Source organism: Strix aluco, chromosome 35, assembly GCF_031877795.1.
Source record: "Strix aluco isolate bStrAlu1 chromosome 35, bStrAlu1.hap1, whole genome shotgun sequence".
Lineage (NCBI taxonomy): Eukaryota > Metazoa > Chordata > Aves > Strigiformes > Strigidae > Strix > Strix aluco.
In genome coordinates, this window is record NC_133965.1 from 2,181,450 (window position 1) to 2,251,220 (window position 69,771).

Below are 69,771 nucleotides of genomic sequence, written 5' to 3' on the forward strand. Positions count from 1 at the left end.
TCTGAACAAGTGTTACTGTTTTCTGCACAAAAGCGATTCTTGCGAAGCAATGTGAACACTTCTGCTTCCCAGGCACAGAGAAGGTGCTAGCAGGGAATTCTCTGCCTGCCTTTCCCCAGTGCTCTGCAAGCTCTCCAGGACAACATAGAATCTGGGGCTCTCTGCTTTCTTTCCTTCTGAACAAGTGTTACTGTTTTCTGCACAAAAGCGATTGTGCGAAGCAATGTGAACAGGCACAGAGAAGGTGCTACCAGGGAATTCTGTGCCTGCCTTTCCCCAGTGCTCTGCAAGCTCTCTTGGACAACATAAAATCTGGGGCTCTGTGCTTTCTTTCCTTCTGAACAAGTGTTAGTGTTTTCTGCACAAAAGCGATTCTTGCGAAGCAATGTGAACACTTCTGCTTCCCAGGCACAGAGAAGGTGCTAGCAGGGAATTCTCTGCCTGCCTTTCCCCAGTGCTCTGCAAGCTCTCCAGGACAACATAGAATCTGGGGCTCTGTGCTTTCTTTCGTTCTGAACAAGTGTTAGTGTTTTCTGCACAAAAGCGATTGTGCGAAGCAATGTGAACAGGCACAGAGAAGGTGCTACCAGGGAATTCTCTGCCTGCCTTTCCCCAGTGCTCTGCAAGCTCTCCAGGACAACATAGAATCTGGGGCTCTGTGCCTTCTTTCGTTCTGAACAAGTGTTACTGTTTTCTGCACAAAAGCGATTCTGCGAAGCAATGTGAACAGGCACAGAGAAGGTGCTAGCAAGGAATTCTCTGCCTGCCTTTCCCCAGTGCTCTGCAAGCTCTCCAGGACAACATAAAATCTGGGGCTCTGTGCTTTCTTTCCTTCTGAACAAGTGTTACTGTTTTCTGCACAAAAGCGATTCTTGCGAAGCAATGTGAACACTTCTGCTTCCCAGGCACAGAGAAGGTGCTAGCAAGGAATTCTATGCCTGCCTATCCCCAGTGCTCTGCAAGCTCTCCAGGACAACATAGAATCTGGGGCTCTGTGCTTTCTTTCGTTCTGAACCAGTGTTACTGTTTTCTGCACAAATGCGATTCTGCGAAGCAATGTGAACACTTCTGCTTCCCAGGAACAGAGAAGGTGCTAGCAGGGAATTCTCTGCCTGCCTTTCCCCAGTGCTCTGCAAGCTCTCCAGGACAACATAGAATCTGGGGCTCTCTGCTTTCTTTCCTTCTGAACAAGTGTTACTGTTTTCTGCACAAAAGCGATTCTGCGAAGCAATGTGAACACTTCTGCTTCCCAGGCACAGAGAAGGTGCTAGCAAGGAATTCTCTGCCTGCCTTTCCCCAGTGCTCTGCAAGCTCTCCAGGACAACATAGAATCTGGGGCTCTGTGCTTTCTTTCCTTCTGAACAAGTGTTAGTGTTTTCTGCACAAAAGCGATTCTGCGAAGCAATGTGAACACTTCTGCTTCCCAGGCACAGAGAAGGTGCTAGCAGGGAATTCTCTGCCTGCCTTTCCCCAGTGCTCTGCAAGCTCTCCAGGACAACATAGAATCTGGGGCTCTCTGCTTTCTTTCGTTCTGAACAAGTGTTACTGTTTTCTGCACAAAAGCGATTCTGCGAAGCAATGTGAACACTTCTGCTTCCCAGGCACAGAGAAGGTGCTAGCAAGGAATTCTCTGCCAGCCTTTCCCCAGTGCTCTGCAAGCTCTCCAGGACAACATAGAATCTGGGGCTCTCTGCTTTCTTTCGTTCTGAACAAGTGTTACTGTTTTCTGCACAAAAGCGATTCTGCGAAGCAATGTGAACAGGCACAGAGAAGGTGCTAGCAGGGAATTCTCTGCCTGCCTTTCCCCAGTGCTCTGCAGGCTCTCCAGGACAACATAAAATCTGGGGCTCTGTGCTTTCTTTCCTTCTGAACAAGTGTTACTGTTTTCTGCACAAAAGCGATTCTGTGAAGCAATGTGAACACTTCTGCTTCCCAGGCACAGAGAAGGTGCTAGCAGGGAATTCTCTGCCTGCCTTTCCCCAGTGCTCTGCAAACTCTCCAGGACAACATAGAATCAGGGGCTCTGTGCTTTCTTTCCTTCTGAACAAGTGTTACTGTTTTCTGCACAAAAGCGATTCTGCGAAGCAATGTGAACACTTCTGCTTCCCAGGCACAGAGAAGGTGCTAGCAAGGAATTCTCTGCCTGCCTTTCCCCAGTGCTCTGCAAGCTCTCCAGGACAACATAGAATCTGGGGCTCTGTGCTTTCTTTCGTTCTGAACAAGTGTTAGTGTTTTCTGCACAAAAGCGATTCTGCGAAGCAATGTGAACAGGCACAGAGAAGGTGCTAGCAGGGAATTCTCTGCCTGCCTTTCCCCAGTGCTCTGCAAGCTCTCCAGGACAACATAGAATCTGGGGCTCTGTGCTTTCTTTCGTTCTGAACAAGTGTTACTGTTTTCTGCACAAAAGCGATTGTGCGAAGCAATGTGAACAGGCACAGAGAAGGTGCTAGCAGGGAATTCTCTGCCTGCCTTTCCCCAGTGCTCTGCAAGCTCTCCAGGACAACATAGAATCTGGGGCTCTGTGCCTTCTTTCGCTCTGAACAAGTGTTACTGTTTTCTGCACAAAAGCGATTCTGCGAAGCAATGTGAACAGGCACAGAGAAGGTGCTAGCAAGGAATTCTCTGCCTGCCTTTCCCCAGTGCTCTGCAAGCTCTCCAGGACAACATAAAATCTGGGGCTCTGTGCTTTCTTTCCTTCTGAACAAGTGTTACTGTTTTCTGCACAAAAGCGATTCTGCGAAGCAATGTGAACACTTCTGCTTCCCAGGCACAGAGAAGGTGCTAGCAAGGAATTCTCTGCCTGCCTTTCCCCAGTGCTCTGCAAGCTCTCCAGGACAACATAGAATCTGGGGCTCTGTGCTTTCTTTCCTTCTGAACAAGTGTTAGTGTTTTCTGCACAAAAGCGATTCTTGCGAAGCAATGTGAACACTTCTGCTTCCCAGGCACAGAGAAGGTTCTACCAGGGAATTCTCTGCCTGCCTTTCCCCAGTGCTCTGCAAGCTCTCCAGGACAACATAGAATCTGGGGCTCTCTGCTTTCTTTCCTTCTGAACAAGTGTTACTGTTTTCTGCACAAAAGCGATTCTTGCGAAGCAATGTGAACACTTCTGCTTCCCAGGCACAGAGAAGGTGCTAGCAGGGAATTCTCTGCCTGCATTTCCCCAGTGCTCTGCAAGCTCTCCAGGACAACATAGAATCTGGGGCTCTGTGCTTTCTTTCGTTCTGAACAAGTGTTACTGTTTTCTGCACAAAAGCGATTCTGCGAAGCAATGTGAACACATCTGCTTCCCAGGAACAGAGAAGGTGCTAGCAGGGAATTCTCTGCCTGCCTTTCCCCAGTGCTCTGCAAACTCTCCAGGACAACATAGAATCAGGGGCTCTGTGCTTTCTTTCCTTCTGAACAAGTGTTACTGTTTTCTGCACAAAAGCGATTCTGCGAAGCAATGTGAACACTTCTGCTTCCCAGGCACAGAGAAGGTGCTAGCAAGGAATTCTCTGCCTGCCTTTCCCCAGTGCTCTGCAAGCTCTCCAGGACAACATAGAATCTGGGGCTCTGTGCTTTCTTTCGTTCTGAACAAGTGTTAGTGTTTTCTGCACAAAAGCGATTCTGCGAAGCAATGTGAACAGGCACAGAGAAGGTGCTAGCAAGGAATTCTCTGCCTGCCTTTCCCCAGTGCTCTGCAAGCTCTCCAGGACAACATAAAATCTGGGGCTCTGTGCTTTCTTTCCTTCTGAACAAGTGTTACTGTTTTCTGCACAAAAGCGATTCTTGGGAAGCAATGTGAACACTTCTGCTTCCCAGGCACAGAGAAGGTGCTAGCAAGGAATTCTATGCCTGCCTATCCCCAGTGCTCTGCAAGCTCTCCAGGACAACATAGAATCTGGGGCTCTGTGCTTTCTTTCGTTCTGAACCAGTGTTACTGTTTTCTGCACAAATGCGATTCTGCGAAGCAATGTGAACACTTCTGCTTCCCAGGAACAGAGAAGGTGCTAGCAGGGAATTCTCTGCCTGCCTTTCCCCAGTGCTCTGCAAGCTCTCCAGGACAACATAGAATCTGGGGCTCTCTGCTTTCTTTCCTTCTGAACAAGTGTTACTGTTTTCTGCACAAAAGCGATTCTGCGAAGCAATGTGAACACTTCTGCTTCCCAGGCACAGAGAAGGTGCTAGCAAGGAATTCTCTGCCTGCCTTTCCCCAGTGCTCTGCAAGCTCTCCAGGACAACATAGAATCTGGGGCTCTGTGCTTTCTTTCCTTCTGAACAAGTGTTAGTGTTTTCTGCACAAAAGCGATTCTGCGAAGCAATGTGAACACTCCTGCTTCCCAGGCACAGAGAAGGTGCTAGCAGGGAATTCTCTGCCTGCCTTTCCCCAGTGCTCTGCAAGCTCTCCAGGACAACATAGAATCTGGGGCTCTCTGCTTTCTTTCGTTCTGAACAAGTGTTACTGTTTTCTGCACAAAAGCGATTCTGCGAAGCAATGTGAACACTTCTGCTTCCCAGGCACAGAGAAGGTGCTAGCAAGGAATTCTCTGCCAGCCTTTCCCCAGTGCTCTGCAAGCTCTCCAGGACAACATAGAATCTGGGGCTCTCTGCTTTCTTTCGTTCTGAACAAGTGTTACTGTTTTCTGCACAAAAGCGATTCTGCGAAGCAATGTGAACAGGCACAGAGAAGGTGCTAGCAGGGAATTCTCTGCCTGCCTTTCCCCAGTGCTCTGCAAACTCTCCAGGACAACATAGAATCTGGGGCTCTGTGCTTTCTTTCGTTCTGAACAAGTGTTACTGTTTTCTGCACAAAAGCGATTCTGCGAAGCAATGTGAACACTTCTGCTTCCCAGGCACAGAGAAGGTGCTAGCAAGGAATTCTCTGCCTGCCTTTCCCCAGTGCTCTGCAAGCTCTCCAGGACAACATAGAATCTGGGGCTCTGTGCTTTCTTTCGTTCTGAACAAGTGTTAGTGTTTTCTGCACAAAAGCGATTCTGCGAAGCAATGTGAACAGGCACAGAGAAGGTGCTAGCAGGGAATTCTCTGCCTGCCTTTCCCCAGTGCTCTGCAAGCTCTCCAGGACAACATAGAATCTGGGGCTCTGTGCTTTCTTTCGTTCTGAACAAGTGTTACTGTTTTCTGCACAAAAGCGATTGTGCGAAGCAATGTGAACAGGCACAGAGAAGGTGCTACCAGGGAATTCTCTGCCTGCCTTTCCCCAGTGCTCTGCAAGCTCTCCAGGACAACATAGAATCTGGGGCTCTGTGCCTTCTTTCGCTCTGAACAAGTGTTACTGTTTTCTGCACAAAAGCGATTCTGCGAAGCAATGTGAACAGGCACAGAGAAGGTGCTAGCAAGGAATTCTCTGCCTGCCTTTCCCCAGTGCTCTGCAAGCTCTCCAGGACAACATAAAATCTGGGGCTCTGTGCTTTCTTTCCTTCTGAACAAGTGTTACTGTTTTCTGCACAAAAGCGATTCTGCGAAGCAATGTGAACACTTCTGCTTCCCAGGCACAGAGAAGGTGCTAGCAAGGAATTCTCTGCCTGCCTTTCCCCAGTGCTCTGCAAGCTCTCCAGGACAACATAGAATCTGGGGCTCTGTGCTTTCTTTCCTTCTGAACAAGTGTTAGTGTTTTCTGCACAAAAGCGATTCTTGCGAAGCAATGTGAACACTTCTGCTTCCCAGGCACAGAGAAGGTTCTACCAGGGAATTCTCTGCCTGCCTTTCCCCAGTGCTCTGCAAGCTCTCCAGGACAACATAGAATCTGGGGCTCTCTGCTTTCTTTCCTTCTGAACAAGTGTTACTGTTTTCTGCACAAAAGCGATTCTTGCGAAGCAATGTGAACACTTCTGCTTCCCAGGCACAGAGAAGGTGCTAGCAGGGAATTCTCTGCCTGCATTTCCCCAGTGCTCTGCAAGCTCTCCAGGACAACATAGAATCTGGGGCTCTGTGCTTTCTTTCATTCTGAACAAGTGTTACTGTTTTCTGCACAAAAGCGATTCTGCGAAGCAATGTGAACACATCTGCTTCCCAGGAACAGAGAAGGTGCTAGCAGGGAATTCTCTGCCTGCCTTTCCCCAGTGCTCTGCAAACTCTCCAGGACAACATAGAATCAGGGGCTCTGTGCTTTCTTTCCTTCTGAACAAGTGTTACTGTTTTCTGCACAAAAGCGATTCTGCGAAGCAATGTGAACACTTCTGCTTCCCAGGCACAGAGAAGGTGCTAGCAGGGAATTCTCTGCCTGCCTTTCCCCAGTGCTCTGCAAGCTCTCCAGGACAACATAGAATCTGGGGCTCTGTGCTTTCTTTCGTTCTGAACAAGTGTTAGTGTTTTCTGCACAAAAGCGATTCTGCGAAGCAATGTGAACAGGCACAGAGAAGGTGCTACCAGGGAATTCTGTGCCTGCCTTTCCCCAGTGCTCTGCAAGCTCTCCAGGACAACATAGAATCTGGGGCTCTGTGCTTTCTTTCCTTCTGAACAAGTGTTAGTGTTTTCTGCACAAAAGCGATTCTTGCGAAGCAATGTGAACACTTCTGCTTCCCAGGCACAGAGAAGGTGCTAGCAGGGAATTCTCTGCCTGCCTTTCCCCAGTGCTCTGCAAGCTCTCCAGGACAACATAAAATCTGGGGCTCTCTGCTTTCTTTCGTTCTGAACAAGTGTTACTGTTTTCTGCACAAAAGCGATTCTGCGAAGCAATGTGAACACATCTGCTTCCCAGGCACAGAGAAGGTGCTAGCAGGGAATTCTCTGCCTGCCTTTCCCCAGTGCTCTGCAAGCTCTCCAGGACAACATAGAATCTGGGGCGCTCTGCTTTCTTTCGTTCTGAACAAGTGTTACTGTTTTCTGCACAAAAGCGATTCTGCGAAGCAATGTGAACACTTCTGCTTCCCAGGCACAGAGAAGGTGCTAGCAGGGAATTCTCTGCCTGCCTTTCCCCAGTGCTCTGCAAGCTCTCCAGGACAACATAGAATCTGGGGCTCTGTGCTTTCTTTCATTCTGAACAAGTGTTACTGTTTTCTGCACAAAAGCGATTCTGCGAAGCAATGTGAACAGGCACAGAGAAGGTGCTAGCAGGGAATTCTCTGCCTGCCTTTCCCCAGTGCTCTGCAAGCTCTCCAGGACAACATAAAATCTGGGGCTCTCTGCTTTCTTTCGTTCTGAACAAGTGTTACTGTTTTCTGCACAAAAGCGATTCTGCGAAGCAATGTGAACACATCTGCTTCCCAGGCACAGAGAAGGTGCTAGCAGGGAATTCTCTGCCTGCCTTTCCCCAGTGCTCTGCAAGCTCTCCAGGACAACATAGAATCTGGGGCTCTGTGCTTTCTTTCGTTCTGAACAAGTGTTACTGTTTTCTGCACAAAAGCGATTCTGCGAAGCAATGTGAACAGGCACAGAGAAGGTGCTAGCAGGGAATTCTCTGCCTGCCTTTCCCCAGTGCTCTGCAAGCTCTCCAGGACAACATAAAATCTGGGGCTCTCTGCTTTCTTTCCTTCTGAACAAGTGTTACTTTTTTCTGCACAAAAGCAATTCTGCGAAGCAATGTGAACACTTCTGCTTCCCAGGCACAGAGAAGGTGCTAGCAAGGAATTCTATGCCTGCCTTTCCCCAGTGCTCTGCAAGCTCTCCAGGACAACATAGAATCTGGGGCTCTGTGCTTTCTTTCCTTCTGAACAAGTGTTACTGTTTTCTGCACAAAAGCGATTCTGCGAAGCAATGTGAACACTTCTGCTTCCCCGGAACAGAGAAGGTGCTAGCAGGGAATTCTCTGCCTGCATTTCCCCAGTGCTCTGCAAGCTCTCCAGGACAACATAGAATCTGGGGCTCTGTGCTTTCTTTCTTTCTGAACAAGTGTTAGTGTTTTCTGCACTAAAGCGATTCTGCGAAGCAATGTGAACACTTCTGCTTCCCAGGCACAGAGAAGGTGCTAGCAGGGAATTCTCTGCCTGCATTTCCCCAGTGCTCTGCAAGCTCTCCAGGACAACATAGAATCTGGGGCTCTGTGCTTTCTTTCGTTCTGAACAAGTGTTACTGTTTTCTGCACGAAAGCGATTCTGCAAAGCAATGTGAACACTTCTGCTTCCCAGGCACAGAGAAGGTGCTAGCAGGGAATTCTCTGCCTGCCTTTCCCCAGTGCTCTGCAAGCTCTCCAGGACAACATAGAATCTGGGGCTCTGTGCTTTCTTTCGTTCTGAACAAGTGTTACTTTTTTCTGCACAAAAGCGATTCTGCGAAGCAATGTGAACACTTCTGCTTCCCAGGCACAGAGAAGGTGCTAGCAAGGAATTCTCTGCCTGCCTTTCCCCAGTGCTCTGCAAGCTCTCCAGGACAACATAGAATCTGGGGCTCTGTGCTTTCTTTCGTTCTGAACAAGTGTTACTGTTTTCTGCACAAAAGCGATTGTGCGAAGCAATGTGAACAGGCACAGAGAAGGTGCTAGCAGGGAATTCTCTGCCTGCCTTTCCCCAGTGCTCTGCAAGCTCTCCAGGACAACATAGAATCTGGGGCTCTGTGCTTTCTTTCCTTCTGAACAAGTGTTAGTGTTTTCTGCACAAAAGCGATTCTGCGAAGCAATGTGAACAGGCACAGAGAAGGTGCTAGCAGGGAATTCTCTGCCTGCCTTTCCCCAGTGCTCTGCAAGCTCTCCAGGACAACATAAAATCTGGGGCTCTGTGCTTTCTTTCCTTCTGAACAAGTGTTACTGTTTTCTGCACAAAAGCGATTCTGTGAAGCAATGTGAACACTTCTGCTTCCCAGGCACAGAGAAGGTGCTAGCAGGGAATTCTCTGCCTGCCTTTCCCCAGTGCTCTGCAAGCTCTCCAGGACAACATAGAATCTGGGGCTCTCTGCTTTCTTTCGTTCTGAACAAGTGTTACTGTTTTCTGCACAAAAGCGATTCTGCGAAGCAATGTGAACACTTCTGCTTCCCAGGCACAGAGAAGGTGCTAGCAAGGAATTCTCTGCCTGCATTTCCCCAGTGCTCTGCAAGCTCTCCAGGACAACATAGAATCTGGGGCTCTGTGCTTTCTTTCGTTCTGAACAAGTGTTACTGTTTTCTGCACAAAAGCGATTCTGCGAAGCAATGTGAACACATCTGCTTCCCAGGAACAGAGAAGGTGCTAGCAGGGAATTTTCTGCCTGCCTTTCCCCAGTGCTCTGCAAACTCTCCAGGACAACATAGAATCAGGGGCTCTGTGCTTTCTTTCCTTCTGAACAAGTGTTACTGTTTTCTGCACAAAAGCGATTCTGCGAAGCAATGTGAACACTTCTGCTTCCCAGGCACAGAGAAGGTGCTAGCAAGGAATTCTCTGCCTGCCTTTCCCCAGTGCTCTGCAAGCTCTCCAGGACAACATAGAATCTGGGGCTCTGTGCTTTCTTTCGTTCTGAACAAGTGTTACTGTTTTCTGCACAAAAGCGATTCTGCGAAGCAATGTGAACAGGCACAGAGAAGGTGCTAGCAGGGAATTCTCTGCCTGCCTTTCCCCAGTGCTCTGCAAGCTCTCCAGGACAACATAGAATCTGGGGCTCTGTGCTTTCTTTCCTTCTGAACAAGTGTTAGTGTTTTCTGCACAAAAGCGATTCTGCGAAGCAATGTGAACAGGCACAGAGAAGGTGCTAGCAGGGAAATCTCTGCCTGCCTTTCCCCAGTGCTCTGCAAGCTCTCCAGGACAACATAAAATCTGGGGCTCTGTGCTTTCTTTCCTTCTGAACAAGTGTTACTGTTTTCTGCACAAAAGCGATTCTGTGAAGCAATGTGAACACTTCTGCTTCCCAGGCACAGAGAAGGTGCTAGCAGGGAATTCTCTGCCTGCCTTTCCCCAGTGCTCTGCAAGCTCTCCAGGACAACATAGAATCTGGGGCTCTCTGCTTTCTTTCGTTCTGAACAAGTGTTACTGTTTTCTGCACAAAAGCGATTCTGCGAAGCAATGTGAACACTTCTGCTTCCCAGGCACAGAGAAGGTGCTAGCAGGGAATTCTCTGCCTGCATTTCCCCAGTGCTCTGCAAGCTCTCCAGGACAACATAAAATCTGGGGCTCTCTGCTTTCTTTCCTTCTGAACAAGTGTTACTTTTTTCTGCACAAAAGCAATTCTGCGAAGCAATGTGAACACTTCTGCTTCCCAGGCACAGAGAAGGTGCTAGCAAGGAATTCTATGCCTGCCTTTCCCCAGTGCTCTGCAAGCTCTCCAGGACAACATAGAATCTGGGGCTCTGTGCTTTCTTTCCTTCTGAACAAGTGTTACTGTTTTCTGCACAAAAGCGATTCTGCGAAGCAATGTGAACACTTCTGCTTCCCCGGAACAGAGAAGGTGCTAGCAGGGAATTCTCTGCCTGCATTTCCCCAGTGCTCTGCAAGCTCTCCAGGACAACATAGAATCTGGGGCTCTGTGCTTTCTTTCTTTCTGAACAAGTGTTAGTGTTTTCTGCACTAAAGCGATTCTGCGAAGCAATGTGAACACTTCTGCTTCCCAGGCACAGAGAAGGTGCTAGCAGGGAATTCTCTGCCTGCATTTCCCCAGTGCTCTGCAAGCTCTCCAGGACAACATAGAATCTGGGGCTCTGTGCTTTCTTTCGTTCTGAACAAGTGTTACTGTTTTCTGCACGAAAGCGATTCTGCGAAGCAATGTGAACACTTCTGCTTCCCAGGCACAGAGAAGGTGCTAGCAGGGAATTCTCTGCCTGCCTTTCCCCAGTGCTCTGCAAGCTCTCCAGGACAACATAGAATCTGGGGCTCTGTGCTTTCTTTCGTTCTGAACAAGTGTTACTTTTTTCTGCACAAAAGCGATTCTGCGAAGCAATGTGAACACTTCTGCTTCCCAGGCACAGAGAAGGTGCTAGCAAGGAATTCTCTGCCTGCCTTTCCCCAGTGCTCTGCAAGCTCTCCAGGACAACATAGAATCTGGGGCTCTGTGCTTTCTTTCGTTCTGAACAAGTGTTACTGTTTTCTGCACAAAAGCGATTGTGCGAAGCAATGTGAACAGGCACAGAGAAGGTGCTAGCAGGGAATTCTCTGCCTGCCTTTCCCCAGTGCTCTGCAAGCTCTCCAGGACAACATAGAATCTGGGGCTCTGTGCTTTCTTTCCTTCTGAACAAGTGTTAGTGTTTTCTGCACAAAAGCGATTCTGCGAAGCAATGTGAACAGGCACAGAGAAGGTGCTAGCAGGGAATTCTCTGCCTGCCTTTCCCCAGTGCTCTGCAAGCTCTCCAGGACAACATAAAATCTGGGGCTCTGTGCTTTCTTTCCTTCTGAACAAGTGTTACTGTTTTCTGCACAAAAGCAATTCTGTGAAGCAATGTGAACACTTCTGCTTCCCAGGCACAGAGAAGGTGCTAGCAGGGAATTCTCTGCCTGCCTTTCCCCAGTGCTCTGCAAGCTCTCCAGGACAACATAGAATCTGGGGCTCTCTGCTTTCTTTCGTTCTGAACAAGTGTTACTGTTTTCTGCACAAAAGCGATTCTGCGAAGCAATGTGAACACTTCTGCTTCCCAGGCACAGAGAAGGTGCTAGCAAGGAATTCTCTGCCTGCATTTCCCCAGTGCTCTGCAAGCTCTCCAGGACAACATAGAATCTGGGGCTCTGTGCTTTCTTTCGTTCTGAACAAGTGTTACTGTTTTCTGCACAAAAGCGATTCTGCGAAGCAATGTGAACACATCTGCTTCCCAGGAACAGAGAAGGTGCTAGCAGGGAATTTTCTGCCTGCCTTTCCCCAGTGCTCTGCAAACTCTCCAGGACAACATAGAATCAGGGGCTCTGTGCTTTCTTTCCTTCTGAACAAGTGTTACTGTTTTCTGCACAAAAGCGATTCTGCGAAGCAATGTGAACACTTCTGCTTCCCAGGCACAGAGAAGGTGCTAGCAGGGAATTCTCTGCCTGCCTTTCCCCAGTGCTCTGCAAGCTCTCCAGGACAACATAGAATCTGGGGCTCTGTGCTTTCTTTCCTTCTGAACAAGTGTTAGTGTTTTCTGCACAAAAGCGATTCTGCGAAGCAATGTGAACAGGCACAGAGAAGGTGCTAGCAGGGAATTCTCTGCCTGCCTTTCCCCAGTGCTCTGCAAGCTCTCCAGGACAACATAAAATCTGGGGCTCTGTGCTTTCTTTCCTTCTGAACAAGTGTTACTGTTTTCTGCACAAAAGCGATTCTGTGAAGCAATGTGAACACTTCTGCTTCCCAGGCACAGAGAAGGTGCTAGCAGGGAATTCTCTGCCTGCCTTTCCCCAGTGCTCTGCAAGCTCTCCAGGACAACATAGAATCTGGGGCTCTCTGCTTTCTTTCGTTCTGAACAAGTGTTACTGTTTTCTGCACAAAAGCGATTCTGCGAAGCAATGTGAACACTTCTGCTTCCCAGGCACAGAGAAGGTGCTAGCAAGGAATTCTCTGCCTGCATTTCCCCAGTGCTCTGCAAGCTCTCCAGGACAACATAGAATCTGGGGCTCTGTGCTTTCTTTCGTTCTGAACAAGTGTTACTGTTTTCTGCACAAAAGCGATTCTGCGAAGCAATGTGAACACATCTGCTTCCCAGGAACAGAGAAGGTGCTAGCAGGGAATTTTCTGCCTGCCTTTCCCCAGTGCTCTGCAAACTCTCCAGGACAACATAGAATCAGGGGCTCTGTGCTTTCTTTCCTTCTGAACAAGTGTTACTGTTTTCTGCACAAAAGCGATTCTGCGAAGCAATGTGAACACTTCTGCTTCCCAGGCACAGAGAAGGTGCTAGCAAGGAATTCTCTGCCTGCCTTTCCCCAGTGCTCTGCAAGCTCTCCAGGACAACATAGAATCTGGGGCTCTGTGCTTTCTTTCGTTCTGAACAAGTGTTACTGTTTTCTGCACAAAAGCGATTCTGCGAAGCAATGTGAACAGGCACAGAGAAGGTGCTAGCAGGGAATTCTCTGCCTGCCTTTCCCCAGTGCTCTGCAAGCTCTCCAGGACAACATAGAATCTGGGGCTCTGTGCTTTCTTTCCTTCTGAACAAGTGTTAGTGTTTTCTGCACAAAAGCGATTCTGCGAAGCAATGTGAACAGGCACAGAGAAGGTGCTAGCAGGGAAATCTCTGCCTGCCTTTCCCCAGTGCTCTGCAAGCTCTCCAGGACAACATAAAATCTGGGGCTCTGTGCTTTCTTTCCTTCTGAACAAGTGTTACTGTTTTCTGCACAAAAGCGATTCTGTGAAGCAATGTGAACACTTCTGCTTCCCAGGCACAGAGAAGGTGCTAGCAGGGAATTCTCTGCCTGCCTTTCCCCAGTGCTCTGCAAGCTCTCCAGGACAACATAGAATCTGGGGCTCTCTGCTTTCTTTCGTTCTGAACAAGTGTTACTGTTTTCTGCACAAAAGCGATTCTGCGAAGCAATGTGAACACTTCTGCTTCCCAGGCACAGAGAAGGTGCTAGCAGGGAATTCTCTGCCTGCATTTCCCCAGTGCTCTGCAAGCTCTCCAGGACAACATAAAATCTGGGGCTCTCTGCTTTCTTTCCTTCTGAACAAGTGTTACTTTTTTCTGCACAAAAGCAATTCTGCGAAGCAATGTGAACACTTCTGCTTCCCAGGCACAGAGAAGGTGCTAGCAAGGAATTCTATGCCTGCCTTTCCCCAGTGCTCTGCAAGCTCTCCAGGACAACATAGAATCTGGGGCTCTGTGCTTTCTTTCCTTCTGAACAAGTGTTACTGTTTTCTGCACAAAAGCGATTCTGCGAAGCAATGTGAACACTTCTGCTTCCCCGGAACAGAGAAGGTGCTAGCAGGGAATTCTCTGCCTGCATTTCCCCAGTGCTCTGCAAGCTCTCCAGGACAACATAGAATCTGGGGCTCTGTGCTTTCTTTCTTTCTGAACAAGTGTTAGTGTTTTCTGCACTAAAGCGATTCTGCGAAGCAATGTGAACACTTCTGCTTCCCAGGCACAGAGAAGGTGCTAGCAGGGAATTCTCTGCCTGCATTTCCCCAGTGCTCTGCAAGCTCTCCAGGACAACATAGAATCTGGGGCTCTGTGCTTTCTTTCGTTCTGAACAAGTGTTACTGTTTTCTGCACGAAAGCGATTCTGCGAAGCAATGTGAACACTTCTGCTTCCCAGGCACAGAGAAGGTGCTAGCAGGGAATTCTCTGCCTGCCTTTCCCCAGTGCTCTGCAAGCTCTCCAGGACAACATAGAATCTGGGGCTCTGTGCTTTCTTTCGTTCTGAACAAGTGTTACTTTTTTCTGCACAAAAGCGATTCTGCGAAGCAATGTGAACACTTCTGCTTCCCAGGCACAGAGAAGGTGCTAGCAAGGAATTCTCTGCCTGCCTTTCCCCAGTGCTCTGCAAGCTCTCCAGGACAACATAGAATCTGGGGCTCTGTGCTTTCTTTCGTTCTGAACAAGTGTTACTGTTTTCTGCACAAAAGCGATTGTGCGAAGCAATGTGAACAGGCACAGAGAAGGTGCTAGCAGGGAATTCTCTGCCTGCCTTTCCCCAGTGCTCTGCAAGCTCTCCAGGACAACATAGAATCTGGGGCTCTGTGCTTTCTTTCCTTCTGAACAAGTGTTAGTGTTTTCTGCACAAAAGCGATTCTGCGAAGCAATGTGAACAGGCACAGAGAAGGTGCTAGCAGGGAATTCTCTGCCTGCCTTTCCCCAGTGCTCTGCAAGCTCTCCAGGACAACATAAAATCTGGGGCTCTGTGCTTTCTTTCCTTCTGAACAAGTGTTACTGTTTTCTGCACAAAAGCGATTCTGTGAAGCAATGTGAACACTTCTGCTTCCCAGGCACAGAGAAGGTGCTAGCAGGGAATTCTCTGCCTGCCTTTCCCCAGTGCTCTGCAAGCTCTCCAGGACAACATAGAATCTGGGGCTCTCTGCTTTCTTTCGTTCTGAACAAGTGTTACTGTTTTCTGCACAAAAGCGATTCTGCGAAGCAATGTGAACACTTCTGCTTCCCAGGCACAGAGAAGGTGCTAGCAAGGAATTCTCTGCCTGCATTTCCCCAGTGCTCTGCAAGCTCTCCAGGACAACATAGAATCTGGGGCTCTGTGCTTTCTTTCGTTCTGAACAAGTGTTACTGTTTTCTGCACAAAAGCGATTCTGCGAAGCAATGTGAACACATCTGCTTCCCAGGAACAGAGAAGGTGCTAGCAGGGAATTTTCTGCCTGCCTTTCCCCAGTGCTCTGCAAACTCTCCAGGACAACATAGAATCAGGGGCTCTGTGCTTTCTTTCCTTCTGAACAAGTGTTACTGTTTTCTGCACAAAAGCGATTCTGCGAAGCAATGTGAACACTTCTGCTTCCCAGGCACAGAGAAGGTGCTAGCAGGGAATTCTCTGCCTGCCTTTCCCCAGTGCTCTGCAAGCTCTCCAGGACAACATAGAATCTGGGGCTCTGTGCTTTCTTTCCTTCTGAACAAGTGTTAGTGTTTTCTGCACAAAAGCGATTCTGCGAAGCAATGTGAACAGGCACAGAGAAGGTGCTAGCAGGGAATTCTCTGCCTGCCTTTCCCCAGTGCTCTGCAAGCTCTCCAGGACAACATAGAATCTGGGGCTCTGTGCTTTCTTTCCTTCTGAACAAGTGTTAGTGTTTTCTGCACAAAAGCGATTCTGCGAAGCAATGTGAACAGGCACAGAGAAGGTGCTAGCAGGGAAATCTCTGCCTGCCTTTCCCCAGTGCTCTGCAAGCTCTCCAGGACAACATAAAATCTGGGGCTCTGTGCTTTCTTTCCTTCTGAACAAGTGTTACTGTTTTCTGCACAAAAGCGATTCTGTGAAGCAATGTGAACACTTCTGCTTCCCAGGCACAGAGAAGGTGCTAGCAGGGAATTCTCTGCCTGCCTTTCCCCAGTGCTCTGCAAGCTCTCCAGGACAACATAGAATCTGGGGCTCTCTGCTTTCTTTCGTTCTGAACAAGTGTTACTGTTTTCTGCACAAAAGCGATTCTGCGAAGCAATGTGAACACTTCTGCTTCCCAGGCACAGAGAAGGTGCTAGCAGGGAATTCTCTGCCTGCATTTCCCCAGTGCTCTGCAAGCTCTCCAGGACAACATAGAATCTGGGGCTCTGTGCTTTCTTTCGTTCTGAACAAGTGTTACTGTTTTCTGCACAAAAGCGATTCTGCGAAGCAATGTGAACACATCTGCTTCCCAGGAACAGAGAAGGTGCTAGCAGGGAATTTTCTGCCTGCCTTTCCCCAGTGCTCTGCAAACTCTCCAGGACAACATAGAATCAGGGGCTCTGTGCTTTCTTTCCTTCTGAACAAGTGTTACTGTTTTCTGCACAAAAGCGATTCTGCGAAGCAATGTGAACACTTCTGCTTCCCAGGCACAGAGAAGGTGCTAGCAAGGAATTCTCTGCCTGCCTTTCCCCAGTGCTCTGCAAGCTCTCCAGGACAACATAGAATCTGGGGCTCTGTGCTTTCTTTCGTTCTGAACAAGTGTTAGTGTTTTCTGCACAAAAGCGATTCTGCGAAGCAATGTGAACAGGCACAGAGAAGGTGCTAGCAGGGAATTCTCTGCCTGCCTTTCCCCAGTGCTCTGCAAGCTCTCCAGGACAACATAAAATCTGGGGCTCTGTGCTTTCTTTCCTTCTGAACAAGTGTTACTGTTTTCTGCACAAAAGCGATTCTTGCGAAGCAATGTGAACACTTCTGCTTCCCAGGCACAGAGAAGGTGCTAGCAGGGAATTCTCTGCCTGCCTTTCCCCAGTGCTCTGCAAGCTCTCCAGGACAACATAGAATCTGGGGCTCTGTGCTTTCTTTCCTTCTGAACAAGTGTTACTGTTTTCTGCACAAAAGCGATTGTGCGAAGCAATGTGAACAGGCACAGAGAAGGTGCTACCAGGGAATTCTGTGCCTGCCTTTCCCCAGTGCTCTGCAAGCTCTCTTGGACAACATAAAATCTGGGGCTCTGTGCTTTCTTTCCTTCTGAACAAGTGTTAGTGTTTTCTGCACAAAAGCGATTCTTGCGAAGCAATGTGAACACTTCTGGTTCCCAGGCACAGAGAAGGTGCTAGCAGGGAATTCTCTGCCTGCCTTTCCCCAGTGCTCTGCAAGCTCTCCAGGACAACATAGAATCTGGGGCTCTGTGCTTTCTTTCGTTCTGAACAAGTGTTAGTGTTTTTTGCACAAAAGCGATTGTGCGAAGCAATGTGAACAGGCACAGAGAAGGTGCTACCAGGGAATTCTCTGCCTGCCTTTCCCCAGTGCTCTGCAAGCTCTCCAGGACAACATAGAATCTGGGGCTCTGTGCCTTCTTTCGTTCTGAACAAGTGTTACTGTTTTCTGCACAAAAGCGATTCTGCGAAGCAATGTGAACAGGCACAGAGAAGGTGCTAGCAAGGAATTCTCTGCCTGCCTTTCCCCAGTGCTCTGCAAGCTCTCCAGGACAACATAAAATCTGGGGCTCTGTGCTTTCTTTCCTTCTGAACAAGTGTTACTGTTTTCTGCACAAAAGCGATTCTGCGAAGCAATGTGAACACATCTGCTTCCCAGGAACAGAGAAGGTGCTAGCAAGGAATTCTCTGCCTGCATTTCCCCAGTGCTCTGCAAGCTCTCCAGGACAACATAGAATCTGGGGCTCTGTGCTTTCTTTCGTTCTGAACAAGTGTTACTGTTTTCTGCACAAAAGCGATTCTGCGAAGCAATGTGAACACATCTGCTTCCCAGGAACAGAGAAGGTGCTAGCAGGGAATTTTCTGCCTGCCTTTCCCCAGTGCTCTGCAAACTCTCCAGGACAACATAGAATCAGGGGCTCTGTGCTTTCTTTCCTTCTGAACAAGTGTTACTGTTTTCTGCACAAAAGCGATTCTGCGAAGCAATGTGAACACTTCTGCTTCCCAGGCACAGAGAAGGTGCTAGCAAGGAATTCTCTGCCTGCCTTTCCCCAGTGCTCTGCAAGCTCTCCAGGACAACATAGAATCTGGGGCTCTCTGCTTTCTTTCGTTCTGAACAAGTGTTACTGTTTTCTGCACAAAAGCGATTCTGCGAAGCAATGTGAACAGGCACAGAGAAGGTGCTAGCAGGGAATTCTCTGCCTGCCTTTCCCCAGTGCTCTGCAAGCTCTCCAGGACAACATAGAATCTGGGGCTCTGTGCTTTCTTTCCTTCTGAACAAGTGTTAGTGTTTTCTGCACAAAAGCGATTCTGCGAAGCAATGTGAACAGGCACAGAGAAGGTGCTAGCAGGGAAATCTCTGCCTGCCTTTCCCCAGTGCTCTGCAAGCTCTCCAGGACAACATAAAATCTGGGGCTCTGTGCTTTCTTTCCTTCTGAACAAGTGTTACTGTTTTCTGCACAAAAGCGATTCTGTGAAGCAATGTGAACACTTCTGCTTCCCAGGCACAGAGAAGGTGCTAGCAGGGAATTCTCTGCCTGCCTTTCCCCAGTGCTCTGCAAGCTCTCCAGGACAACATAGAATCTGGGGCTCTCTGCTTTCTTTCGTTCTGAACAAGTGTTACTGTTTTCTGCACAAAAGCGATTCTGCGAAGCAATGTGAACACTTCTGCTTCCCAGGCACAGAGAAGGTGCTAGCAGGGAATTCTCTGCCTGCATTTCCCCAGTGCTCTGCAAGCTCTCCAGGACAACATAGAATCAGGGGCTCTGTGCTTTCTTTCCTTCTGAACAAGTGTTACTGTTTTCTGCACAAAAGCGATTCTGCGAAGCAATGTGAACACTTCTGCTTCCCAGGCACAGAGAAGGTGCTAGCAAGGAATTCTCTGCCTGCCTTTCCCCAGTGCTCTGCAAGCTCTCCAGGACAACATAGAATCTGGGGCTCTGTGCTTTCTTTCGTTCTGAACAAGTGTTAGTGTTTTCTGCACAAAAGCGATTCTGCGAAGCAATGTGAACAGGCACAGAGAAGGTGCTAGCAGGGAATTCTCTGCCTGCCTTTCCCCAGTGCTCTGCAAGCTCTCCAGGACAACATAAAATCTGGGGCTCTGTGCTTTCTTTCCTTCTGAACAAGTGTTACTGTTTTCTGCACAAAAGCGATTCTTGCGAAGCAATGTGAACACTTCTGCTTCCCAGGCACAGAGAAGGTGCTAGCAGGGAATTCTCTGCCTGCCTTTCCCCAGTGCTCTGCAAGCTCTCCAGGACAACATAGAATCTGGGGCTCTCTGCTTTCTTTCCTTCTGAACAAGTGTTACTGTTTTCTGCACAAAAGCGATTGTGCGAAGCAATGTGAACAGGCACAGAGAAGGTGCTACCAGGGAATTCTCTGCCTGCCTTTCCCCAGTGCTCTGCAAGCTCTCTTGGACAACATAAAATCTGGGGCTCTGTGCTTTCTTTCCTTCTGAACAAGTGTTAGTGTTTTCTGCACAAAAGCGATTCTTGCGAAGCAATGTGAACACTTCTGGTTCCCAGGCACAGAGAAGGTGCTAGCAGGGAATTCTCTGCCTGCCTTTCCCCAGTGCTCTGCAAGCTCTCCAGGACAACATAGAATCTGGGGCTCTGTGCTTTCTTTCGTTCTGAACAAGTGTTAGTGTTTTCTGCACAAAAGCGATTGTGCGAAGCAATGTGAACAGGCATAGAGAAGGTGCTACCAGGGAATTCTCTGCCTGCCTTTCCCCAGTGCTCTGCAAGCTCTCCAGGACAACATAGAATCTGGGGCTCTGTGCCTTCTTTCGTTCTGAACAAGTGTTACTGTTTTCTGCACAAAAGCGATTCTGCGAAGCAATGTGAACAGGCACAGAGAAGGTGCTAGCAAGGAATTCTCTGCCTGCCTTTCCCCAGTGCTCTGCAAGCTCTCCAGGACAACATAGAATCTGGGGCTCTGTGCTTTCTTTCCTTCTGAACAAGTGTTACTGTTTTCTGCACAAAAGCGATTCTTGCGAAGCAATGTGAACACTTCTGCTTCCCAGGCACAGAGAAGGTGCTAGCAAGGAATTCTATGCCTGCCTATCCCCAGTGCTCTGCAAGCTCTCCAGGACAACATAGAATCTGGGGCTCTGTGCTTTCTTTCGTTCTGAACCAGTGTTACTGTTTTCTGCACAAATGCGATTCTGCGAAGCAATGTGAACACTTCTGCTTCCCAGGAACAGAGAAGGTGCTAGCAGGGAATTCTCTGCCTGCCTTTCCCCAGTGCTCTGCAAGCTCTCCAGGACAACATAGAATCTGGGGCTCTCTGCTTTCTTTCCTTCTGAACAAGTGTTACTGTTTTCTGCACAAAAGCGATTCTGCGAAGCAATGTGAACACTTCTGCTTCCCAGGCACAGAGAAGGTGCTAGCAAGGAATTCTCTGCCTGCCTTTCCCCAGTGCTCTGCAAGCTCTCCAGGACAACATAGAATCTGGGGCTCTGTGCTTTCTTTCCTTCTGAACAAGTGTTAGTGTTTTCTGCACAAAAGCAATTCTGCGAAGCAATGTGAACACTTCTGCTTCCCAGGCACAGAGAAGGTGCTAGCAGGGAATTCTCTGCCTGCCTTTCCCCAGTGCTCTGCAAGCTCTCCAGGATAACATAGAATCTGGGGCTCTCTGCTTTCTTTCGTTCTGAACAAGTGTTACTGTTTTCTGCACAAAAGCGATTCTGCGAAGCAATGTGAACACTTCTGCTTCCCAGGCACAGAGAAGGTGCTAGCAAGGAATTCTCTGCCTGCCTTTCCCCAGTGCTCTGCAAGCTCTCCAGGACAACATAGAATCTGGGGCTCTCTGCTTTCTTTCGTTCTGAACAAGTGTTACTGTTTTCTGCACAAAAGCGATTCTGCGAAGCAATGTGAACAGGCACAGAGAAGGTGCTAGCAGGGAATTCTCTGCCTGCCTTTCCCCAGTGCTCTGCAGGCTCTCCAGGACAACATAGAATCTGGGGCTCTATGCTTTCTTTCGTTCTGAACAAGTGTTACTGTTTTCTGCACAAAAGCGATTCTGCGAAGCAATGTGAACACATCTGCTTCCCAGGCACAGAGAAGGTGCTAGCAGGGAATTCTCTGCCTGCCTTTCCCCAGTGCTCTGCAAGCTCTCCAGGACAACATAGAATCTGGGGCTCTGTGCTTTCTTTCCTTCTGAACAAGTGTTACTGTTTTCTGCACAAAAGCGATTCTTGCGAAGCAATGTGAACACTTCTGCTTCCCAGGCACAGAGAAGGTGCTAGCAAGGAATTCTCTGCCTGCCTTTCCCCAGTGCTCTGCAAGCTCTCCAGGACAACATAAAATCTGGGGCTCTCTGCTTTCTTTCGTTCTGAACAAGTGTTACTGTTTTCTGCACAAAAGCGATTCTGCGAAGCAATGTGAACAGGCACAGAGAAGGTGCTAGCAAGGAATTATCTGCCTGCCTTTCCCCAGTGCTCTGCAAGCTCTCCAGGAAAACATAAAATCTGGGGCTCTGTGCTTTCTCTCCTTCTGAACAAGTGTTACTGTTTTCTGCACAAAAGCGATTCTGCGAAGCAATGTGAACAGGCACAGAGAAGGTGCTACCAGGGAATTCTCTGCCTGCCTTTCCCCAGTGCTCTGCAAGCTCTCCAGGACAACATAAAATCTGGGGCTCTGTGCTTTCTTTCCTTCTGAACAAGTGTTAGTGTTTTCTGCACAAAAGCGATTCTTGCGAAGCAATGTGAACACTTCTGCTTCCCAGGCACAGAGAAGGTGCTAGCAAGGAATTCTATGCCTGCCTTTCCCCAGTGCTCTGCAAGCTCTCCAGGACAACATAAAATCTGGGGCTCTGTGCTTTCTTTCCTTCTGAACAAGTGTTAGTGTTTTCTGCACAAAAGCGATTCTGCGAAGCAATGTGAACAGGCACAGAGAAGGTGCTAGCAGGGAATTCTCTGCCTGCCTTTCCCCAGTGCTCTGCAAGCTCTCCAGGACAACATAGAATCTGGGGCTCTGTGCTTTCTTTCGTTCTGAACAAGTGTTACTGTTTTCTGCACAAAAGCGATTCTGCGAAGCAATGTGAACAGGCACAGAGAAGGTGCTAGTAGGGAATTCTCTGCCTGCCTTTCCCCAGTGCTCTGCAAGCTCTCCAGGACAACATAGAATCTGGGGCTCTGTGCTTTCTTTTGTTCTGAACAAGTGTTACTGTTTTCTGCACAAAAGCGATTCTTGCGAAGCAATGTGAACACTTCTGGTTCCCAGGCACAGAGAAGGTGCTAGCAAGGAATTCTATGCCAGCCTTTCCCCAGTGCTCTGCAAGCTCTCCAGGACAACATAAAATCTGGGGCTCTCTGCTTTCTTTCGTTCTGAACAAGTGTTACTGTTTTCTGCACAAAAGCGATTCTGCGAAGCAATGTGAACACTTCTGTTTCCCAGGCACAGAGAAGGTGCTAGCAAGGAATTCTCTGCCTGCCTTTCCCCAGTGCTCTGCAAGCTCTCCAGGACAACATAGAATCTGGGGCTCTGTGCTTTCTTTCGTTCTGAACAAGTGTTACTGTTTTCTGCACAAAAGCGATTCTGCGAAGCAATGTGAACAGGCACAGAGAAGGTGCTAGCAGGGAATTCTCTGCCTGCCTTTCCCCAGTGCTCTGCAAGCTCTCCAGGACAACATAGAATCTGGGGCTCTCTGCTTTCTTTCGTTCTGAACAAGTGTTACTGTTTTCTGCACAAAAGCGATTCTGCGAAGCAATGTGAACACATCTGCTTCCCAGGCACAGAGAAGGTGCTAGCAGGGAATTCTCTGCCTGCCTTTCCCCAGTGCTCTGCAAGCTCTCCAGGACAACATAGAATCTGGGGCTCTGTGCTTTCTTTCCTTCTGAACAAGTGTTACTGTTTTCTGCACAAAAGCGATTCTGCGAAGCAATGTGAACACTTCTGCTTCCCAGGCACAGAGAAGGTGCTAGCAAGGAATTCTATGCCTGCCTTTCCCCAGTGCTCTGCAAGCTCTCCAGGACAACATAGAATCTGGGGCTCTGTGCTTTCTTTCGTTCTGAACAAGTGTTACTTTTTTCTGCACAAAAGCGATTCTGCGAAGCAATGTGAACAGGCACAGAGAAGGTGCTAGCAGGGAATTCTCTTCCTGCCTTTCCCCAGTGCTCTGCAAGCTCTCCAGGACAACATAAAATCTGGGGCTCTGTGCTTTCTTTCGTTCTGAACAAGTGTTAGTGTTTTCTGCACAAAAGCGATTCTGCGAAGCAATGTGAACACTTCTGCTTCCCAGGCACAGAGAAGGTGCTAGCAAGGAATTCTCTGCCTGCCTTTCCCCAGTGCTCTGCAAGCTCTCCAGGACAACATAAAATCTGGGGCTCTGTGCTTTCTTTCCTTCTGAACAAGTGTTACTGTTTTCTGCACAAAAGCGATTCTGCGAAGCAATGTGAACACTTCTGCTTCCCAGGCACAGAGAAGGTGCTAGTAGGTAATTCTCTGCCTGCCTTTCCCCAGTGCTCTGCAAGCTCTCCAGGACAACATAGAATCTGGGGCTCTGTGCTCTCTTTCGTTCTGAACAAGTGTTAGTGTTTTCTGCACAAAAGCGATTCTGCGAAGCAATGTGAACAGGCACAGAGAAGGTGCTAGCAGGGAATTCTGTGCCTGCCTTTCCCCAGTGCTCTGCAAGCTCTCCAGGACAACATAAAATCTGGGGCTCTGTGCTTTCTTTCCTTCTGAACAAGTGTTACTGTTTTCTGCACAAAAGCGATTCTTGCGAAGCAATGTGAACACTTCTGCTTCCCAGGCACAGAGAAGGTGCTAGCAAGGAATTCTCTGCCTGCCTTTCCCCAGTGCTCTGCAAGCTCTCCAGGACAACATAGAATCTGGGGCTCTCTGCTTTCTTTCGTTCTGAACAAGTGTTAGTGTTTTCTGCACAAAAGCGATTCTGCGAAGCAATGTGAACAGGCACAGAGAAGGTGCTAGCAGGGAATTCTCTGCCTGCCTTTCCCCAGTGCTCTGCAGGCTCTCCAGGACAACATAGAATCTGGGGCTCTGTGCTTTCTTTCGTTCTGAACAAGTGTTACTGTTTTCTGCACAAAAGCGATTCTGCGAAGCAATGTGAACAGGCACAGAGAAGGTGCTAGCAGGGAATTCTCTGCCTGCCTTTCCCCAGTGCTCTGCAAGCTCTCCAGGACAACATAAAATCTGGGGCTCTGTGCTTTCTTTCTTTCTGAACAAATGTTACTGATTTCTGCACAAAAGCAATTCTGCGAAGCAATGTGAACACTTCTGCTTCCCAGGCACAGAGAAGGTGCTAGCAGGTAATTCTCTGCCTGCCTTTCCCCAGTGCTCTGCAAGCTCTCCAGGACAACATAGAATCTGGGGCTCTGTGCTCTCTTTCGTTCTGAACAATTGTTACTGTTTTCTGCACAAAAGCGATTCTGCGAAGCAATGTGAACAGGCACAGAGAAGGTGCTACCAGGGAATTCTCTGCCTGCCTTTCCCCAGTGCTCTGCAAGCTCTCCAGGACAACATAAAATCTGGGGCTCTGTGCTTTCTTTCCTTCTGAACAAGTGTTAGTGTTTTCTGCACAAAAGCGATTCTTGCGAAGCAATGTGAACACTTCTGCTTCCCAGGCACAGAGAAGGTGCTAGCAAGGAATTCTATGCCTGCCTTTCCCCAGTGCTCTGCAAGCTCTCCAGGACAACATAAAATCTGGGGCTCTGTGCTTTCTTTCGTTCTGAACAAGTGTTACTGTTTTCTGCACAAAAGCGATTCTGCGAAGCAATGTGAACACTTCTGCTTCCCAGGCACAGAGAAGGTGCTAGCAAGGAAATCTCTGCCTGCCTTTCCCCAGTGCTCTGCAAGCTCTCCAGGACAACATAAAATCTGGGGCTCTGTGCTTTCTTTCCTTCTGAACAAGTGTTACTGTTTTCTGCACAAAAGCGATTCTTGCGAAGCAATGTGAACACTTCTGCTTCCCAGGCACAGAGAAGGTGCTAGCAGGGAATTCTCTGCCTGCCTTTCCCCAGTGCTCTGCAAGCTCTCCAGGACAACATAGAATCTGGGGCTCTGTGCTTTCTTTCGTTCTGAACAAGTGTTACTGTTTTCTGCACAAAAGCGATTCTGCGAAGCAATGTGAACACATCTGCTTCCCAGGCACAGAGAAGGTGCTAGCAGGGAATTCTCTGCCTGCCTTTCCCCAGTGCTCTGCAAGCTCTCCAGGACAACATAGAATCTGGGGCTCTGTGCTTTCTTTCCTTCTGAACAAGTGTTACTGTTTTCTGCACAAAAGCGATTCTGCGAAGCAATGTGAACACTTCTGCTTCCCAGGCACAGAGAAGGTGCTAGCAAGGAATTCTATGCCTGCCTTTCCCCAGTGCTCTGCAAGCTCTCCAGGACAACATAGAATCTGGGGCTCTGTGCTTTCTTTCGTTCTGAACAAGTGTTACTTTTTTCTGCACAAAAGCGATTCTGCGAAGCAATGTGAACAGGCACAGAGAAGGTGCTAGCAGGGAATTCTCTTCCTGCCTTTCCCCAGTGCTCTGCAAGCTCTCCAGGACAACATAAAATCTGGGGCTCTGTGCTTTCTTTCGTTCTGAACAAGTGTTAGTGTTTTCTGCACAAAAGCGATTCTGCGAAGCAATGTGAACACTTCTGCTTCCCAGGCACAGAGAAGGTGCTAGCAAGGAATTCTCTGCCTGCCTTTCCCCAGTGCTCTGCAAGCTCTCCAGGACAACATAAAATCTGGGGCTCTGTGCTTTCTTTCCTTCTGAACAAGTGTTACTGTTTTCTGCACAAAAGCGATTCTGCGAAGCAATGTGAACACTTCTGCTTCCCAGGCACAGAGAAGGTGCTAGTAGGTAATTCTCTGCCTGCCTTTCCCCAGTGCTCTGCAAGCTCTCCAGGACAACATAGAATCTGGGGCTCTGTGCTCTCTTTCGTTCTGAACAAGTGTTAGTGTTTTCTGCACAAAAGCGATTCTGCGAAGCAATGTGAACAGGCACAGAGAAGGTGCTAGCAGGGAATTCTGTGCCTGCCTTTCCCCAGTGCTCTGCAAGCTCTCCAGGACAACATAAAATCTGGGGCTCTGTGCTTTCTTTCCTTCTGAACAAGTGTTACTGTTTTCTGCACAAAAGCGATTCTTGCGAAGCAATGTGAACACTTCTGCTTCCCAGGCACAGAGAAGGTGCTAGCAAGGAATTCTCTGCCTGCCTTTCCCCAGTGCTCTGCAAGCTCTCCAGGACAACATAGAATCTGGGGCTCTCTGCTTTCTTTCGTTCTGAACAAGTGTTAGTGTTTTCTGCACAAAAGCGATTCTGCGAAGCAATGTGAACAGGCACAGAGAAGGTGCTAGCAGGGAATTCTCTGCCTGCCTTTCCCCAGTGCTCTGCAGGCTCTCCAGGACAACATAGAATCTGGGGCTCTGTGCTTTCTTTCGTTCTGAACAAGTGTTACTGTTTTCTGCACAAAAGCGATTCTGCGAAGCAATGTGAACAGGCACAGAGAAGGTGCTAGCAGGGAATTCTCTGCCTGCCTTTCCCCAGTGCTCTGCAAGCTCTCCAGGACAACATAAAATCTGGGGCTCTGTGCTTTCTTTCTTTCTGAACAAATGTTACTGATTTCTGCACAAAAGCAATTCTGCGAAGCAATGTGAACACTTCTGCTTCCCAGGCACAGAGAAGGTGCTAGCAGGTAATTCTCTGCCTGCCTTTCCCCAGTGCTCTGCAAGCTCTCCAGGACAACATAGAATCTGGGGCTCTGTGCTCTCTTTCGTTCTGAACAAGTGTTACTGTTTTCTGCACAAAAGCGATTCTGCGAAGCAATGTGAACAGGCACAGAGAAGGTGCTAGCAGGGAATTCTGTGCCTGCCTTTCCCCAGTGCTCTGCAAGCTCTCCAGGACAACATAAAATCTGGGGCTCTGTGCTTTCTTTCCTTCTGAACAAGTGTTACTGTTTTCTGCACAAAAGCGATTCTTGCGAAGCAATGTGAACACTTCTGCTTCCCAGGCACAGAGAAGGTGCTAGCAAGGAATTCTCTGCCTGCCTTTCCCCAGTGCTCTGCAAGCTCTCCAGGACAACATAAAATCTGGGGCTCTCTGCTTTCTTTCGTTCTGAACAAGTGTTACTGTTTTCTGCACAAAAGCGATTCTGCAAAGCAATGTGAACACATCTGCTTCCCAGGCACAGAGAAGGTGCTAGCAAGGAATTCTCTGCCTGCATTTCCCCAGTGCTCTGCAAGCTCTCCAGTACAACATAGAATCTGGGGCTCTGTGCTTTCTTTCGTTCTGAACAAGTGTTACTGTTTTCTGCACAAAAGCGATTCTGCGAAGCAATGTGAACAGGCACAGAGAAGGTGCTAGCAGGGAATTCTCTGCCTGCCTTTCCCCAGTGCTCTGCAAGTTCTCCAGGACAACATAAAATCTGGGGCTCTGTGCTTTCTTTCGTTCTGAACAAGTGTTACTGTTTTCTCCGCAAAAGCGATTCTGCGAAGCAATGTGAACACTTCTGCTTCCCAGGCACAGAGAAGGTGCTAGCAAGGAATTCTGTGCCAGCCTTTCCCCAGTGCTCTGCAAGCTCTCCAGGACAACATAGAATCTGGGGCTCTCTGCTTTCTTTCGTTCTGAACAAGTGTTAGTGTTTTCTGCACAAAAGCAATTCTGCGAAGCAATGTGAACAGGCACAGAGAAGGTGCTAGCAGGGAATTCTCTGCCTGCCTTTCCCCAGTGCTCTGCAAGCTCTCCAGGACAACATAGAATCTGGGGCTCTATGCTTTCTTTCGTTCTGAACAAGTGTTACTGTTTTCTGCACAAAAGCGATTCTGCGAAGCAATGTGAACACTTCTGCTTCCCAGGCACAGAGAAGGTGCTAGCAAGGAATTCTCTGCCTGCCTTTCCCCAGTGCTCTGCAAGCTCTCCAGGACAACATAAAATCTGGGGCTCTGTGCTTTCTTTCGTTCTGAACAAGTGTTACTGTTTTCTGCACAAAAGCGATTCTGCAAAGCAATGTGAACACATCTGCTTCCCAGGCACAGAGAAGGTGCTAGCAAGGAATTCTCTGCCTGCATTTCCCCAGTGCTCTGCAAGCTCTCCAGTACAACATAGAATCTGGGGCTCTGTGCTTTCTTTCCTTCTGAACAAGTGTTACTGTTTTCTGCACAAAAGCGATTCTGCGAAGCAATGTGAACAGGCACAGAGAAGGTGCTAGCAGGGAATTCTCTGCCTGCCTTTCCCCAGTGCTCTGCAAGTTCTCCAGGACAACATAAAATCTGGGGCTCTGTGCTTTCTTTCGTTCTGAACAAGTGTTACTGTTTTCTGCACAAAAGCGATTCTGCGAAGCAATGTGAACACTTCTGCTTCCCAGGCACAGAGAAGGTGCTAGCAAGGAATTCTCTGCCAGCCTTTCCCCAGTGCTCTGCAAGCTCTCCAGGACAACATAGAATCTGGGGCTCTCTGCTTTCTTTCGTTCTGAACAAGTGTTAGTGTTTTCTGCACAAAAGCAATTCTGCGAAGCAATGTGAACAGGCACAGAGAAGGTGCTAGCAGGGAATTCTCTGCCTGCCTTTCCCCAGTGCTCTGCAAGCTCTCCAGGACAACATAGAATCTGGGGCTCTTTGCTTTCTTTCATTCTGAACAAGTGTTACTGTTTTCTGCACAAAAGCGATTCTGCGAAGCAATGTGAACACTTCTGCTTCCCAGGCACAGAGAAGGTGCTAGCAAGGAATTCTCTGCCTGCCTTTCCCCAGTGCTCTGCAAGCTCTCCAGGACAACATAAAATCTGGGGCTCTGTGCTTTCTTTCCTTCTGTACAAGTGTTACTGTTTTCTGCACAAAAGCGATTCTGCGAAGCAATGTGAACACTTCTGCTTCCCAGGCACAGAGAAGGTGCTAGTAGGTAATTCTCTGCCTGCCTTTCCCCAGTGCTCTGCAAGCTCTCCAGGACAACATAGAATCTGGGGCTCTGTGCTCTCTTTCGTTCTGAACAAGTGTTACTGTTTTCTGCACAAAAGCGATTCTGCGAAGCAATGTGAACAGGCACAGAGAAGGTGCTAGCAGGGAATTCTGTGCCTGCCTTTCCCCAGTGCTCTGCAAGCTCTCCAGGACAACATAAAATCTGGGGCTCTGTGCTTTCTTTCCTTCTGAACAAGTGTTACTGTTTTCTGCACAAAAGCGATTCTTGCGAAGCAATGTGAACACTTCTGCTTCCCAGGCACAGAGAAGGTGCTAGCAAGGAATTCTCTGCCTGCCTTTCCCCAGTGCTCTGCAAGCTCTCCAGGACAACATAGAATCTGGGGCTCTGTGCTTTCTTTCGTTCTGAACAAGTGTTACTGTTTTCTGCACAAAAGCGATTCTGCGAAGCAATGTGAACAGGCACAGAGAAGGTGCTAGCAGGGAATTCTCTGCCTGCCTTTCCCCAGTGCTCTGCAGGCTCTCCAGGACAACATAGAATCTGGGGCTCTGTGCTTTCTTTCGTTCTGAACAAGTGTTACTGTTTTCTGCACAAAAGCGATTCTGCGAAGCAATGTGAACACTTCTGCTTCCCAGGCACAGAGAAGGTGCTAGCAAGGAATTCTCTGCCAGCCTTTCCCCAGTGCTCTGCAAGCTCTCCAGGACAACATAGAATCTGGGGCTCTCTGCTTTCTTTCGTTCTGAACAAGTGTTAGTGTTTTCTGCACAAAAGCAATTCTGCGAAGCAATGTGAACAGGCACAGAGAAGGTGCTAGCAGGGAATTCTCTGCCTGCCTTTCCCCAGTGCTCTGCAAGCTCTCCAGGACAACATAGAATCTGGGGCTCTTTGCTTTCTTTCGTTCTGAACAAGTGTTACTGTTTTCTGCACAAAAGCGATTCTGCGAAGCAATGTGAACACTTCTGCTTCCCAGGCACAGAGAAGGTGCTAGCAAGGAATTCTCTGCCTGCCTTTCCCCAGTGCTCTGCAAGCTCTCCAGGACAACATAAAATCTGGGGCTCTGTGCTTTCTTTCCTTCTGTACAAGTGTTACTGTTTTCTGCACAAAAGCGATTCTGCGAAGCAATGTGAACACTTCTGCTTCCCAGGCACAGAGAAGGTGCTAGTAGGTAATTCTCTGCCTGCCTTTCCCCAGTGCTCTGCAAGCTCTCCAGGACAACATAGAATCTGGGGCTCTGTGCTCTCTTTCGTTCTGAACAAGTGTTACTGTTTTCTGCACAAAAGCGATTCTGCGAAGCAATGTGAACAGGCACAGAGAAGGTGCTAGCAGGGAATTCTGTGCCTGCCTTTCCCCAGTGCTCTGCAAGCTCTCCAGGACAACATAAAATCTGGGGCTCTGTGCTTTCTTTCCTTCTGAACAAGTGTTACTGTTTTCTGCACAAAAGCGATTCTTGCGAAGCAATGTGAACACTTCTGCTTCCCAGGCACAGAGAAGGTGCTAGCAAGGAATTCTCTGCCTGCCTTTCCCCAGTGCTCTGCAAGCTCTCCAGGACAACATAGAATCTGGGGCTCTGTGCTTTCTTTCGTTCTGAACAAGTGTTACTGTTTTCTGCACAAAAGCGATTCTGCGAAGCAATGTGAACAGGCACAGAGAAGGTGCTAGCAGGGAATTCTCTGCCTGCCTTTCCCCAGTGCTCTGCAGGCTCTCCAGGACAACATAGAATCTGGGGCTCTGTGCTTTCTTTCGTTCTGAACAAGTGTTACTGTTTTCTGCACAAAAGCGATTCTGCGAAGCAATGTGAACAGGCACAGAGAAGGTGCTAGCAGGGAATTCTCTGCCTGCCTTTCCCCAGTGCTCTGCAAGCTCTCCAGGACAACATAAAATCTGGGGCTCTGTGCTTTCTTTCTTTCTGAACAAGTGTTACTGATTTCTGCATAAAAGCAATTCTGCGAAGCAATGTGAACACTTCTGCTTCCCAGGCACAGAGAAGGTGCTAGCAGGTAATTCTCTGCCTGCCTTTCCCCAGTGCTCTGCAAGCTCTCCAGGACAACATAGAATCTGGGGCTCTGTGCTCTCTTTCGTTCTGAACAAGTGTTACTGTTTTCTGCACAAAAGCGATTCTGCGAAGCAATGTGAACAGGCACAGAGAAGGTGCTAGCAGGGAATTCTCTGCCTGCCTTTCCCCAGTGCTCTGCAAGTTCTCCAGGACAACATAGAATCTGGGGCTCTGTGCTTTCTTTCCTTCTGAACAAGTGTTACTGTTTTCTGCACAAAAGCGATTCTTGCGAAGCAATGTGAACACTTCTGCTTCCCAGGCACAGAGAAGGTGCTAGCAAGGAATTCTCTGCCTGCCTTTCCCCAGTGCTCTGCAAGCTCTCCAGGACAACATAAAATCTGGGGCTCTCTGCTTTCTTTCGTTCTGAACAAGTGTTACTGTTTTCTGCACAAAAGCGATTCTGCAAAGCAATGTGAACACATCTGCTTCCCAGGCACAGAGAAGGTGCTAGCAAGGAATTCTCTGCCTGCATTTCCCCAGTGCTCTGCAAGCTCTCCAGTACAACATAGAATCTGGGGCTCTGTGCTTTCTTTCGTTCTGAACAAGTGTTACTGTTTTCTGCACAAAAGCAATTCTGCGAAGCAATGTGAACAGGCACAGAGAAGGTGTTAGCAGGGAATTCTCTGCCTGCCTTTCCCCAGTGCTCTGCAAGCTCTCCAGGACAACATAAAATCTGGGGCTCTGTGCTTTCTTTCCTTCTGAACAAGTGTTACTGTTTTCTGCACAAAAGCGATTCTTGCGAAGCAATGTGAACACTTCTGCTTCCCAGGCACAGAGAAGGTGCTAGCAAGGAATTCTATGCCTGCCTTTCCCCAGTGCTCTAAAAGCTCTCCAGGACAACATAAAATCTGGGGCTCTGTGCTTTCTTTCTTTCTGAACAAGTGTTAGTGTTTTCTGCACAAAAGCGATTCTGCGAAGCAATGTGAAGACATCTGCTTCCCAGGCACAGAGAAGGTGCTAGCAGGGAATTCTCTGCCTGCCTTTCCCCAGTGCTCTGCAAGCTCTCCAGGACAACATAAAATCTGGGGCTCTCTGCTTTCTTTCGTTCTGAACAAGTGTTAGTGTTTTCTGCACAAAAGCGATTCTTGCGAAGCAATTTGAACAGCCACAGAGAAGGTGCTAGCAGGGAATTCTCTGCCTGCCTTTCCCCAGTGCTCTGCAAGCTCTCCAGGACAACATAAAATCTGGGGCTCTGTGCTTTCTTTCCTTCTGAACAAGTGTTACTGTTTTCTGCACAAAAGCGATTCTTGCGAAGCAATGTGAACACATCTGCTTCCCAGGCACAGAGAAGGTGCTAGCAGGGAATTCTCTGCCTGCCTTTCCCCAGTGCTCTGCAAGCTCTCCAGGACAACATAGAATCTGGGGCTCTCTGCTTTCTTTCGTTCTGAACAAGTGTTACTGTTTTCTGCACAAAAGCGATTCTGCGAAGCAATGTGAACACTTCTGCTTCCCAGGCACAGAGAAGGTGCTAGCAGGGAATTCTCTGCCTGCCTTTCCCCAGTGCTCTGCAAGCTCTCCAGGACAACATAAAATCTGGGGCTCTGTGCTTTCTTTCGTTCTGAACAAGTGTTACTGTTTTCTGCACAAAAGCGATTCTGCGAAGCAATGTGAACAGGCACAGAGAAGGTGCTAGCAGGGAATTCTCTGCCTGCCTTTCCCCAGTGCTCTGCAAGCTCTCCAGGACAACATAAAATCTGGGGCTCTCTGCTTTCTTTCGTTCTGAACAAGTGTTACTGTTTTCTGCACAAAAGCGATTCTGCGAAGCAATGTGAACACTTCTGCTTCCCAGGCACAGAGAAGGTGCTAGCAGGGAATTCTCTGCCTGCCTTTCCCCAGTGCTCTGCAAGCTCTCCAGGACAACATAGAATCTGGGGCTCTCTGCTTTCTTTCGTTCTGAACAAGTGTTACTGTTTTCTGCACAAAAGCGATTCTGCGAAGCAATGTGAACAGGCACAGAGAAGGTGCTAGCAGGGAATTCTCTGCCTGCCTTTCCCCAGTGCTCTGCAAGCTCTCCAGGACAACATAAAATCTGGGGCTCTCTGCTTTCTTTCGTTCTGAACAAGTGTTACTGTTTTCTGCACAAAAGCGATTCTGCGAAGCAATGTGAACACTTCTGCTTCCCAGGCACAGAGAAGGTGCTACCAGGGAATTCTCTGCCTGCCTTTCCCCAGTGCTCTGCAAGCTCTCCAGGACAACATAGAATCTGGGGCTCTGTGCCTTCTTTCGTTCTGAACAAGTGTTACTGTTTTCTGCACAAAAGCGATTCTGCGAAGCAATGTGAACAGGCACAGAGAAGGTGCTAGCAAGGAATTCTGTGCCTGCCTTTCCCCAGTGCTCTGCAAGCTCTCCAGGACAACATAGAATCTGGGGCTCTGTGCTTTCTTTCGTTCTGAACAAGTGTTACTGTTTTCTGCACAAAAGCGATTCTGCGAAGCAATGTGAACACTTCTGCTTCCCAGGCACAGAGAAGGTGCTAGCAGGGAATTCTCTGCCTGCCTTTCCCCAGTGCTCTGCAAGCTCTCCAGGACAACATAGAATCTGGGGCTCTGTGCTTTCTTTCCTTCTGAACAAGTGTTACTGTTTTCTGCACAAAAGCGATTCTGCGAAGCAATGTGAACACTTCTGCTTCCCAGGAACAGAGAAGGTGCTAGCAGGGAATTCTCTGCCTGCCTTTCCCCAGTGCTCTGCAAGCTCTCCAGGACAACATAGAATCTGGGGCTCTGTGCTTTCTTTCCTTCTGAACAAGTGTTAGTGTTTTCTGCACAAAAGCGATTCTTGCGAAGCAATGTGAACACTTCTGCTTCCCAGGCACAGAGAAGGTGCTAGCAGGGAATTCTCTGCCTGCCTTTCCCCAGTGCTCTGCAAGCTCTCCAGGACAACATAGAATCTGGGGCTCTCTGCTTTCTTTCGTTCTGAACAAGTGTTACTGTTTTCTGCACAAAAGCAATTCTGCGAAGCAATGTGAACACTTCTGCTTCCCAGGCACAGAGAAGGTGCTAGCAGGTAATTCTCTGCCTGCCTTTCCCCAGTGCTCTGCAAGCTCTCCAGGACAACATAGAATCTGGGGCTCTGTGCTTTCTTTCGTTCTGAACAAGTGTTACTGTTTTCTGCACAAAAGCGATTCTGCGAAGCAATGTGAACAGGCACAGAGAAGGTGCTAGCAGGGAATTCTGTGCCTGCCTTTCCCCAGTGCTCTGCAAGCTCTCCAGGACAACATAAAATCTGGGGCTCTGTGCTTTCTTTCCTTCTGAACAAGTGTTACTGTTTTCTGCACAAAAGCGATTCTTGCGAAGCAATGTGAACACTTCTGCTTCCCAGGCACAGAGAAGGTGCTAGCAAGGAATTCTCTGCCTGCCTTTCCCCAGTGCTCTGCAAGCTCTCCAGGACAACATAAAATCTGGGGCTCTCTGCTTTCTTTCGTTCTGAACAAGTGTTACTGTTTTCTGCACAAAAGCGATTCTGCAAAGCAATGTGAACACATCTGCTTCCCAGGCACAGAGAAGGTGCTAGCAAGGAATTCTCTGCCTGCATTTCCCCAGTGCTCTGCAAGCTCTCCAGTACAACATAGAATCTGGGGCTCTGTGCTTTCTTTCGTTCTGAACAAGTGTTAGTGTTTTCTGCACAAAAGCGATTCTGCGAAGCAATGTGAACAGGCACAGAGAAGGTGCTAGCAGGGAATTCTCTGCCTGCCTTTCCCCAGTGCTCTGCAAGTTCTCCAGGACAACATAAAATCTGGGGCTCTGTGCTTTCTTTCGTTCTGAACAAGTGTTACTGTTTTCTCCGCAAAAGCGATTCTGCGAAGCAATGTGAACACTTCTGCTTCCCAGGCACAGAGAAGGTGCTAGCAAGGAATTCTGTGCCAGCCTTTCCCCAGTGCTCTGCAAGCTCTCCAGGACAACATAGAATCTGGGGCTCTCTGCTTTCTTTCGTTCTGAACAAGTGTTAGTGTTTTCTGCACAAAAGCAATTCTGCGAAGCAATGTGAACAGGCACAGAGAAGGTGCTAGCAGGGAATTCTCTGCCTGCCTTTCCCCAGTGCTCTGCAAGCTCTCCAGGACAACATAGAATCTGGGGCTCTATGCTTTCTTTCGTTCTGAACAAGTGTTACTGTTTTCTGCACAAAAGCGATTCTGCGAAGCAATGTGAACACTTCTGCTTCCCAGGCACAGAGAAGGTGCTAGCAAGGAATTCTCTGCCTGCCTTTCCCCAGTGCTCTGCAAGCTCTCCAGGACAACATAAAATCTGGGGCTCTGTGCTTTCTTTCGTTCTGAACAAGTGTTACTGTTTTCTGCACAAAAGCGATTCTGCGAAGCAATGTGAACACTTCTGCTTCCCAGGCACAGAGAAGGTGCTAGTAGGTAATTCTCTGCCTGCCTTTCCCCAGTGCTCTGCAAGCTCTCCAGGACAACATAGAATCTGGGGCTCTGTGCTCTCTTTCGTTCTGAACAAGTGTTACTGTTTTCTGCACAAAAGCGATTCTGCGAAGCAATGTGAACAGGCACAGAGAAGGTGCTAGCAGGGAATTCTGTGCCTGCCTTTCCCCAGTGCTCTGCAAGCTCTCCAGGACAACATAAAATCTGGGGCTCTGTGCTTTCTTTCCTTCTGAACAAGTGTTACTGTTTTCTGCACAAAAGCGATTCTTGCGAAGCAATGTGAACACTTCTGCTTCCCAGGCACAGAGAAGGTGCTAGCAAGGAATTCTCTGCCTGCCTTTCCCCAGTGCTCTGCAAGCTCTCCAGGACAACATAGAATCTGGGGCTCTCTGCTTTCTTTCGTTCTGAACAAGTGTTAGTGTTTTCTGCACAAAAGCGATTCTGCGAAGCAATGTGAACAGGCACAGAGAAGGTGCTAGCAGGGAATTCTCTGCCTGCCTTTCCCCAGTGCTCTGCAGGCTCTCCAGGACAACATAGAATCTGGGGCTCTGTGCTTTCTTTCGTTCTGAACAAGTGTTACTGTTTTCTGCACAAAAGCGATTCTGCGAAGCAATGTGAACAGGCACAGAGAAGGTGCTAGCAGGGAATTCTCTGCCTGCCTTTCCCCAGTGCTCTGCAAGCTCTCCAGGACAACATAAAATCTGGGGCTCTGTGCTTTCTTTCTTTCTGAACAAGTGTTACTGATTTCTGCACAAAAGCAATTCTGCGAAGCAATGTGAACACTTCTGCTTCCCAGGCACAGAGAAGGTGCTAGCAGGTAATTCTCTGCCTGCCTTTCCCCAGTGCTCTGCAAGCTCTCCAGGACAACATAGAATCTGGGGCTCTGTGCTCTCTTTCGTTCTGAACAAGTGTTACTGTTTTCTGCACAAAAGCGATTCTGCGAAGCAATGTGAACAGGCACAGAGAAGGTGCTAGCAGGGAATTCTGTGCCTGCCTTTCCCCAGTGCTCTGCAAGCTCTCCAGGACAACATAGAATCTGGGGCTCTGTGCTTTCTTTCCTTCTGAACAAGTGTTACTGTTTTCTGCACAAAAGCGATTCTTGCGAAGCAATGTGAACACTTCTCATTCCCAGGCACAGAGAAGGTGCTAGCAAGGAATTCTCTGCCTGCCTTTCCCCAGTGCTCTGCAAGCTCTCCAGGACAACATAAAATCTGGGGCTCTCTGCTTTCTTTCGTTCTGAACAAGTGTTACTGTTTTCTGCACAAAAGCGATTCTGCAAAGCAATGTGAACACATCTGCTTCCCAGGCACAGAGAAGGTGCTAGCAAGGAATTCTCTGCCTGCATTTCCCCAGTGCTCTGCAAGCTCTCCAGTACAACATAGAATCTGGGGCTCTGTGCTTTCTTTCGTTCTGAACAAGTGTTACTGTTTTCTGCACAAAAGCAATTCTGCGAAGCAATGTGAACAGGCACAGAGAAGGTGCTAGCAGGGAATTCTCTGCCTGCCTTTCCCCAGTGCTCTGCAAGCTCTCCAGGACAACATAAAATCTGGGGCTCTGTGCTTTCTTTCCTTCTGAACAAGTGTTACTGTTTTCTGCACAAAAGCGATTCTTGCGAAGCAATGTGAACACTTCTGCTTCCCAGGCACAGAGAAGGTGCTAGCAAGGAATTCTATGCCTGCCTTTCCCCAGTGCTCTAAAAGCTCTCCAGGACAACATAAAATCTGGGGCTCTGTGCTTTCTTTCTTTCTGAACAAGTGTTAGTGTTTTCTGCACAAAAGCGATTCTGCGAAGCAATGTGAAGACATCTGCTTCCCAGGCACAGAGAAGGTGCTAGCAGGGAATTCTCTGCCTGCCTTTCCCCAGTGCTCTGCAAGCTCTCCAGGACAACATAAAATCTGGGGCTCTCTGCTTTCTTTCGTTCTGAACAAGTGTTAGTGTTTTCTGCACAAAAGCGATTCTGCGAAGCAATGTGAACAGCCACAGAGAAGGTGCTAGCAGGGAATTCTCTGCCTGCCTTTCCCCAGTGCTCTGCAAGCTCTCCAGGACAACATAAAATCTGGGGCTCTGTGCTTTCTTTCCTTCTGAACAAGTGTTACTGTTTTCTGCACAAAAGCGATTCTTGCGAAGCAATGTGAACACTTCTGCTTCCCAGGCACAGAGAAGGTGCTTGCAGGGAATTCTCTGCCTGCCTTTCCCCAGTGCTCTGCAAGCTCTCCAGGACAACATAAAATCTGGGGCTCTCTGCTTTCTTTCGTTCTGAACAAGTGTTACTGTTTTCTGCACAAAAGCGATTCTGCGAAGCAATGTGAACACATCTGCTTCCCAGGCACAGAGAAGGTGCTAGCAGGGAATTCTCTGCCTGCCTTTCCCCAGTGCTCTGCAAGCTCTCCAGGACAACATAGAATCTGGGGCTCTCTGCTTTCTTTCGTTCTGAACAAGTGTTACTGTTTTCTGCACAAAAGCGATTCTGCGAAGCAATGTGAACACTTCTGCTTCCCAGGCACAGAGAAGGTGCTAGCAGGGAATTCTCTGCCTGCCTTTCCCCAGTGCTCTGCAAGCTCTCCAGGACAACATAAAATCTGGGGCTCTGTGCTTTCTTTCGTTCTGAACAAGTGTTACTGTTTTCTGCACAAAAGCGATTCTGCGAAGCAATGTGAACAGGCACAGAGAAGGTGCTAGCAGGGAATTCTCTGCCTGCCTTTCCCCAGTGCTCTGCAAGCTCTCCAGGACAACATAAAATCTGGGGCTCTCTGCTTTCTTTCGTTCTGAACAAGTGTTACTGTTTTCTGCACAAAAGCGATTCTGCGAAGCAATGTGAACACTTCTGCTTCCCAGGCACAGAGAAGGTGCTAGCAGGGAATTCTCTGCCTGCCTTTCCCCAGTGCTCTGCAAGCTCTCCAGGACAACATAGAATCTGGGGCTCTGTGCTTTCTTTCGTTCTGAACAAGTGTTACTGTTTTCTGCACAAAAGCGATTCTGCGAAGCAATGTGAACAGGCACAGAGAAGGTGCTAGCAGGGAATTCTCTGCCTGCCTTTCCCCAGTGCTCTGCAAGCTCTCCAGGACAACATAAAATCTGGGGCTCTCTGCTTTCTTTCGTTCTGAACAAGTGTTACTGTTTTCTGCACAAAAGCGATTCTGCGAAGCAATGTGAACACTTCTGCTTCCCAGGCACAGAGAAGGTGCTACCAGGGAATTCTCTGCCTGCCTTTCCCCAGTGCTCTGCAAGCTCTCCAGGACAACATAGAATCTGGGGCTCTGTGCCTTCTTTCGTTCTGAACAAGTGTTACTGTTTTCTGCACAAAAGCGATTCTGCGAAGCAATGTGAACAGGCACAGAGAAGGTGCTAGCAAGGAATTCTCTGCCTGCCTTTCCCCAGTGCTCTGCAAGCTCTCCAGGACAACATAGAATCTGGGGCTCTGTGCTTTCTTTCGTTCTGAACAAGTGTTACTGTTTTCTGCACAAAAGCGATTCTGCGAAGCAATGTGAACACTTCTGCTTCCCAGGCACAGAGAAGGTGCTAGCAGGGAATTCTCTGCCTGCATTTCCCCAGTGCTCTGCAAGCTCTCCAGGACAACATAGAATCTGGGGCTCTGTGCTTTCTTTCCTTCTGAACAAGTGTTACTGTTTTCTGCACAAAAGCGATTCTGCGAAGCAATGTGAACACTTCTGCTTCCCAGGAACAGAGAAGGTGCTAGCAGGGAATTCTCTGCCTGCCTTTCCCCAGTGCTCTGCAAGCTCTCCAGGACAACATAGAATCTGGGGCTCTGTGCTTTCTTTCCTTCTGAACAAGTGTTAGTGTTTTCTGCACAAAAGCGATTCTTGCGAAGCAATGTGAACACTTCTGCTTCCCAGGCACAGAGAAGGTGCTAGCAGGGAATTCTCTGCCTGCCTTTCCCCAGTGCTCTGCAAGCTCTCCAGGACAACATAGAATCTGGGGCTCTCTGCTTTCTTTCGTTCTGAACAAGTGTTACTGTTTTCTGCACAAAAGCGATTCTGCGAAGCAATGTGAACACTTCTGCTTCCCAGGCACAGAGAAGGTGCTAGCAAGGAATTCTCTGCCTGCCTTTCCCCAGTGCTCTGCAAGCTCTCCAGGACAACATAGAATCTGGGGCTCTCTGCTTTCTTTCGTTCTGAACAAGTGTTACTGTTTTCTGCACAAAAGCGATTCTGCGAAGCAATGTGAACAGGCACAGAGAAGGTGCTAGCAGGGAATTCTCTGCCTGCCTTTCCCCAGTGCTCTGCAAGCTCTCCAGGACAACATAAAATCTGGGGCTCTGTGCTTTCTTTCCTTCTGAACAAGTGTTAGTGTTTTCTGCACAAAAGCGATTCTTGCGAAGCAATGTGAACACATCTGCTTCCCAGGCACAGAGAAGGTGCTAGCAAGGAATTCTCTGCCTGCCTTTCCCCAGTGCTCTGCAAGCTCTCCAGGACAACATAAAATCTGGGGCTCTCTGCTTTCTTTTGACTGAACAAGTGTTACTGTTTTCTGCACAAAAGCGATTCTGCGAAGCAATGTGAACACATCTGCTTCCCAGGCACAGAGAAGGTGCTAGCAAGGAATTCTCTGCCTGCCTTTCCCCAGTGCTCTGCAAGCTCTCCAGGACAACATAGAATCTGGGGCTCTGTGCTTTCTTTCCTTCTGAACAAGTGTTACTGTTTTCTGCACAAAAGCGATTCTGCGAAGCAATGTGAACACTTCTGCTTCCCAGGCACAGAGAATTTGCTAGTAGGGAATTCTCTGCCTGCCTTTCCCCAGTGCTCTGCAAGCTCTCCAGGACAACATAGAATCTGGGGCTCTGTGCTTTCTTTCGTTCTGAACAAGTGTTACTGTTTTCTGCACAAAAGCGATTCTGCGAAGCAATGTGAACAGGCACAGAGAAGGTGCTAGCAGGGAATTCTCTGCCTGCCTTTCCCCAGTGCTCTGCAAGCTCTCCAGGACAACATAAAATCTGGGGCTCTCTGCTTTCTTTCGTTCTGAACAAGTGTTACTGTTTTCTGCACAAAAGCAATTCTGCGAAGCAATGTGAACACTTCTGCTTCCCAGGCACAGAGAAGGTGCTACCAGGGAATTCTCTGCCTGCCTTTCCCCAGTGCTCTGCAAGCTCTCCAGGACAACATAGAATCTGGGGCTCTGTGCCTTCTTTCGTTCTGAACAAGTGTTACTGTTTTCTGCACAAAAGCGATTCTGCGAAGCAATCTGAACACTTCTGCTTCCCAGGCACAGAGAAGGTGCTAGCAGGGAATTCTCTGCCTGCCTTTCCCCAGTGCTCTGCAAGCTCTCCAGGACAACATAGAATCTGGGGCTCTCTGCTTTCTTTCCTTCTGAACAAGTGTTACTGTTTTCTGCACAAAAGCGATTCTGCGAAGCAATGTGAACACATCTGCTTCCCAGGAACAGAGAAGGTGCTAGCAGGGAATTTTCTGCCTGCCTTTCCCCAGTGCTCTGCAAGCTCTCCAGGACAACATAGAATCTGGGGCTCTGTGCTTTCTTTCGTTCTGAACAAGTGTTAGTGTTTTCTGCACAAAAGCGATTCTGCGAAGCAATGTGAACAGGCACAGAGAAGGTGCTAGCAGGGAATTCTCTGCCTGCCTTTCGCCAGTGCTCTGCAAGCTCTCCAGGACAACATAAAATCTGGGGCTCTGTGCTTTCTTTCCTTCTGAACAAGTGTTAGTGTTTTCTGCACAAAAGCGATTCTTGCGAAGCAATGTGAACACTTCTGCTTCCCAGGCACAGAGAAGGTGCTAGCAGGGAATTCTCTGCCTGCCTTTCCCCAGTGCTCTGCAAGCTCTCCAGGACAACATAGAATCTGGGGCTCTGTGCTTTCTTTCGTTCTGAACAAGTGTTACTGTTTTCTGCACAAAAGCGATTGTGCGAAGCAATGTGAACAGACACAGAGAAGGTGCTACCAGGGAATTCTGTGCCTGCCTTTCCCCAGTGCTCTGCAAGCTCTCCAGGACAACATAAAATCTGGGGCTCTGTGCTTTCTTTCCTTCTGAACAAGTGTTAGTGTTTTCTGCACAAAAGCGATTCTTGCGAAGCAATGTGAACACTTCTGCTTCCCAGGCACAGAGAAGGTGCTAGCAGGGAATTCTCTGCCTGCCTTTCCCCAGTGCTCTGCAAGCTCTCCAGGACAACATAGAATCTGGGGCTCTGTGCTTTCTTTCGTTCTGAACAAGTGTTACTGTTTTCTGCACAAAAGCGATTGTGCGAAGCAATGTGAACAGGCACAGAGAAGGTGCTACCAGGGAATTCTCTGCCTGCCTTTCCCCAGTGCTCTGCAAGCTCTCCAGGACAACATAGAATCTGGGGCTCTGTGCCTTCTTTCGTTCTGAACAAGTGTTACTGTTTTCTGCACAAAAGCGATTCTGCGAAGCAATGTGAACAGGCACAGAGAAGGTGCTAGCAGGGAATTCTCTGCCTGCCTTTCCCCAGTGCTCTGCAAGCTCTCCAGGACAACATAAAATCTGGGGCTCTGTGCTTTCTTTCCTTCTGAACAAGTGTTACTGTTTTCTGCACAAAAGCGATTCTTGCGAAGCAATGTGAACACTTCTGCTTCCCAGGCACAGAGAAGGTGCTAGCAAGGAATTCTATGCCTGCCTATCCCCAGTGCTCTGCAAGCTCTCCAGGACAACATAGAATCTGGGGCTCTCTGCTTTCTTTCCTTCTGAACAAGTGTTACTGTTTTCTGCACAAAAGCGATTCTGCGAAGCAATGTGAACACATCTGCTTCCCAGGCACAGAGAAGGTGCTAGCAGGGAATTCTCTGCCTCCATTTCCCCAGTGTTCTGCAAACTCTCCAGGACAACATAGAATCTGGGGCTCTGTGCTTTCTTTCGTTCTGAACAAGTGTTACTGTTTTCTGCACAAAAGCGATTCTGCAAAGCAATGTGAACACTTCTGCTTCCCAGGAACAGAGAAGGTGCTAGCAGGGAATTCTCTGCCTGCCTTTCCCCAGTGCTCTGCAAGCTCTCCAGGACAACATAGAATCTGGGGCTCTCTGCTTTCTTTCCTTCTGAACAAGTGTTACTGTTTTCTGCACAAAAGCGATTCTGCGAAGCAATGTGAACACTTCTGCTTCCCAGGCACAGAGAAGGTGCTAGCAAGGAATTCTCTGCCTGCCTTTCCCCAGTGCTCTGCAAGCTCTCCAGGACAACAGCAAATCTGGGGCTCTGTGCTTTCTTTCCTTCTGAACAAGTGTTAGTGTTTTCTGCACAAAAGCGATTCTTGCGAAGCAATGTGAACACTTCTGCTTCCCAGGCACAGAGAAGGTGCTACCAGGGAATTCTCTGCCTGCCTTTCCCCAGTGCTCTGCAAGCTCTCCAGGACAACATAGAATCTGGGGCTCTCTGCTTTCTTTTGTTCTGAACAAGTGTTACTGTTTTCTGCACAAAAGCCATTCTGCGAAGCAATGTGAACAGGCACAGAGAAGGTGCTATCAGGGAATTCTCTGCCTGCCTTTCCCCAGTGCTCTGCAAGCTCTCCAGGACAACATAGAATCTGGGGCTCTGTGCTTTCTTTCCTTCTGAACAAGTGTTACTGTTTTCTGCACAAAAGCGATTCTGCGAAGCAATGTGAACACTTCTGCTTCCCAGGCACAGAGAAGGTGCTAGCAAGGAATTCTCTGCCTGCCTTTCCCCAGTGCTCTGCAAGCTCTCCAGGACAACATAGAATCTGGGGCTCTGTGCTTTCTTTCCTTCTGAACAAGTGTTAGTGTTTTCTGCACAAAAGCGATTCTGCGAAGCAATGTGAACAGGCACAGAGAAGGTGCTAGCAGGGAATTCTCTGCCTGCCTTTCCCCAGTGCTCTGCAAGCTCTCCAGGACAACATAAAATCTGGGGCTCTGTGCTTTCTTTCCTTCTGAACAAGTGTTACTGTTTTCTGCACAAAAGCGATTCTGTGAAGCAATGTGAACACTTCTGCTTCCCAGGCACAGAGAAGGTGCTAGCAGGGAATTCTCTGCCTGCCTTTCCCCAGTGCTCTGCAAGCTCTCCAGGACAACATAGAATCTGGGGCTCTCTGCTTTCTTTCGTTCTGAACAAGTGTTACTGTTTTCTGCACAAAAGCGATTCTGCGAAGCAATGTGAACACTTCTGCTTCCCAGGCACAGAGAAGGTGCTAGCAGGGAATTCTCTGCCTGCATTTCCCCAGTGCTCTGCAAGCTCTCCAGGACAACATAGAATCTGGGGCTCTGTGCTTTCTTTCGTTCTGAACAAGTGTTACTGTTTTCTGCACAAAAGCGATTCTGCGAAGCAATGTGAACACATCTGCTTCCCAGGAACAGAGAAGGTGCTAGCAGGGAATTTTCTGCCTGCCTTTCCCCAGTGCTCTGCAAACTCTGCAGGACAACATAGAATCAGGGGCTCTGTGCTTTCTTTCCTTCTGAACAAGTGTTACTGTTTTCTGCACAAAAGCGATTCTGCGAAGCAATGTGAACACTTCTGCTTCCCAGGCACAGAGAAGGTGCTAGCAAGGAATTCTCTGCCTGCCTTTCCCCAGTGCTCTGCAAGCTCTCCAGGACAACATAGAATCTGGGGCTCTGTGCTTTCTTTCCTTCTGAACAAGTGTTAGTGTTTTCTGCACAAAAGCGATTCTGCGAAGCAATGTGAACAGGCACAGAGAAGGTGCTAGCAGGGAATTCTCTGCCTGCCTTTCCCCAGTGCTCTGCAAGCTCTCCAGGACAACATAGAATCTGGGGCTCTGTGCTTTCTTTCGTTCTGAACAAGTGTTACTGTTTTCTGCACAAAAGCGATTGTGCGAAGCAATGTGAACAGGCACAGAGAAGGTGCTACCAGGGAATTCTCTGCCTGCCTTTCCCCAGTGCTCTGCAAGCTCTCCAGGACAACATAGAATCTGGGGCTCTCTGCTTTCTTTCGTTCTGAACAAGTGTTACTGTTTTCTGCACAAAAGCGATTCTGCGAAGCAATGTGAACACTTCTGCTTCCCAGGCACAGAGAAGGTGCTAGCAGGGAATTCTCTGCCTGCATTTCCCCAGTGCTCTGCAAGCTCTCCAGGACAACATAGAATCTGGGGCTCTGTGCTTTCTTTCGTTCTGAACAAGTGTTACTGTTTTCTGCACAAAAGCGATTCTGCGAAGCAATGTGAACACATCTGCTTCCCAGGAACAGAGAAGGTGCTAGCAGGGAATTCTCTGCCTGCCTTTCCCCAGTGCTCTGCAAGCTCTCCAGGACAACATAAAATCTGGGGCTCTGTGCTTTCTTTCCTTCTGAACAAGTGTTACTGTTTTCTGCACAAAAGCGATTCTTGCGAAGCAATGTGAACACTTCTGCTTCCCAGGCACAGAGAAGGTGCTACCAGGGAATTCTCTGCCTTCCTTTCCCCAGTGCTCTGCAAGCTCTCCAGGACAACATAGAATCTGGGGCTCTGTGCCTTCTTTCGTTCTGAACAAGTGTTACTGTTTTCTGCACAAAAGCGATTCTGCGAAGCAATGTGAACAGGCACAGAGAAGGTGCTAGCAAGGAATTCTCTGCCTGCCTTTCCCCAGTGCTCTGCAAGCTCTCCAGGACAACATAAAATCTGGGGCTCTGTGCTTTCTTTCCTTCTGAACAAGTGTTACTGTTTTCTGCACAAAAGCGATTCTTGCGAAGCAATGTGAACACTTCTGCTTCCCAGGCACAGAGAAGGTGCTAGCAAGGAATTCTATGCCTGCCTTTCCCCAGTGCTCTGCAAGCTCTCCAGGACAACATAGAATCTGGGGCTCTCTGCTTTCTTTCCTTCTGAACAAGTGTTACTGTTTTCTGCACAAAAGCGATTCTGCGAAGCAATGTGAACACTTCTGCTTCCCAGGCACAGAGAAGGTGCTAGCAGGGAAATCTCTGCCTGCCTTTCCCCAGTGCTCTGCAAGCTCTCCAGGACAACATAAAATCTGGGGCTCTCTGCTTTCTTTCGTTCTGAACAAGTGTTACTTTTTTCTGCACAAAAGCAATTCTGCGAAGCAATGTGAACACTTCTGCTTCCCAGGCACAGAGAAGGTGCTAGCAAGGAATTCTATGCCTGCCTTTCCCCAGTGCTCTGCAAGCTCTCCAGGACAACATAGAATCAGGGGCTCTGTGCTTTCTTTCCTTCTGAACAAGTGTTACTGTTTTCTGCACAAAAGCGATTCTGCGAAGCAATGTGAACACTTCTGCTTCCCCGGAACAGAGAAGGTGCTAGCAGGGAATTCTCTGCCTGCATTTCCCCAGTGCTCTGCAAGCTCTCCAGGACAACATAGAATCTGGGGCTCTCTGCTTTCTTTCGTTCTGAACAAGTGTTACTGTTTTCTGCACGAAAGCGACTCTGCGAAGCAATGTGATCACTTCTGCTTCCCAGGCACAGAGAAGGTGCTACCAGGGAATTCTGTGCCTGCCTTTCCCCAGTGCTCTGCAAGCTCTCCAGGACAACATAGAATCTGGGGCTCTGTGCTTTCTTTCGTTCTGAACAAGTGTTACTTTTTTCTGCACAAAAGCGATTCTGTGAAGCAATGTGAACACTTCTGCTTCCCAGGCACAGAGAAGGTGCTAGCAAGGAATTCTCTGCCTGCCTTTCCCCAGTGCTCTGCAAGCTCTCCAGGACAACATAGAATCTGGGGCTCTGTGCTTTCTTTCGTTCTGAACAAGTGTTACTGTTTTCTGCACAAATGCGATTCTGCGAAGCAATGTGAACAGGCACAGAGAAGGTGCTAGCAGGGAATTCTCTGCCTGCCTTTCCCCAGTGCTCTGCAAGCTCTCCAGGACAACATAGAATCTGGGGCTCTGTGCTTTCTTTCGTTCTGAACAAGTGTTAGTGTTTTCTGCACAAAAGCGATTCTGCGAAGCAATGTGAACAGGCACAGAGAAGGTGCTAGCAAGGAATTCTCTGCCTGCCTTTCCCCAGTGCTCTGCAAGCTCTCCAGGACAACATAAAATCTGGGGCTCTATGCTTTCTTTCCTTCTGAACAAGTGTTACTGTTTTCTGCACAAAAGCGATTCTGTGAAGCAATGTGAACACTTCTGCTTCCCAGGCACAGAGAAGGTGCTAGCAGGGAATTCTCTGCCTGCCTTTCCCCAGTGCTCTGCAAGCTCTCCAGGACAACATAGAATCTGGGGCTCTCTGCTTTCTTTCGTTCTGAACAAGTGTTACTGTTTTCTGCACAAAAGCGATTCTGCGAAGCAATGTGAACACTTCTGCTTCCCAGGAACAGAGAAGGTGCTAGCAGGGAATTCTCTGCCTGCATTTCCCCAGTGCTCTGCAAGCTCTCCAGGACAACATAGAATCTGGGGCTCTGTGCTTTCTTTCGTTCTGAACAAGTGTTACTGTTTTCTGCACAAAAGCGATTCTGCGAAGCAATGTGAACACATCTGCTTCCCAGGAACAGAGAAGGTGCTAGCAGGGAATTTTCTGCCTGCCTTTCCCCAGTGCTCTGCAAACTCTCCAGGACAACATAGAATCAGGGGCTCTGTGCTTTCTTTCCTTCTGAACAAGTGTTACTGTTTTCTGCACAAAAGCGATTCTGCGAAGCAATGTGAACACTTCTGCTTCCCAGGCACAGAGAAGGTGCTAGCAAGGAATTCTCTGCCTGCCTTTCCCCAGTGCTCTGCAAGCTCTCCAGGACAACATAGAATCTGGGGCTCTCTGCTTTCTTTCGTTCTGAACAAGTGTTACTGTTTTCTGCACAAAAGCGATTCTGCGAAGCAATGTGAACACTTCTGCTTCCCAGGCACAGAGAAGGTGCTAGCAGGGAATTCTCTGCCTGCCTTTCCCCAGTGCTCTGCAAGCTCTCCAGGACAACATAAAATCTGGGGCTCTCTGCTTTCTTTCGTTCTGAACAAGTGTTACTTTTTTCTGCACAAAAGCAATTCTGCGAAGCAATGTGAACACTTCTGCTTCCCAGGCACAGAGAAGGTGCTAGCAAGGAATTCTATGCCTGCCTTTCCCCAGTGCTCTGCAAGCTCTCCAGGACAACATAGAATCTGGGGCTCTGTGCTTTCTTTCCTTCTGAACAAGTGTTACTGTTTTCTGCACAAAAGCGATTCTGCGAAGCAATGTGAACACTTCTGCTTCCCCGGAACAGAGAAGGTGCTAGCAGGGAATTCTCTGCCTGCATTTCCCCAGTGCTCTGCAAGCTCTCCAGGACAACATAGAATCTGGGGCTCTCTGCTTTCTTTCGTTCTGAACAAGTGTTACTGTTTTCTGCACGAAAGCGACTCTGCGAAGCAATGTGATCACTTCTGCTTCCCAGGCACAGAGAAGGTGCTAGCAGGGAATTCTCTGCCTGCCTTTCCCCAGTGCTCTGCAAGCTCTCCAGGACAACATAGAATCTGGGGCTCTGTGCTTTCTTTCGTTCTGAACAAGTGTTACTTTTTTCTGCACAAAAGCGATTCTGCGAAGCAATGTGAACACTTCTGCTTCCCAGGCACAGAGGAGGTGCTAGCAAGGAATTCTCTGCCTGCCTTTCCCCAGTGCTCTGCAAGCTCTCCAGGACAACATAGAATCTGGGGCTCTGTGCTTTCTTTCGTTCTGAACAAGTGTTACTGTTTTCTGCACAAAAGCGATTCTGCGAAGCAATGTGAACAGGCACAGAGAAGGTGCTAGCAGGGAATTCTCTGCCTGCCTTTCCCCAGTGCTCTGCAAGCTCTCCAGGACAACATAGAATCTGGGGCTCTGTGCTTTCTTTCCTTCTGAACAAGTGTTAGTGTTTTCTGCACAAAAGCGATTCTGCGAAGCAATGTGAACAGGCACAGAGAAGGTGCTAGCAAGGAATTCTCTGCCTGCCTTTCCCCAGTGCTCTGCAAGCTCTCCAGGACAACATAAAATCTGGGGCTCTATGCTTTCTTTCCTTCTGAACAAGTGTTACTGTTTTCTGCACAAAAGCGATTCTGTGAAGCAATGTGAACACTTCTGCTTCCCAGGCACAGAGAAGGTGCTAGCAGGGAATTCTCTGCCTGCCTTTCCCCAGTGCTCTGCAAGCTCTCCAGGACAACATAGAATCTGGGGCTCTGTGCTTTCTTTCGTTCTGAACAAGTGTTACTGTTTTCTGCACAAAAGCGATTCTGCGAAGCAATGTGAACACTTCTGCTTCCCAGGCACAGAGAAGGTGCTAGCAGGGAATTCTCTGCCTGCATTTCCCCAGTGCTCTGCAAGCTCTCCAGGACAACATAGAATCTGGGGCTCTGTGCTTTCTTTCGTTCTGAACAAGTGTTACTGTTTTCTGCACAAAAGCGATTCTGCGAAGCAATGTGAACACTTCTGCTTCCCAGGCACAGAGAAGGTGCTAGCAGGGAATTTTCTGCCTGCCTTTCCCCAGTGCTCTGCAAACTCTCCAGGACAACATAGAATCAGGGGCTCTGTGCTTTCTTTCCTTCTGAACAAGTGTTACTGTTTTCTGCACAAAAGCGATTCTGCGAAGCAATGTGAACACTTCTGCTTCCCAGGCACAGAGAAGGTGCTAGCAAGGAATTCTCTGCCTGCCTTTCCCCAGTGCTCTGCAAGCTCTCCAGGACAACATAGAATCTGGGGCTCTGTGCTTTCTTTCGTTCTGAACAAGTGTTACTGTTTTCTGCACAAAAGCGATTCTGCGAAGCAATGTGAACAGGCACAGAGAAGGTGCTAGCAGGGAATTCTCTGCCTGCCTTTCCCCAGTGCTCTGCAAGCTCTCCAGGACAACATAAAATCTGGGGCTCTGTGCTTTCTTTCCTTCTGAACAAGTGTTACTGTTTTCTGCACAAAAGCGATTCTTGCGAAGCAATGTGAACACTTCTGCTTCCCAGGCACAGAGAAGGTGCTAGCAGGGAATTCTCTGCCTGCCTTTCCCCAGTGCTCTGCAAGCTCTCCAGGACAACATAGAATCTGGGGCTCTCTGCTTTCTTTCGTTCTGAACAAGTGTTACTGTTTTCTGCACAAAAGCGATTCTGCGAAGCAATGTGAACAGGCACAGAGAAGGTGCTACCAGGGAATTCTGTGCCTGCCTTTCCCCAGTGCTCTGCAAGCTCTCCAGGACAACATAGAATCTGGGGCTCTGTGCCTTCTTTCGTTCTGAACAAGTGTTACTGTTTTCTGCACAAAAGCGATTCTGCGAAGCAATGTGAACAGGCACAGAGAAGGTGCTAGCAAGGAATTCTCTGCCTGCCTTTCCCCAGTGCTCTGCAAGCTCTCCAGGACAACATAAAATCTGGGGCTCTGTGCTTTCTTTCCTTCTGAACAAGTGTTACTGTTTTCTGCACAAAAGCGATTCTTGCGAAGCAATGTGAACACTTCTGCTTCCCAGGCACAGAGAAGGTGCTAGCAAGGAATTCTATGCCTGCCTATCCCCAGTGCTCTGCAAGCTCTCCAGGACAACATAGAATCTGGGGCTCTGTGCTTTCTTTCCTTCTGAACAAGTGTTACTGTTTTCTGCACAAAAGCGATTCTTGCGAAGCAATGTGAACACTTCTGCTTCCCAGGCACAGAGAAGGTGCTAGCAGGGAATTCTCTGCCTGCCTTTCCACAGTGCTCTGCAAGCTCTCCAGGACAACATAGAATCTGGGGCTCTCTGCTTTCTTTCGTTCTGAACAAGTGTTACTGTTTTCTGCACGAAAGCGATTCTGCGAAGCAATGTGAACACTTCTGCTTCCCAGGCACAGAGAAGGTGCTAGCAGGGAATTCTCTGCCTGCCTTTCCCCAGTGCTCTGCAAGCTCTCCAGGACAACATAGAATCTGGGGCTCTGTGCTTTCTTTCGTTCTGAACAAGTGTTACTTTTTTCTGCACAAAAGCGATTCTGTGAAGCAATGTGAACACTTCTGCTTCCCAGGCACAGAGAAGGTGCTAGCAAGGAATTCTCTGCCTGCCTTTCCCCAGTGCTCTGCAAGCTCTCCAGGACAACATAGAATCTGGGGCTCTGTGCTTTCTTTCGTTCTGAACAAGTGTTACTGTTTTCTGCACAAAAGCGATTCTGCGAAGCAATGTGAACACATCTGCTTCCCAGGAACAGAGAAGGTGCTAGCAGGGAATTTTCTGCCTGCCTTTCCCCAGTGCTCTGCAAACTCTCCAGGACAACATAGAATCAGGGGCTCTGTGCTTTCTTTCCTTCTGAACAAGTGTTACTGTTTTCTGCACAAAAGCGATTCTGCGAAGCAATGTGAACACTTCTGCTTCCCAGGCACAGAGAAGGTGCTAGCAAGGAATTCTCTGCCTGCCTTTCCCCAGTGCTCTGCAAGCTCTCCAGGACAACATAGAATCTGGGGCTCTCTGCTTTCTTTCGTTCTGAACAAGTGTTACTGTTTTCTGCACAAAAGCGATTCTGCGAAGCAATGTGAACACTTCTGCTTCCCAGGCACAGAGAAGGTGCTAGCAGGGAATTCTCTGCCTGCCTTTCCCCAGTGCTCTGCAAGCTCTCCAGGACAACATAAAATCTGGGGCTCTCTGCTTTCTTTCGTTCTGAACAAGTGTTACTTTTTTCTGCACAAAAGCAATTCTGCGAAGCAATGTGAACACTTCTGCTTCCCAGGCACAGAGAAGGTGCTAGCAAGGAATTCTATGCCTGCCTTTCCCCAGTGCTCTGCAAGCTCTCCAGGACAACATAGAATCTGGGGCTCTGTGCTTTCTTTCCTTCTGAACAAGTGTTACTGTTTTCTGCACAAAAGCGATTCTGCGAAGCAATGTGAACACTTCTGCTTCCCCGGAACAGAGAAGGTGCTAGCAGGGAATTCTCTGCCTGCATTTCCCCAGTGCTCTGCAAGCTCTCCAGGACAACATAGAATCTGGGGCTCTCTGCTTTCTTTCGTTCTGAACAAGTGTTACTGTTTTCTGCACGAAAGCGACTCTGCGAAGCAATGTGATCACTTCTGCTTCCCAGGCACAGAGAAGGTGCTAGCAGGGAATTCTCTGCCTGCCTTTCCCCAGTGCTCTGCAAGCTCTCCAGGACAACATAGAATCTGGGGCTCTGTGCTTTCTTTCGTTCTGAACAAGTGTTACTTTTTTCTGCACAAAAGCGATTCTGCGAAGCAATGTGAACACTTCTGCTTCCCAGGCACAGAGGAGGTGCTAGCAAGGAATTCTCTGCCTGCCTTTCCCCAGTGCTCTGCAAGCTCTCCAGGACAACATAGAATCTGGGGCTCTGTGCTTTCTTTCGTTCTGAACAAGTGTTACTGTTTTCTGCACAAAAGCGATTCTGCGAAGCAATGTGAACAGGCACAGAGAAGGTGCTAGCAGGGAATTCTCTGCCTGCCTTTCCCCAGTGCTCTGCAAGCTCTCCAGGACAACATAGAATCTGGGGCTCTGTGCTTTCTTTCCTTCTGAACAAGTGTTAGTGTTTTCTGCACAAAAGCGATTCTGCGAAGCAATGTGAACAGGCACAGAGAAGGTGCTAGCAAGGAATTCTCTGCCTGCCTTTCCCCAGTGCTCTGCAAGCTCTCCAGGACAACATAAAATCTGGGGCTCTATGCTTTCTTTCCTTCTGAACAAGTGTTACTGTTTTCTGCACAAAAGCGATTCTGTGAAGCAATGTGAACACTTCTGCTTCCCAGGCACAGAGAAGGTGCTAGCAGGGAATTCTCTGCCTGCCTTTCCCCAGTGCTCTGCAAGCTCTCCAGGACAACATAGAATCTGGGGCTCTGTGCTTTCTTTCGTTCTGAACAAGTGTTACTGTTTTCTGCACAAAAGCGATTCTGCGAAGCAATGTGAACACTTCTGCTTCCCAGGCACAGAGAAGGTGCTAGCAGGGAATTCTCTGCCTGCATTTCCCCAGTGCTCTGCAAGCTCTCCAGGACAACATAGAATCTGGGGCTCTGTGCTTTCTTTCGTTCTGAACAAGTGTTACTGTTTTCTGCACAAAAGCGATTCTGCGAAGCAATGTGAACACTTCTGCTTCCCAGGCACAGAGAAGGTGCTAGCAGGGAATTTTCTGCCTGCCTTTCCCCAGTGCTCTGCAAACTCTCCAGGACAACATAGAATCAGGGGCTCTGTGCTTTCTTTCCTTCTGAACAAGTGTTACTGTTTTCTGCACAAAAGCGATTCTGCGAAGCAATGTGAACACTTCTGCTTCCCAGGCACAGAGAAGGTGCTAGCAAGGAATTCTCTGCCTGCCTTTCCCCAGTGCTCTGCAAGCTCTCCAGGACAACATAGAATCTGGGGCTCTGTGCTTTCTTTCGTTCTGAACAAGTGTTACTGTTTTCTGCACAAAAGCGATTCTGCGAAGCAATGTGAACAGGCACAGAGAAGGTGCTAGCAGGGAATTCTCTGCCTGCCTTTCCCCAGTGCTCTGCAAGCTCTCCAGGACAACATAAAATCTGGGGCTCTGTGCTTTCTTTCCTTCTGAACAAGTGTTACTGTTTTCTGCACAAAAGCGATTCTTGCGAAGCAATGTGAACACTTCTGCTTCCCAGGCACAGAGAAGGTGCTAGCAGGGAATTCTCTGCCTGCCTTTCCCCAGTGCTCTGCAAGCTCTCCAGGACAACATAGAATCTGGGGCTCTCTGCTTTCTTTCGTTCTGAACAAGTGTTACTGTTTTCTGCACAAAAGCGATTCTGCGAAGCAATGTGAACAGGCACAGAGAAGGTGCTACCAGGGAATTCTGTGCCTGCCTTTCCCCAGTGCTCTGCAAGCTCTCCAGGACAACATAGAATCTGGGGCTCTGTGCCTTCTTTCGTTCTGAACAAGTGTTACTGTTTTCTGCACAAAAGCGATTCTGCGAAGCAATGTGAACAGGCACAGAGAAGGTGCTAGCAAGGAATTCTCTGCCTGCCTTTCCCCAGTGCTCTGCAAGCTCTCCAGGACAACATAAAATCTGGGGCTCTGTGCTTTCTTTCCTTCTGAACAAGTGTTACTGTTTTCTGCACAAAAGCGATTCTTGCGAAGCAATGTGAACACTTCTGCTTCCCAGGCACAGAGAAGGTGCTAGCAAGGAATTCTATGCCTGCCTATCCCCAGTGCTCTGCAAGCTCTCCAGGACAACATAGAATCTGGGGCTCTGTGCTTTCTTTCCTTCTGAACAAGTGTTACTGTTTTCTGCACAAAAGCGATTCTTGCGAAGCAATGTGAACACTTCTGCTTCCCAGGCACAGAGAAGGTGCTAGCAGGGAATTCTCTGCCTGCCTTTCCACAGTGCTCTGCAAGCTCTCCAGGACAACATAGAATCTGGGGCTCTCTGCTTTCTTTCGTTCTGAACAAGTGTTACTGTTTTCTGCACGAAAGCGATTCTGCGAAGCAATGTGAACACTTCTGCTTCCCAGGCACAGAGAAGGTGCTAGCAGGGAATTCTCTGCCTGCCTTTCCCCAGTGCTCTGCAAGCTCTCCAGGACAACATAGAATCTGGGGCTCTGTGCTTTCTTTCGTTCTGAACAAGTGTTACTTTTTTCTGCACAAAAGCGATTCTGTGAAGCAATGTGAACACTTCTGCTTCCCAGGCACAGAGAAGGTGCTAGCAAGGAATTCTCTGCCTGCCTTTCCCCAGTGCTCTGCAAGCTCTCCAGGACAACATAGAATCTGGGGCTCTGTGCTTTCTTTCGTTCTGAACAAGTGTTACTGTTTTCTGCACAAAAGCGATTCTGCGAAGCAATGTGAACAGGCACAGAGAAGGTGCTAGCAGGGAATTCTCTGCCTGCCTTTCCCCAGTGCTCTGCAAGCTCTCCAGGACAACATAGAATCTGGGGCTCTGTGCTTTCTTTCCTTCTGAACAAGTGTTAGTGTTTTCTGCACAAAAGCGATTCTGCGAAGCAATGTGAACAGGCACAGAGAAGGTGCTAGCAGGGAATTCTCTGCCTGCCTTTCCCCAGTGCTCTGCAAGCTCTCCAGGACAACATAAAATCTGGGGCTCTGTGCTTTCTTTCCTTCTGAACAAGTGTTACTGTTTTCTGCACAAAAGCGATTCTGTGAAGCAATGTGAACACTTCTGCTTCCCAGGCACAGAGAAGGTGCTAGCAGGGAATTCTCTGCCTGCCTTTCCCCAGTGCTCTGCAAGCTCTCCAGGACAACATAGAATCTGGGGCTCTCTGCTTTCTTTCGTTCTGAACAAGTGTTACTGTTTTCTGCACAAAAGCGATTCTGCGAAGCAATGTGAACACTTCTGCTTCCCAGGCACAGAGAAGGTGCTAGCAGGGAATTCTCTGCCTGCATTTCCCCAGTGCTCTGCAAGCTCTCCAGGACAACATAGAATCTGGGGCTCTGTGCTTTCTTTCGTTCTGAACAAGTGTTAGTGTTTTCTGCACAAAAGCGATTCTGCGAAGCAATGTGAACAGGCACAGAGAAGGTGCTAGCAGGGAATTCTCTGCCTGCCTTTCCCCAGTGCTCTGCAAGCTCTCCAGGACAACATAAAATCTGGGGCTCTGTGCTTTCTTTCCTTCTGAACAAGTGTTACTGTTTTCTGCACAAAAGCGATTCTTGCGAAGCAATGTGAACACTTCTGCTTCCCAGGCACAGAGAAGGTGCTAGCAGGGAATTCTCTGCCTGCCTTTCCCCAGTGCTCTGCAAGCTCTCCAGGACAACATAGAATCTGGGGCTCTCTGCTTTCTTTCCTTCTGAACAAGTGTTACTGTTTTCTGCACAAAAGCGATTCTGCGAAGCAATGTGAACAGGCACAGAGAAGGTGCTACCAGGGAATTCTGTGCCTGCCTTTCCCCAGTGCTCTGCAAGCTCTCCAGGACAACATAAAATCTGGGGCTCTGTGCTTTCTTTCCTTCTGAACAAGTGTTAGTGTTTTCTGCACAAAAGCGATTCTTGCGAAGCAATGTGAACACTTCTGCTTCCCAGGCACAGAGAAGGTGCTAGCAGGGAATTCTCTGCCTGCCTTTCCCCAGTGCTCTGCAAGCTCTCCAGGACAACATAGAATCTGGGGCTCTGTGCTTTCTTTCGTTCTGAACAAGTGTTACTGTTTTCTGCACAAAAGCGATTCTGCGAAGCAATGTGAACAGGCACAGAGAAGGTGCTACCAGGGAATTCTCTGCCTGCCTTTCCCCAGTGCTCTGCAAGCTCTCCAGGACAACATAGAATCTGGGGCTCTGTGCTTTCTTTCCTTCTGAACAAGTGTTACTGTTTTCTGCACAAAAGCGATTCTTGCGAAGCAATGTGAACACTTCTGCTTCCCAGGCACAGAGAAGGTGCTAGCAAGGAATTCTATGCCTGCCTATCCCCAGTGCTCTGCAAGCTCTCCAGGACAACATAGAATCTGGGGCTCTCTGCTTTCTTTCCTTCTGAACAAGTGTTACTGTTTTCTGCACAAAAGCGATTCTGCGAAGCAATGTGAACACTTCTGCTTCCCAGGCACAGAGAAGGTGCTAGCAGGGAATTCTCTGCCTGCATTTCCCCAGTGTTCTGCAAGCTCTCCAGGACAACATAGAATCTGGGGCTCTGTGCTTTCTTTCGTTCTGAACCAGTGTTACTGTTTTCTGCACAAATGCGATTCTGCGAAGCAATGTGAACACTTCTGCTTCCCAGGAACAGAGAAGGTGCTAGCAGGGAATTCTCTGCCTGCCTTTCCCCAGTGCTCTGCAAGCTCTCCAGGACAACATAGAATCTGGGGCTCTGTGCTTTCTTTCCTTCTGAACAAGTGTTACTGTTTTCTGCACAAAAGCGATTCTGCGAAGCAATGTGAACACTTCTGCTTCCCAGGCACAGAGAAGGTGCTAGCAAGGAATTCTCTGCCTGCCTTTCCCCAGTGCTCTGCAAGCTCTCCAGGACAACATAGAATCTGGGGCTCTGTGCTTTCTTTCCTTCTGAACAAGTGTTAGTGTTTTCTGCACAAAAGCGATTCTTGCGAAGCAATGTGAACACTTCTGCTTCCCAGGCACAGAGAAGGTTCTACCAGGGAATTCTCTGCCTGCCTTTCCCCAGTGCTCTGCAAGCTCTCCAGGACAACATAGAATCTGGGGCTCTCTGCTTTCTTTCGTTCTGAACAAGTGTTACTGTTTTCTGCACAAAAGCGATTCTGCGAAGCAATGTGAACACTTCTGCTTCCCAGGCACAGAGAAGGTGCTAGCAGGGAATTCTCTGCCTGCATTTCCCCAGTGCTCTGCAAGCTCTCCAGGACAACATAGAATCTGGGGCTCTGTGCTTTCTTTCGTTCTGAACAAGTGTTACTGTTTTCTGCACAAAAGCGATTCTGCGAAGCAATGTGAACACATCTGCTTCCCAGGAACAGAGAAGGTGCTAGCAGGGAATTCTCTGCCTGCCTTTCCCCAGTGCTCTGCAAGCTCTCCAGGACAACATAGAATCTGGGGCTCTGTGCTTTCTTTCCTTCTGAACAAGTGTTACTGTTTTCTGCACAAAAGCGATTCTTGCGAAGCAATGTGAACACTTCTGCTTCCCAGGCACAGAGAAGGTGCTACCAGGGAATTCTCTGCCTGCCTTTCCCCAGTGCTCTGCAAGCTCTCCAGGACAACATAGAATCTGGGGCTCTGTGCCTTCTTTCGTTCTGAACAAGTGTTACTGTTTTCTGCACAAAAGCGATTCTGCGAAGCAATGTGAACAGGCACAGAGAAGGTGCTAGCAAGGAATTCTCTGCCTGCCTTTCCCCAGTGCTCTGCAAGCTCTCCAGGACAACATAAAATCTGGGGCTCTGTGCTTTCTTTCCTTCTGAACAAGTGTTACTGTTTTCTGCACAAAAGCGATTCTTGCGAAGCAATGTGAACACTTCTGCTTCCCAGGCACAGAGAAGGTGCTAGCAAGGAATTCTATGCCTGCCTTTCCCCAGTGCTCTGCAAGCTCTCCAGGACAACATTGAATCTGGGGCTCTCTGCTTTCTTTCCTTCTGAACAAGTGTTACTGTTTTCTGCACAAAAGCGATTCTGCGAAGCAATGTGAACACTTCTGCTTCCCAGGCACAGAGAAGGTGCTAGCAGGGAATTCTCTGCCTGCATTTCCCCAGTGCTCTGCAAGCTCTCCAGGACAACATAGAATCTGGGGTTCTGTGCTTTCTTTCGTTCTGAACAAGTGTTACTGTTTTCTGCACAAAAGCGATTCTGCGAAGCAATGTGAACACTTCTGCTTCCCAGGCACACAGAAGGTGCTAGCAGGGAATTCTCTGCCTGCCTTTCCCCAGTGCTCTGCAAGCTCTCCAGGACAACATAGAATCTGGGGCTCTGTGCTTTCTTTCCTTCTGAACAAGTGTTAGTGTTTTCTGCACAAAAGCGATTGTGCGAAGCAATGTGAACAGGCACAGAGAAGGTGCTAGCAGGGAATTCTCTGCCTGCCTTTCCCCAGTGCTCTGCAAGCTCTCCAGGACAACATAAAATCTGGGGCTCTGTGCTTTCTTTCCTTCTGAACAAGTGTTACTGTTTTCTGCACAAAAGCGATTCTTGCGAAGCAATGTGAACACTTCTGCTTCCCAGGCACAGAGAAGGTGCTAGCAAGGAATTCTATGCCTGCCTTTCCCCAGTGCTCTGCAAGCTCTCCAGGACAACATAGAATCTGGGGCTCTCTGCTTTCTTTCCTTCTGAACAAGTGTTACTGTTTTCTGCACAAAAGCGATTCTGCGAAGCAATGTGAACACTTCTGCTTCCCAGGCACAGAGAAGGTGCTAGCAGGGAATTCTCTGCCTGCATTTCCCCAGTGCTCTGCAAGCTCTCCAGGACAACATAGAATCTGGGGTTCTGTGCTTTCTTTCGTTCTGAACAAGTGTTACTGTTTTCTGCACAAAAGCGATTCTGCGAAGCAATGTGAACACTTCTGCTTCCCAGGCACACAGAAGGTGCTAGCAGGGAATTCTCTGCCTGCCTTTCCCCAGTGCTCTGCAAGCTCTCCAGGACAACATAGAATCTGGGGCTCTGTGCTTTCTTTCCTTCTGAACAAGTGTTACTGTTTTCTGCACAAAAGCGATTCTGCGAAGCAATGTGAACACTTCTGCTTCCCAGGCACAGAGAAGGTGCTAGCAAGGAATTCTCTGCCTGCCTTTCCCCAGTGCTCTGCAAGCTCTCCAGGACAACATAGAATCTGGGGCTCTGTGCTTTCTTTCCTTCTGAACAAGTGTTAGTGTTTTCTGCACAAAAGCGATTGTGCGAAGCAATGTGAACAGGCACAGAGAAGGTGCTAGCAGGGAATTCTCTGCCTGCCTTTCCCCAGTGCTCTGCAAGCTCTCCAGGACAACATAAAATCTGGGGCTCTGTGCTTTCTTTCCTTCTGAACAAGTGTTACTGTTTTCTGCACAAAAGCGATTCTTGCGAAGCAATGTGAACACTTCTGCTTCCCAGGCACAGAGAAGGTGCTAGCAGGGAATTCTCTGCCTGCCTTTCCCCAGTGCTCTGCAAGCTCTCCAGGACAACATAAAATCTGGGGCTCTCTGCTTTCTTTCGTTCTGAACAAGTGTTACTGTTTTCTGCACAAAAGCGATTCTGCGAAGCAATGTGAACACATCTGCTTCCCAGGCACAGAGAAGGTGCTAGCAAGGAATTCTCTGCCTGCCTTTCCCCAGTGCTCTGCAAGCTCTCCAGGACAACATAGAATCTGGGGCTCTGTGCTTTCTTTCCTTCTGAACAAGTGTTACTGTTTTCTGCACAAAAGCGATTCTGCGAAGCAATGTGAACACATCTGCTTCCCAGGCACAGAGAAGGTGCTAGTAGGGAATTCTCTGCCTGCCTTTCCCCAGTGCTCTGCAAGCTCTCCAGGACAACATAGAATCTGGGGCTCTGTGCTTTCTTTCCTTCTTAACAAGTGTTAGTGTTTTCTGCACAAAAGCGATTGTGCGAAGCAATGTGAACAGGCACAGAGAAGGTGCTAGCAGGGAATTCTCTGCCTGCCTTTCCCCAGTGCTCTGCAAGCTCTCCAGGACAACATAAAATCTGGGGCTCTGTGCTTTCTTTCCTTCTGAACAAGTGTTACTGTTTTCTGCACAAAAGCGATTCTTGCGAAGCAATGTGAACACTTCTGCTTCCCAGGCACAGAGAAGGTGCTAGCAGGGAATTCTCTGCCTGCCTTTCCCCAGTGCTCTGCAAGCTCTCCAGGACAACATAAAATCTGGGGCTCTCTGCTTTCTTTCGTTCTGAACAAGTGTTACTGTTTTCTGCACAAAAGCGATTCTGCGAAGCAATGTGAACACATCTGCTTCCCAGGCACAGAGAAGGTGCTAGCAAGGAATTCTCTGCCTGCCTTTCCCCAGTGCTCTGCAAGCTCTCCAGGACAACATAGAATCTGGGGCTCTGTGCTTTCTTTCCTTCTGAACAAGTGTTACTGTTTTCTGCACAAAAGCGATTCTGCGAAGCAATGTGAACACTTCTGCTTCCCAGGCACAGAGAAGGTGCTAGTAGGGAATTCTCTGCCTGCCTTTCCCCAGTGCTCTGCAAGCTCTCCAGGACAACATAGAATCTGGGGCTCTGTGCTTTCTTTCGTTCTGAACAAGTGTTACTGTTTTCTGCACAAAAGCGATTCTTGCGAAGCAATGTGAACACTTCTGCTTCCCAGGCACAGAGAAGGTGCTAGCAAGGAATTCTATGCCTGCCTTTCCCCAGTGCTCTGCAAGCTCTCCAGGACAACATAAAATCTGGGGCTCTCTGCTTTCTTTCGTTCTGAACAAGTGTTACTGTTTTCTGCACAAAAGCGATTCTGCGAAGCAATGTGAACACTTCTGCTTCCCAGGCACACAGAAGGTGCTAGCAGGGAATTCTCTGCCTGCCTTTCCCCAGTGCTCTGCAAGCTCTCCAGGACAACATAGAATCTGGGGCTCTGTGCTTTCTTTCCTTCTGAACAAGTGTTAGTGTTTTCTGCACAAAAGCGATTGTGCGAAGCAATGTGAACAGGCACAGAGAAGGTGCTAGCAGGGAATTCTCTGCCTGCCTTTCCCCAGTGCTCTGCAAGCTCTCCAGGACAACATAAAATCTGGGGCTCTGTGCTTTCTTTCCTTCTGAACAAGTGTTACTGTTTTCTGCACAAAAGCGATTCTTGCGAAGCAATGTGAACACTTCTGCTTCCCAGGCACAGAGAAGGTGCTAGCAAGGAATTCTATGCCTGCCTTTCCCCAGTGCTCTGCAAGCTCTCCAGGACAACATAGAATCTGGGGCTCTCTGCTTTCTTTCCTTCTGAACAAGTGTTACTGTTTTCTGCACAAAAGCGATTCTGCGAAGCAATGTGAACACTTCTGCTTCCCAGGCACAGAGAAGGTGCTAGCAGGGAATTCTCTGCCTGCATTTCCCCAGTGCTCTGCAAGCTCTCCAGGACAACATAGAATCTGGGGTTCTGTGCTTTCTTTCGTTCTGAACAAGTGTTACTGTTTTCTGCACAAAAGCGATTCTGCGAAGCAATGTGAACACTTCTGCTTCCCAGGCACACAGAAGGTGCTAGCAGGGAATTCTCTGCCTGCCTTTCCCCAGTGCTCTGCAAGCTCTCCAGGACAACATAGAATCTGGGGCTCTGTGCTTTCTTTCCTTCTGAACAAGTGTTACTGTTTTCTGCACAAAAGCGATTCTGCGAAGCAATGTGAACACTTCTGCTTCCCAGGCACAGAGAAGGTGCTAGCAAGGAATTCTCTGCCTGCCTTTCCCCAGTGCTCTGCAAGCTCTCCAGGACAACATAGAATCTGGGGCTCTGTGCTTTCTTTCCTTCTGAACAAGTGTTAGTGTTTTCTGCACAAAAGCGATTGTGCGAAGCAATGTGAACAGGCACAGAGAAGGTGCTAGCAGGGAATTCTCTGCCTGCCTTTCCCCAGTGCTCTGCAAGCTCTCCAGGACAACATAAAATCTGGGGCTCTGTGCTTTCTTTCCTTCTGAACAAGTGTTACTGTTTTCTGCACAAAAGCGATTCTTGCGAAGCAATGTGAACACTTCTGCTTCCCAGGCACAGAGAAGGTGCTAGCAGGGAATTCTCTGCCTGCCTTTCCCCAGTGCTCTGCAAGCTCTCCAGGACAACATAAAATCTGGGGCTCTCTGCTTTCTTTCGTTCTGAACAAGTGTTACTGTTTTCTGCACAAAAGCGATTCTGCGAAGCAATGTGAACACATCTGCTTCCCAGGCACAGAGAAGGTGCTAGCAAGGAATTCTCTGCCTGCCTTTCCCCAGTGCTCTGCAAGCTCTCCAGGACAACATAGAATCTGGGGCTCTGTGCTTTCTTTCCTTCTGAACAAGTGTTACTGTTTTCTGCACAAAAGCGATTCTGCGAAGCAATGTGAACACATCTGCTTCCCAGGCACAGAGAAGGTGCTAGTAGGGAATTCTCTGCCTGCCTTTCCCCAGTGCTCTGCAAGCTCTCCAGGACAACATAGAATCTGGGGCTCTGTGCTTTCTTTCCTTCTTAACAAGTGTTAGTGTTTTCTGCACAAAAGCGATTGTGCGAAGCAATGTGAACAGGCACAGAGAAGGTGCTAGCAGGGAATTCTCTGCCTGCCTTTCCCCAGTGCTCTGCAAGCTCTCCAGGACAACATAAAATCTGGGGCTCTGTGCTTTCTTTCCTTCTGAACAAGTGTTACTGTTTTCTGCACAAAAGCGATTCTTGCGAAGCAATGTGAACACTTCTGCTTCCCAGGCACAGAGAAGGTGCTAGCAGGGAATTCTCTGCCTGCCTTTCCCCAGTGCTCTGCAAGCTCTCCAGGACAACATAAAATCTGGGGCTCTCTGCTTTCTTTCGTTCTGAACAAGTGTTACTGTTTTCTGCACAAAAGCGATTCTGCGAAGCAATGTGAACACATCTGCTTCCCAGGCACAGAGAAGGTGCTAGCAAGGAATTCTCTGCCTGCCTTTCCCCAGTGCTCTGCAAGCTCTCCAGGACAACATAGAATCTGGGGCTCTGTGCTTTCTTTCCTTCTGAACAAGTGTTACTGTTTTCTGCACAAAAGCGATTCTGCGAAGCAATGTGAACACTTCTGCTTCCCAGGCACAGAGAAGGTGCTAGCAAGGAATTCTCTGCCTGCCTTTCCCCAGTGCTCTGCAAGCTCTCCAGGACAACATAGAATCTGGGGCTCTGTGCTTTCTTTCCTTCTGAACAAGTGTTAGTGTTTTCTGCACAAAAGCGATTGTGCGAAGCAATGTGAACAGGCACAGAGAAGGTGCTAGCAGGGAATTCTCTGCCTGCCTTTCCCCAGTGCTCTGCAAGCTCTCCAGGACAACATAAAATCTGGGGCTCTGTGCTTTCTTTCCTTCTGAACAAGTGTTACTGTTTTCTGCACAAAAGCGATTCTTGCGAAGCAATGTGAACACTTCTGCTTCCCAGGCACAGAGAAGGTGCTAGCAGGGAATTCTCTGCCTGCCTTTCCCCAGTGCTCTGCAAGCTCTCCAGGACAACATAAAATCTGGGGCTCTCTGCTTTCTTTCGTTCTGAACAAGTGTTACTGTTTTCTGCACAAAAGCGATTCTGCGAAGCAATGTGAACACATCTGCTTCCCAGGCACAGAGAAGGTGCTAGCAAGGAATTCTCTGCCTGCCTTTCCCCAGTGCTCTGCAAGCTCTCCAGGACAACATAGAATCTGGGGCTCTGTGCTTTCTTTCCTTCTGAACAAGTGTTACTGTTTTCTGCACAAAAGCGATTCTGCGAAGCAATGTGAACACATCTGCTTCCCAGGCACAGAGAAGGTGCTAGTAGGGAATTCTCTGCCTGCCTTTCCCCAGTGCTCTGCAAGCTCTCCAGGACAACATAGAATCTGGGGCTCTGTGCTTTCTTTCCTTCTTAACAAGTGTTAGTGTTTTCTGCACAAAAGCGATTGTGCGAAGCAATGTGAACAGGCACAGAGAAGGTGCTAGCAGGGAATTCTCTGCCTGCCTTTCCCCAGTGCTCTGCAAGCTCTCCAGGACAACATAAAATCTGGGGCTCTGTGCTTTCTTTCCTTCTGAACAAGTGTTACTGTTTTCTGCACAAAAGCGATTCTTGCGAAGCAATGTGAACACTTCTGCTTCCCAGGCACAGAGAAGGTGCTAGCAGGGAATTCTCTGCCTGCCTTTCCCCAGTGCTCTGCAAGCTCTCCAGGACAACATAAAATCTGGGGCTCTCTGCTTTCTTTCGTTCTGAACAAGTGTTACTGTTTTCTGCACAAAAGCGATTCTGCGAAGCAATGTGAACACATCTGCTTCCCAGGCACAGAGAAGGTGCTAGCAAGGAATTCTCTGCCTGCCTTTCCCCAGTGCTCTGCAAGCTCTCCAGGACAACATAGAATCTGGGGCTCTGTGCTTTCTTTCCTTCTGAACAAGTGTTACTGTTTTCTGCACAAAAGCGATTCTGCGAAGCAATGTGAACACTTCTGCTTCCCAGGCACAGAGAAGGTGCTAGCAAGGAATTCTATGCCTGCCTTTCCCCAGTGCTCTGCAAGCTCTCCAGGACAACATAGAATCTGGGGCTCTGTGCTTTCTTTCGTTCTGAACAAGTGTTACTGTTTTCTGCACAAAAGCGATTCTGCGAAGCAATGTGAACAGGCACAGAGAAGGTGCTAGCAGGGAATTCTCTGCCTGCCTTTCCCCAGTGCTCTGCAAGTTCTCCAGGACAACATAAAATCTGGGGCTCTGTGCTTTCTTTCGTTCTGAACAAGTGTTACTGTTTTCTCCGCAAAAGCGATTCTGCGAAGCAATGTGAACACTTCTGCTTCCCAGGCACAGAGAAGGTGCTAGCAAGGAATTCTCTGCCAGCCTTTCCCCAGTGCTCTGCAAGCTCTCCAGGACAACATAGAATCTGGGGCTCTCTGCTTTCTTTCGTTCTGAACAAGTGTTAGTGTTTTCTGCACAAAAGCGATTCTGCGAAGCAATGTGAACAGGCACAGAGAAGGTGCTAGCAGGGAATTCTCTGCCTGCCTTTCCCCAGTGCTCTGCAAGCTCTCCAGGACAACATAGAATCTGGGGCTCTATGCTTTCTTTCGTTCTGAACAAGTGTTACTGTTTTCTGCACAAAAGCGATTCTGCGAAGCAATGTGAACACATCTGCTTCCCAGGCACAGAGAAGGTGCTAGCAGGGAATTCTCTGCCTGCCTTTCCCCAGTGCTCTGCAAGCTCTCCAGGACAACATAGAATCTGGGGGTCTGTGCTTTCTTTCCTTCTGAACAAGTGTTACTGTTTTCTGCACAAAAGCGATTCTGCGAAGCAATGTGAACACTTCTGCTTCCCAGGCACAGAGAAGGTGCTAGCAAGGAATTCTATGCCTGCCTTTCCCCAGTGCTCTGCAAGCTCTCCAGGACAACATAGAATCTGGGGCTCTGTGCTTTCTTTCGTTCTGAACAAGTGTTACTTTTTTCTGCACAAAAGCGATTCTGCGAAGCAATGTGAACAGGCACAGAGAAGGTGCTAGCAGGGAATTCTCTTCCTGCCTTTCCCCAGTGCTCTGCAAGCTCTCCAGGACAACATAAAATCTGGGGCTCTGTGCTTCCTTTCGTTCTGAACAAGTGTTAGTGTTTTCTGCACAAAAGCGATTCTGCGAAGCAATGTGAACACTTCTGCTTCCCAGGCACAGAGAAGGTGCTAGCAAGGAATTCTCTGCCTGCCTTTCCCCAGTGCTCTGCAAGCTCTCCAGGACAACATAAAATCTGGGGCTCTGTGCTTTCTTTCCTTCTGAACAAGTGTTACTGTTTTCTGCACAAAAGCGATTCTGCGAAGCAATGTGAACACTTCTGCTTCCCAGGCACAGAGAAGGTGCTAGCAGGGAATTCTCTGCCTGCCTTTCCCCAGTGCTCTGCAAGCTCTCCAGGACAACATAGAATCTGGGGCTCTGTGCTCTCTTTCGTTCTGAACAAGTGTTACTGTTTTCTGCACAAAAGCGATTCTGCGAAGCAATGTGAACAGGCACAGAGAAGGTGCTAGCAGGGAATTCTGTGCCTGCCTTTCCCCAGTGCTCTGCAAGCTCTCCAGGACAACATAAAATCTGGGGCTCTGTGCTTTCTTTCCTTCTGAACAAGTGTTACTGTTTTCTGCACAAAAGCGATTCTTGCGAAGCAATGTGAACACTTCTGCTTCCCAGGCACAGAGAAGGTGCTAGCAAGGAATTCTCTGCCTGCCTTTCCCCAGTGCTCTGCAAGCTCTCCAGGACAACATAGAATCTGGGGATTTGAGCTTTCTTTCGTTCTGAACAAGTGTTAGTATTTTCTGCACAAAAGCGATTCTGCGAAGCAATGTGAACAGGCACAGAGAAGGTGCTAGCAGGGAATTCTCTGCCTGCCTTTCCCCAGTGCTCTGCAGGCTCTCCAGGACAACATAGAATCTGGGGCTCTGTGCTTTCTTTCGTTCTGAACAAGTGTTACTGTTTTCTGCACAAAAGCGATTCTGCGAAGCAATGTGAACAGGCACAGAGAAGGTGCTAGCAGGGAATTCTCTGCCTGCCTTTCCCCAGTGCTCTGCAAGCTCTCCAGGACAACATAAAATCTGGGGCTCTGTGCATTCTTTCTTTCTGAACAAGTGTTACTGATTTCTGCACAAAAGCAATTCTGCGAGGCAATGTGAACACTTCTGCTTCCCAGGCACAGAGAAGGTGCTAGCAGGTAACTCTCTGCCTGCCTTTCCCCAGTGCTCTGCAAGCTCTCCAGGACAACATAGAATCTGGGGCTCTGTGCTCTCTTTCGTTCTGAACAAGTGTTACTGTTTTCTGCACAAAAGCGATTCTGCGAAGCAATGTGAACAGGCACAGAGAAGGTGCTAGCAGGGAATTCTCTGCCTGCCTTTCCCCAGTGCTCTGCAAGCTCTCCAGGACAACATAAAATCTGGGGCTCTCTGCTTTCTTTCGTTCTGAACAAGTGTTACTGTTTTCTGCACAAAAGCGATTCTTGCGAAGCAATGTGAACACTTCTGCTTCCCAGGCACAGAGAAGGTGCTAGCAAGGAATTCTCTGCCTGCCTTTCCCCAGTGCTCTGCAAGCTCTCCAGGACAACATAAAATCTGGGGCTCTCTGCTTTCTTTCGTTCTGAACAAGTGTTACTGTTTTCTGCACAAAAGCGATTCTGCAAAGCAATGTGAACACATCTGCTTCCCAGGCACAGAGAAGGTGCTAGCAAGGAATTCTCTGCCTGCATTTCCCCAGTGCTCTGCAAGCTCTCCAGTACAACATAGAATCTGGGGCTCTGTGCTTTCTTTCGTTCTGAACAAGTGTTACTGTTTTCTGCACAAAAGCAATTCTGCGAAGCAATGTGAACAGGCACAGAGAAGGTGCTAGCAGGGAATTCTCTGCCTGCCTTTCCCCAGTGCTCTGCAAGCTCTCCAGGACAACATAAAATCTGGGGCTCTGTGCTTTCTTTCCTTCTGAACAAGTGTTACTGTTTTCTGCACAAAAGCGATTCTTGCGAAGCAATGTGAACACATCTGCTTCCCAGGCACAGAGAAGGTGCTAGCAAGGAATTCTATGCCTGCCTTTCCCCAGTGCTCTAAAAGCTCTCCAGGACAACATAAAATCTGGGGCTCTGTGCTTTCTTTCTTTCTGAACAAGTGTTAGTGTTTTCTGCACAAAAGCGATTCTGCGAAGCAATGTGAAGACATCTGCTTCCCAGGCACAGAGAAGGTGCTAGCAGGGAATTCTCTGCCTGCCTTTCCCCAGTGCTCTGCAAGCTCTCCAGGACAACATAAAATCTGGGGCTCTCTGCTTTCTTTCGTTCTGAACAAGTGTTAGTGTTTTCTGCACAAAAGCGATTCTGCGAAGCAATGTGAACAGGCACAGAGAAGGTGCTAGCAGGGAATTCTCTGCCTGCCTTTCCCCAGTGCTCTGCAAGCTCTCCAGGACAACATAAAATCTGGGGCTCTGTGCTTTCTTTCCTTCTGAACAAGTGTTACTGTTTTCTGCACAAAAGCGATTGTTGCGAAGCAATGTGAACACTTCTGCTTCCCAGGCACAGAGAAGGTGCTAGCAGGGAATTCTCTGCCTGCCTTTCCCCAGTGCTCTGCAAGCTCTCCAGGACAACATAAAATCTGGGGCTCTCTGCTTTCTTTCGTTCTGAACAAGTGTTACTGTTTTCTGCACAAAAGCGATTCTGCGAAGCAATGTGAACACATCTGCTTCCCAGGCACAGAGAAGGTGCTAGCAGGGAATTCTCTGCCTGCCTTTCCCCAGTGCTCTGCAAGCTCTCCAGGACAACATAGAATCTGGGGCTCTCTGCTTTCTTTCGTTCTGAACAAGTGTTACTGTTTTCTGCACAAAAGCGATTCTGCGAAGCAATGTGAACACTTCTGCTTCCCAGGCACAGAGAAGGTGCTAGCAGGGAATTCTCTGCCTGCCTTTCCCCAGTGCTCTGCAAGCTCTCCAGGACAACATAAAATCTGGGGCTCTGTGCTTTCTTTCGTTCTGAACAAGTGTTACTGTTTTCTGCACAAAAGCGATTCTGCGAAGCAATGTGAACAGGCACAGAGAAGGTGCTAGCAGGGAATTCTCTACCTGCCTTTCCCCAGTGCTCTGCAAGCTCTCCAGGACAACATAGAATCTGGGGCTCTGTGCTTTCTTTCCTTCTGAACAAGTGTTACTGTTTTCTGCACAAAAGCGATTCTGCGAAGCAATGTGAACACTTCTGCTTCCCAGGCACAGAGAAGGTGCTAGCAAGGAATTCTATGCCTGCCTTTCCCCAGTGCTCTGCAAGCTCTCCAGGACAACATAGAATCTGGGGCTCTGTGCTTTCTTTCGTTCTGAACAAGTGTTACTTTTTTCTGCACAAAAGCGATTCTGCGAAGCAATGTGAAGAGGCACAGAGAAGGTGCTAGCAGGGAATTCTCTTCCTGCCTTTCCCCAGTGCTCTGCAAGCTCTCCAGGACAACATAAAATCTGGGGCTCTGTGCTTTCTTTCGTTCTGAACAAGTGTTAGTGTTTTCTGCACAAAAGCGATTCTGCGAAGCAATGTGAACACTTCTGCTTCCCAGGCACAGAGAAGGTGCTAGCAAGGAATTCTCTGCCTGCCTTTCCCCAGTGCTCTGCAAGCTCTCCAGGACAACATAAAATCTGGGGCTCTGTGCTTTCTTTCCTTCTGAACAAGTGTTACTGTTTTCTGCACAAAAGCGATTCTGCGAAGCAATGTGAACACTTCTGCTTCCCAGGCACAGAGAAGGTGCTAGCAGGGAATTCTCTGCCTGCCTTTCCCCAGTGCTCTGCAAGCTCTCCAGGACAACATAGAATCTGGGGCTCTGTGCTCTCTTTCGTTCTGAACAAGTGTTACTGTTTTCTGCACAAAAGCGATTCTGCGAAGCAATGTGAACAGGCACAGAGAAGGTGCTAGCAGGGAATTCTGTGCCTGCCTTTCCCCAGTGCTCTGCAAGCTCTCCAGGACAACATAAAATCTGGGGCTCTGTGCTTTCTTTCCTTCTGAACAAGTGTTACTGTTTTCTGCACAAAAGCGATTCTTGCGAAGCAATGTGAACACTTCTGCTTCCCAGGCACAGAGAAGGTGCTAGCAAGGAATTCTCTGCCTGCCTTTCCCCAGTGCTCTGCAAGCTCTCCAGGACAACATAGAATCTGGGGCTCTCTGCTTTCTTTCGTTCTGAACAAGTGTTAGTGTTTTCTGCACAAAAGCGATTCTGCGAAGCAATGTGAACAGGCACAGAGAAGGTGCTAGCAGGGAATTCTCTGCCTGCCTTTCCCCAGTGCTCTGCAGGCTCTCCAGGACAACATAGAATCTGGGGCTCTGTGCTTTCTTTCGTTCTGAACAAGTGTTACTGTTTTCTGCACAAAAGCGATTCTGCGAAGCAATGTGAACAGGCACAGAGAAGGTGCTAGCAGGGAATTCTCTGCCTGCCTTTCCCCAGTGCTCTGCAAGCTCTCCAGGACAACATAAAATCTGGGGCTCTGTGCTTTCTTTCTTTCTGAACAAGTGTTACTGATTTCTGCACAAAAGCAATTCTGCGAAGCAATGTGAACACTTCTGCTTCCCAGGCACAGAGAAGGTGCTAGCAGGTAATTCTCTGCCTGCCTTTCCCCAGTGCTCTGCAAGCTCTCCAGGACAACATAGAATCTGGGGCTCTGTGCTCTCTTTCGTTCTGAACAAGTGTTACTGTTTTCTGCACAAAAGCGATTCTGCGAAGCAATGTGAACAGGCACAGAGAAGGTGCTAGCAGGGAATTCTGTGCCTGCCTTTCCCCAGTGCTCTGCAAGCTCTCCAGGACAACATAGAATCTGGGGCTCTGTGCTTTCTTTCGTTCTGAACAAGTGTTACTGTTTTCTGCACAAAAGCGATTCTTGCGAAGCAATGTGAACACTTCTGCTTCCCAGGCACAGAGAAGGTGCTAGCAAGGAATTCTCTGCCTGCCTTTCCCCAGTGCTCTGCAAGCTCTCCAGGACAACATAAAATCTGGGGCTCTCTGCTTTCTTTCGTTCTGAACAAGTGTTACTGTTTTCTGCACAAAAGCGATTCTGCAAAGCAATGTGAACACATCTGCTTCCCAGGCACAGAGAAGGTGCTAGCAAGGAATTCTCTGCCTGCATTTCCCCAGTGCTCTGCAAGCTCTCCAGTACAACATAAAATCTGGGGCTCTGTGCTTTCTTTCGTTCTGAACAAGTGTTACTGTTTTCTGCACAAAAGCAATTCTGCGAAGCAATGTGAACAGGCACAGAGAAGGTGCTAGCAGGGAATTCTCTGCCTGCCTTTCCCCAGTGCTCTGCAAGCTCTCCAGGACAACATAAAATCTGGGGCTCTGTGCTTTCTTTCCTTCTGAACAAGTGTTACTGTTTTCTGCACAAAAGCGATTCTTGCGAAGCAATGTGAACACTTCTGCTTCCCAGGCACAGAGAAGGTGCTAGCAAGGAATTCTATGCCTGCCTTTCCCCAGTGCTCTAAAAGCTCTCCAGGACAACATAAAATCTGGGGCTCTGTGCTTTCTTTCTTTCTGAACAAGTGTTAGTGTTTTCTGCACAAAAGCGATTCTGCGAAGCAATGTGAAGACATCTGCTTCCCAGGCACAGAGAAGGTGCTAGCAGGGAATTCTCTGCCTGCCTTTCCCCA